We start from the raw sequence: 63,283 nt of genomic DNA, 5'->3' as shown, positions 1-63,283 counted from the left end.
CTTGCGTTGTTACAGATTAGACATTTGTGATTGGAATATTTTAGAGTGAATTTAAAATGCCGTAGATCCATTTAAGGTGCCATTGTTTAAATAGGCCCTGTGACAACTGAAGACAACCTAAGCAGTTAGCACATTTACCGGTAATTTGGATAACCCCGTAATACTTGATATCCCAAACTATTCTGTATAAGTACAGAAATACAAATGGTGCCAGTCAATTGTCGATATATTCATTATAATAATAACCATTTCTATACACAAAGAACTACTTTTATAGTAACTCCATTTGAAATTCACAGCGAATATGGAATTTCCCGATGACCATGTATAGATCGGCCTCATTTCTCAGCCAATCAACGCTGGGAATCTTATTGCCATGTACGATTCCATGCACTACGAGCGTAGTAACTGAGGTTAAACTTTGGCGCGAAAATTGCATGGGATTCATGGACATGAATATAAAATACACTTGATCATACGCAGAGTTCCTGATGCCGTTTGGTGAGTGATTAAACTGTCAATGCAATTGTAAAATACTTTTATTATAAAGAAGATAACCTAATCGTATCACAAAAGTTTATCCCTCGAATAATTTATATTCAGATTTCATATCAAATCAATTAAATGTTGTTTAAATAATACGAGGCTACTTGATTACATAAACACCGGTGAGCAATAATTATTGGGTAAATAATAATTATAAACAACTGATGAGTAAAACTTAATTATTTTATACAATTAATATGTGTGTGTACGATTCTGCCATTAGTTCATTTGTGGGTACTACGCACACGTTCCACCTACAGTGACCGCCCTAGACTCTTAAAACCTTTAGCCAAATTTTTAGCCAAATCAAAATTTTATTAGCCAATTCAGAAAGTTTTAGCCAAATATTTTATATCATTTTTATTCATATGTTTGTTAATTAAAAATGAAAATAAATGTTTAATATGTGCTTATATAGTACACAAAAATATTATTTTATCTCCTTGTCCATGCAAAAGTTCACATTATTGAGAGAATGAATACAGATAACAAAAAAATGTTTATAGGACGTACTTCACAGTCACATGATTTAATTTACTTAATCATCACTACAGAAAAGACATGACGATTCTTTTTGAGACACCACTGATCAAATGCTCTTACAAATTCAAAATTTATGCTTTCCGGTCCATACATTTTTATAAGCATGAGGTCATTGAGGGTTAGCTCAACGGTCTTGGTTAAAGGTCTAATTTTTGTCCACATGTTGATGAAGCCAACGAAGGACTTGCGTCCGAGATGACACTCTCACTCACGGAAGTAGATTCTGGACTAACAGTAGTCGTAGGAAGGAAAAAGGAATCCTTATTTTGGGTTTACTAGTATTAGTTGTCATTATTGTGCGTTTTATTTATTTGCTGCGTTAAGTAAAGAAAACTTGTAGTGAAGCGAATGTAAACTGCACAGTGCCACACAAAAGGGGTGTAACTGTGTTTTATAGTCTCGAGACTCGATCTTTCGGGCGTTTTAATGCGTAACATTGACTGATTTGCGACTTGTAAGATTGAGACTAGAGTAATTAATGTACTAAAAATAGACACTCCATCGAGTCGATCGAAAGAAGCGTTGAACGAGACGATTTCAAGTGTAATATTAGCAGATTTACGAAATAATACTCTCTAAAATTCATTCGCCAAATTTTTCGCCAGTATCTTCACTTTATTCACCAATAAAAGATAACTACCTAATCAGCATTCTTAATCCTACTAACAATCACTGCTAACAATGAGATGTAAATTAATTTATGACCTCAAGTCTGTATAACTTTAATCGGATTGATTAATTAATGACAGATATTAACGACACTACTTGCCATATTATTATCAATAGGCCTACACAAAGATAGTTAGATGACCCTTCTCAATCTGTCTGTTATTCCATTTAGATGGTTACCAACAAAATTTATTTGTACTGTTAATTCCAACGTATATTGAGATATTTTTCCATATTTCATTTTTATGGTCTATTTCAGAGTAATGAAGTCAAATCCGCCGTACGATTATCACGGATCGACATTTACAAATCGCTTTTCAATCATGTTTGACTTTTATGATACATTTTGCATGACCACATTTTTTTTACTCCTGTACTCTTTTACTCGGGGAAATTAGAACCACAATACTCATTTGACGAAAATGTATCTCGAATCGATTGGACTGCACACGATGTTAGAGGGTATTAAAATTGCTGTCGTGAGAAACAAGAGCGACCGTACATTATGAAACAAATTCTAAATTGGTTCTTAAATTAAAATGAATTACAAAACAAATTATTCCCTAGTCAATTGTTTTATTTAATGAGGGGGATTAAGGAATCAGTCAGGCGTTAATGAATACACACGCCGGCTGTATATAGGTAATTAAGGAATAAACATTCTGAATATGCATTCGGTCACTGTGACGTCACTGGCGTCTGAGAGGATTAAGAGTGTTTTCGATAATTGGCAAAGTCGTTTTAAAGGGAGGTCTATTTTTACGACTTTGAGTGAAGATAACTGAATTAATTTCAATCAGATTGGTGTGAACTTGCTGTAAAGTTGATATAGTAACCATTGGCTACCCGTATCGAAAAGTTCCCAAGCCCATCTTATGTGCACTTTAAACCTGCTGTCTTTTGTTCTCCGGGAATATTTTAAATCCGATTGAATCCAATACAGGACAGGTCAGTCACTGTGACAGTTACGGTGGACAGACATCGCGGCCACAGTGGTTAAGGCCTGAAGCGTTGGTGGCCAAAATGTGGTAGCCTAGTTCCTGGGCTGTAGCAAACTGGTTCAAGACGTGAACTTAGAATAAGCCATTTTTTTTTTTTTTTTTTTGGAAGGGGTTTGATAGATTCTGAAACATAACAAGCTTTCAACTCAACTGAAACTGGTCCACAAACATTAAATAAATTGGTGGGGACTCTGTAGTAAGGGTATTCAGGACGTTAATGACAAGTGAGTCACTGTGACAAGTCACAAATTAAGTGGTGAGCAACCTTAAATACGACAGGAATGGTCGTTGTTTCATTCACCCCGGCTCTGTTTTAATTTTGTTTAGACCTATCTATAACAACGAATTTGTTACAACAACAATTGCAATGTGGTATAATACATCATACTGTACCATATTTTTCGTATCCAATTAGAGTGGAAGAATTGTTATAGCCTACATCGCTATATGACTAAAATTCAGTCACCCACTTATATTATAATCAAAATTACCTCAAAGGTAGTCTTGACAAGTTTACTTTACTGCCATTTTTATTTCCACAGAAAATATCAACCAACTACGCCATCTGCAGTCTGTGGAAACAAGGGAAGCAATCGGTGGCTAAATATTCGGAGGCAGACCGCCATTAAATTTCACCACCTTGACAGATCCTTCCGACACTGAACACTGCAGCCCTCTCTCTCGGTAACGGACATGTAATAATAATAATAATAATAATAATAATAATAAGTTCTTTATTTTCAAAAGGGTGAAAAATTAGGCTTTGCAGCCTTTTTACAGAACTGCCCTGTAAAAAGGTTGAAGCCGGACAAAGTAACCAGAACATTATAGTTCATGGGTGAATTATGCTAGTGGTCTAGCTGCCTCCGTTCGAAGGCCATGATTATCAATGTGTTATAATAAGGTCAATGTTTATAGACTATATATATTGTATCTAAACTACATGTATAAGATTTCTTAGCCATTATAAATGTGAAAAAGTGGCTCTAAAATTTTGACCTGAAATTCCAAATACAGAATAAACTTCAATGACTCAATGCTTCTTATTAATTACAGCTCCGTAGGTTTACTCTGTTGCCTGATGCATCTTGAATAAAATTGTTTGTCATTGGCTTTTTTATAAATTGTTCTAGTCCTTTTATTTATTCCTTTACTGCAAAAACAGCTACCATACTACATCATAAAACCATTCATAAATCATAGGTAGGATAATTGTAAGGGGTTTACATTTTCCATTTGGCCTGGGATGGGTCTATTACAAGCTTTGCAGGGAAATGAAGCTACTAATTGTTGTAAATATGTCTAGGGTGGTGATTATATTTATTTTGACAGGCTGTTTTCTAAGAATTCGAATTTAAGCACGACCAATTTAAGAGATCAAATTATTTGATGCATTTATATGACACGAATGATCGATAAATGACACAAACGAATTTATTTAGTTTTGAATTAGTGAACGCTGAATCTCGTAGTTTGGAATTTTCATGATCTTATAATGACGATCCGTGGTATTTTTCATTCAATTTTATAAAAGAAAAAGAAGAGGAAAAAAAGAAAAGAACATCAGGTAGAATGACGTCATGTTAACTTTTGACGTATCGGTCAGTTCACTTTTACAATGTGACGTATCTTGTAATGTTTATATTATTACCAACGACGTCATAGCATCAATTGGCTGGTCATTTAGCCCGTGCTGGAGAACATTCAAAGACCAAGAAAATCTTCTTATTAACAAAGGTTGACAGTCAAGGCGAAAAATGGGTTACCCTGGCATGCTACTATTCATACAAGGAGTTGGTAAATTATTATATGAACCATTTCGAGTGACTGGGGGCGATTTCAACCGAGCTCCAAATTCGACTGCAGTGGCTGTATTTTTGTGGACTGTTTTGATCGGCTATTTCAGAAATGAAATCTCTACAGTTGGTTTGGAATATATCAACGCTGGAATCCTTATGCTAACTCTCCTGTGTATCATGTGGACGGAGTATCTCATTTCTTCAACGAGAATGGATCGTCTTTTCGACAGAAAATTTATCAAGGATTTGATGAGCGCTGTGATGTACATTTCTTTTCCCGTTGTGCTCATGTTTTACGTTTGGTTTCCAGTTTATGATCGTCTTCCCTGTCTCCTGAAACGTTTCATGAAAGATGCCACATCCGTTGAGGAATGGAGGGTGACAACTTGGGTGGTGTTTGCCTGCTTTCTTTTTTTGAGCGTATTCTATGGTGTTTGTCGTGGACTAAACAAGCCCAACAAGTACCGACGTAGTGTGAAATATGCCAGCCAGGGTCACACACCAGTGACCAGAAGTATGAGCAGGCGTCTGAAATATGTATGAATAAGGAATGGCCAATGGCTTTATAAACAATCCAGGTTTTGTAACAATCGTGAACGATTTAAATTGTGCTCAAGAAGACATTTGATTTGTAACTGTATTATGGTATGATTTCACATGCCCGATCATGCTCTCGTGGAAGTACACTGAATTCAAGTTAGGGCCAGTGACTTGGTTATCTTGAGCTAAACGCGGAATTAAGACATCTAACTTTTCAACAATAGGCTACAACTAAATTACACTTTGTCTTAATGACTTGTAGAAAATGACGCTATTTGCATTATCTTTGATTTCTTTGGGTGTTTCATTTTGTTTGAGTTGTTTTTTTTTTTAATAAAAGAAGACAGGATATTGATTTTTGTTATATTCAAATGATTCTCAGTTCTTGCAACTGGAAAGTTTGCACATCACAAATTGATGGTTTAAAACACCGGTCAGCATGATATATGGAGATTCTCAGAAAGTACCCTATACAAAATCATTAAAATAATTCCTCTCGAAAAAATGGGTCCCCAAAGTGGAGTGGGAGGGGGGGGGGGGCAGAGACCTATTCGTCACCCCATAATCCACGCCCATGTACCGTATTTGATTTCATCACAGTTTATTGATAACTTTGATCTCGTCCAGAAATTATTATAAGACGTACTCTTTATATCGAATTCCAACAACACGGGAGCCCGTTTTTTTTGTCCCATCCGATCGACTAGACATTGTCCTTCCCAGGCATTCTGTCTTGCATCTCTGACGACAGGGGGAAACCGTGCCGGAAACCTCCGAGGAACTTTCTCGCAAACACCTGTAGCGAACCGAAACGCTTAGTGAACCACCGCTATTCCCGTTCAAATTGAGTGGAATGCAGGAAATTTCGTTTCGTTTATTCTTGGTTGGATAATTTTAAAGTATAGGGGAGATAACTCTTAAACACGTGCTTTTTGTTTGTAAACAAACTTGCACAAAAATACCAAACAATATGGAAATCAGCCTAGAATTCAGGTAATTTATCTTGTATTCTTGTCGAATGTACAACTATCCTTACCTTATTAGCTACCTACAAACGTCAGGAGATACTCACACTGCTAGTGCAAATGTTATACTCATTATATAGTACCCGGCGGTAGATAAGGTCCACAACTTTATTCCCAAATAAAAATTATGTCAAATTTGGTCTGAAATAACGTAAACGTTATGGGTAAACAATATGAAAGAACTTTATAATTTTATTTATGTTATGATCATAGATGAGAAGTGGATGTGATCCATATTATGGATGCAGCTTTTGGGAAGTTTTTAAACTCAACTGCATGTGTCATGGTAAAACCTAATAACATAGATATATAGCACAAACCTGTTTTAAAAATTTAATGTTTGCTTTAATATTTTCAATGGATTACATTATTTTAGAACAGTTAAAGGAGGCAAGTCGCTAACTCAGTATCATCCACTGTCTTTGACATTGCAAACACGACTTATTGGTCAGTTTATAATTAAATCAACACGAATCGTGTGCCAGAATGTTTTCAAGCACTATTTGTAATGAAGTGACATGATCAACGAGGCTAAACATATCCCACAGGAGAATACCGGTACTACGGGTGTAGAATGGAATAACCATATGCCAAAGACTCTTCACGGATTTGCCGAGCATAACTGATTAGAAATTACAGTATAAACAGAAACAATTGGATCTAAATCAGATTATATACATTCCTATTATTAAATGTGTTGCGACCGATTTGTGTCCATTTCTAGTTGCCAGAGAATATAGATTTAGTTCTTTAAACAAAACTAATTGCCAAGAAACTCTTGTCTATAAGTGGGAAGAGTTCTATTTCCATACTACCATTGCTTTCTTCAAATTTCAGTGGTGGTGCTGAGTTGTTATTTGATAATAATAAGAAGCATGATGTTATTCTACCTGACCAGAAAGAGAAATGTGAGTGGTTTCATTGAACTTTAATTTTAGTAATAGCATTGAAATTGTAGGACTGGTTGGTCTTGATATCTCCAACCCAAATTGTCTCTGCTTCGACTACAACAAATATCAGTGTTGACAAAATATTGTCTTAGTTTTGTGAACTCAAATTTGAATCACCTTCGTCCAGGATGTGAACCTGGTAAGTCTTGATTGCCCTGGTTCAAATTGTTTTTTTCTTTAACTACAGATTGGCTTTGGACAAAATAATGTCAAGTGTCAAAGTTTGTTGAGCAAAAAATGACCTTCCAGACAATAATTTGTTGTCGTTATTTAAAGTGGAGACAATTTGGACTGGAGCATTTTTAATCTAATTTTTATGACAAAATGGATATTGTGTGTACCATACAGATTTTCTTATTATAACCATCATTTTGAGGCTAGTTTGGTTTATTTTTGAGTATCATATGCAATACAGATATAATGGATTTTAACACAAGCCTAAGCTTCATTCTAATGTGTCATTTATTGTATTTTTCAGGGAATATAAAAAATCTATTAGTATGGATGAAAGACAATATGCTAAGAGAAAGACCAGAATTGTTCTTGCAAGGGGAAACAGTGTAAGCTTTACTGAAATCTAAATTATAAGTGTAGGAATTATCATATACTAGTTTCTGAATAAAAGTATTCAGATTTAAAGAAAACAATTTTAAATTGTGTAAATTTAAGTTTGACTCTGTTGTATAAACTTGATAATATTGTGTTTAAGATGTCAATATATTTATGCTGATTTTTTGAAATTATTATTTACAGCCGACCTGGTATACTTGTTTTAGTAAATGATGCTGATTGGGAACTAGTGGTAGGACAAAAATTATTATTTATTTTTATATAGAGGATATTTGTCGTTTTAGAGTGAATAACATATTTTATTTCATTGAGAAGCAAGAAAACTTATATTTTCATGAATGCGTAGCAGGAGTGAAAATATAAACGTTTTCTTGCTTAGAGATGAAATAAAATATGTTATTCACGACAAAACGACAAATGTTCTATTTATTTTATGATTTTACAATCATTTTAGGTAAAGACAACTAGCCAGTGGAATAACACTTTTATTTCACTGATAAAACGCGGTATTCCACTACTGATCATAAAATAAAAATATATATTTATTAATATCTCTTGTTTAACTTTGAAATAATAATTCCATGTATGTTTTATGAAATATTAAGATGATCTTGTGTCTTATTCTAGGGAGAGTTGGAATATGAAATTCAATCTAAAGATAGAATAGTATTCATATCAACATTACATGGTGGATGATTTTTGTGTGTGTGTGTTTTTTTGTGGACATTATAGAGAAAAAAGACTATAAATGCCTGTTGTGGGTCTTTCTTTAGGCCTGAAATGTTATATAAACTATTAATTAGACATTTATTAACATGAAAAGACCATAATCAACTCTCGATGCCATCTTATCTGTCCGATTTTCATTGGATTTGAACCTGATCTGCTGTTCTATGTCCCCTGATGATTAAATGCAAAAAATGGATAATCAAGACTTTGTTAATTATCGTGACAGCACTAACAATAACAATCAAGGCTACAAAGATTTTAAAATAAGGCTATCTTGGCTTAGAGTGAAGCAATTTGACTGAAATTTCAGCACATTCCCTTTACATCAGGTAGTTTTTAACTATTATGATGAGAACTGCCAGCTCTTTATCTAATCTTCCATAATGTATTTTTAAGTATTGTCACCATGTCCAGTATTATTTATTTCGAGAAAAGACAGGAACTCACCCAAGATATTATCACCATTCCATATCATAAGTATATTGTGTAAATTTAGTGGAAATTCATACATATGTGTTGTACAGATGTTTGTGTTTTAAACAGTAAGTTCTCACATTTTTTAAGGAAATGGCCATGTTATCAATGTGTAGTCATCGGTTCCTTTTGAAATATAACTTTTTTTTCTAATATTTGTCTCATGATATAAATATAAGCCATATTGTCCTTATCAGTTTGCAGAAAATGATGGTGTTACCTTTTTCGTAGCCCACTTGGCTGCTGTGTAGTATGTTCCATTGACTGGCAACCTATCGTTTGATAATCAGAATTGGCAGTTGTGAAAATAAAGCCATCTTTTTATGGATGACCTTCCAGGGTTGATTTGTCTTTCTGTACACAAGTTTTTTGGGAACCATATTTTCTCTGTCTACAGATCGCTGTGCGTAAGGCGGGATAATGAAATGAAATGGGGTTTGACGCTCTTCTTTACTACGCTGACTGACTGAATAACATAAATGACTGAATAACATAAGCGACTGAATATTACTTCGACTGAACACTGTTCTTAGCAGTGCCGATTAAGGAATTGCGGGTCTTATAAATCCACACGCAATGCTAAGATTGTGGTAAATAATATGGAAAGAAATGGGATTTAACCATCTACTTTTCTGCACTAACAGTAACAGGGATAATCAAGACGGATATTAGTTATGACTTAACAATGGTCTGTAAAGAGCCTAACAAATCTGAAAGTATTTGTGATCTTACTGTGGTTATTTCAAAGATGTCTTATAGCACAGGGGGTCATCCTAGCTGAAAAGTGTACCAATTTTCTCCTATATGGTATCAATGCATGTATATCTTGTATCATCAGAATGTAAGTCTGTCGGGTTTCTGGTGGTGGGTGTGGTATTCCAAGTCTAACATCCCATGCCCCCCAACTAGGCTAGATTAGCTAAAAAGTGTACCACATGAAAATCACACAGCAGTGTACCATACATCTACGTGTATTACAAAAACACCCTGACAGACATTTCTAGTGGTGGGGTGCCCTTGCTAGAGCTATGTAATTGCCAGACATTTGTTGTGGTGGAGTATCCCTGACAAGAGTTATCTAATTTCCAGACCACAGCTAGGCTAGATTAGCTGAAATCTGTACCACCTAAAAAAGCTTTGGAGTTGTTCAGTACCACTACAGGAATCATGAATGACCACTGCCAGACAGTTTGTCCGGTGGGAAACCCGGCAGACTTACATTCTGATGATACCAGATATACATGCATTGATACCATATAGGAGAAAATTGGTACACTTTTCAGCTAGGTTGACCCCCTGGGCTCCTGGTCTATACTCCAGATTATACCGTTTTGCAACGTCCTATTTTAATATTATTTCATTTGTAGATCAATGATCTCCCCTCTTCTATTTAAAACAACCATTATAACATATATTTTATGCTTTTGTAATGCTGCAACTGTAATAAAAAAACAACAACAACAACAACAACAACAAAAAAAAAAACAGTTATTTTTTCATATAGTAATTGACTTTATAAATAGTACATGTTACAAGTTATTGACAATCTGTTTCGCTGACACGACATAGGCGCGCGTGTCCTAAAGGCTTTAGCATGAAACACTGATATCAAAACTGCGCAGTGCCTAGTATTTAATCAAAATGAATAAGTCTGGACGACCGATTTGTAAACGATATATATGCATTGATAGAGATGAAATAACTTCGACACTGTAAGTAACCATAAAATATATTTTAAACTGTGTAATAAGGCTTTCTATGGAAATAAAGCGTTATTCGTTGTTTTACAGAGCTAGAAGCAATTTTCGGAGAATGACCCGGGAGAGCTTAACGCGGCTAGACACGATTTTTTGACGACATTAAATTTCACATACACAGAGAATAACGCGCTCGCTAATCTGGAAAATATCTAGCTGATAAGTTATATTTTATAATATGCATGAATGGATGCACTGTGCGTGTAAAAGATAACGTTCTAAACATTGTTTCAATAATGGCATTTAATAATTGAACTGGAATGCTTGATAATGACTAGAGAAGGCTAGTCGAAACGTCAATCAGTAATAAGCTGTAATTGTATTCCATGTGACCTGTATGTTCTAAAAGTTATAGTTTTCATTATTAATGTAAATTGTAATTTAAAATAATTAAGCTTCAAAAAGACTAACGGCCAGTCAATAAATAAAAATCTACTGAATTCCTGTTTCTTATCTGTCGTTTATATCAGTTATAACACTTGATGTTTTCCCACACATAACAAAATCATTTAATACGAGATTTGTTCAGGTGAGTTGTTTTATATAAATTCACATAAGTAAAAATCACCGAAAGAGACTCTCATTTTTTTATCGACGTATATTTGATATAAACGAACTACATGTAGTCATTTACTGTCGTTTTACCAAACGGACCTAGGATCTAGTTGCATGGGTGGTCTACAATCTGGAATGTATACGATGAACTAAAGCGGAAGAATTTTGCTAGGTCAATGGCATCAAAAATTACATGTACATCTACTCATTGACAGAATGTGCCAAATTTATCTTTTAAGTTGTGTATTGGCCCGGATTTCCTCTACAATTCCAGAAGCTTTGGAAAACGTTGTTCTCGTATCTTTTTATTGAGAATAAATGTTTTGTGAAAACATCTCATTTCATTTAACCACTATTTCTATGATTTCTGACCGGAATTCTCTATATAGACAAGCGCTGTTCTGGTCATTTTTCAGCTGTAATTGCTAGTTAGGGAAAGAAGAATGATCTTAAACCATGTATATGCCTTGAACGTTAGCACACAAATTAATCATAAAATTATAATACCGCATTTACATACCCATTGTATTTGAAACAAGACCATCTGTTACATTTGTTTCTAATAGGTTTTTATCAGTTCATGTATACAAACTAGGACCGGTATAAATCAACATAACATACAACCTGTAACAATTCCTTCATAATCATTGATTCGCCATACGTTCAGTGTATATATCGTAAACGTTTGTAATATAACAATGGTTTAGGAAAACGGATATTAGAATTCTAAAATGGAAGACAATGACGATGATAAAGTAAGTTTATGCAATTCTAGGGGGGGGGGGGGGGTCGGGTTGGGTTTGGGGTGGAGCGTGGGTGGGGGAGGGGGTATTTGTTTGTGTTCGAGAAAATTAACTTCTTTATGGGGCCCCACCCTACGATACTCACAGGTTCTTTCTCAGTCCTCCCTTCAATGCAAATCATATAGTTATGTTATAGTATTAGTATTATACCATCTGAACGGAGGTGTGTCATGCACGAAGCAGCACGACACACTTACACCTATACCCAAGATTTTTATATTACTAAATGGAATGTATATCATCTTGGCATGTAAGGAACCTCTAGAACTGAAATGGTGGAAATGCGGAGTTATTGCCGCTGACTTATGAACAGTGTTTAAAGGGTATATCTCTTTGTTACTCACAAAAGTTGGATGGTGATAATCATTTACAGTTCACGTCTCAAAATATCAATATTTTAAAACCGATAAATTCATAAATCCCAATACCCTGTGGTTAAAACGTGAGATGAAGAGTCCTGTTAGGCGTATTTTTTTTTGCTTGGTAAACTATTTTCAGTTGAAATAAAACATCAACACTCGTCAGAATTGCAACTCAGCAGAGTATGGCTGGTATGAGTGTGACGAAACTGTTAAAATTTGGATTTTTTTTCTGTTTTTGTTTAAAGGCGTTAATAATTAAACCGTTGCAGATTCTTTATGATGTGTTTATTATCTAGTTTATACAATGCAGAGCCACTATTCTTTAATTACCAACTTAGAGGACGATTAACGATGGCTTTCCTTTAATTAGATCAGAAATAACGTTTTAACAAGTATAAATCTCAAAAGCCAAATCAACAGTACTGTTAAAACTTGAAATTTAGTCAAATCAACACTTAAAGCTTATAATCCACTCAAATCAACATTAAAGCCAGTCAAATCCAGGCCATACCCCTTTTCTTGAATTCGGTGAGTATGGCGCCAGCTCTATAAACAGACTATCCGTGGATTTTCAAGACTATGTTCCCCATGCCAGTAGCAAAAATAATTCTTTTAACGTTTGACGGTGGGTTATTAGCAAGGAATGGTAATAGATTCAATTATAACCGCAACTTCTCGTTTACTGGACCAGAAACTGGCCCCTACGCGCTATTCATTCTGTTGTTGCTATTGATGTTGTTCTTGAGGACGACAATTTTCGAAAAAAAAACTAAATATTTAAATTTGTTTTTAGTTGGAAACGAGGTTTTGTGGGCATGAGGAAAAAATTGTTAAGATGGAGGTAAAACCGCGACCAAAATCTACAGGAATAACATTTCAAGACTATGGAATTTCACCATCCATGCCACTGATGCATAACAAATTCATAGGACAGGTAACATATAATATTTCATGTATATTTTAACACCTTTCATTAAAAAAAAAAATAATAAAAAAATAACGACTCGTTATGGAGGGGATTAATCAGGACAAGAAATGCTTCTATAAATTTTGTATTGAACAATGGAAGAATTAGCCTCCCAAGTACAAACATTCGATAGGGGTCAAGGACTACCCTTTATGCACGCGTTAAAGATTTGTTAAGAAAACTGTGCAACGGTACTCGATATAACGCACCTCCCCAATCATAATACGTGAATATCAATACCCTTTGGTTGTTTAGTTTTTTGAAGCTAAACATATGTTGATCCAAGATTATCCCCTTTTTAAACAAGACGCACGGATTAGCTTAATTAACTGGTTTGTGTAGCTCCACATTTTTTAGCTGTTAGTTAAATTACTAACAACACTTGGAAATGACATAGTTGTTCTCGGAAGCCATCTAGTTAAATCTTTAAATTGCTGTAATTGTTTATAGGCCAATCATCGCTAGCTTATTCTACTTTTACTTTGACAGGATCCTGTTTTAGCATATTAGCTGATACATATATATATATATATATATATATATATATATATATATATATATATATAACAACGGGTTTCCGTAAATAATTTTCTTGTTACGATATAACACGGATTTAAATTGAACTTTGCCAGAGTACTTCTAACGGATAGTATATCCTTCTTATACCCGTGTACAGTGAGAGTATCAAGACAAAGCAAGTGGCGAAACACTTAAGATAATGTGAGATAAACGTAGCTACGTGAAAAGCTCAATTAGATCGACGTGACCTACTTATAGATTGAACAAAACTTTACTGTGAATGGGTGGGTGCTCGCGGCCGTCAATATGTCGGATACGCAGGTTATTATTCATGAAACGCACGATCAACCGTTATCGTTTGCGGATTTAGGGATACCCACAGGTCCATCAATAAGTGAAGGTGTTATTGGGAAGGTGAGTTTATCTAAAAACAAATTTGTTAGTCAATATTAATGTAACATTATCATGGAGTATAATACGAAACTAAGGAAATGTTTATATATACTTTAACATGTGACCGGAGTCATGCGGTTATTATACATGTGATATGATCTAGATTTCGATGTATGGATAACAATTTCTGCCCAAATATGCAGTAAGCGTATACAACCATGTGAAAATTTGACGGATAATAATAAAATATACATTTAAATATGATAATAGTTTCTGGTTTTACAAAGATCAATTCAAAATGAGTAGATCAAACCACGTTATTATGATATAATTAATGTACGGATGCTTATAAGCTAGCCATTATTAGAAGTTAAAGAACAAAATCAATATATTATGTACGAGCGTTCCATTTAGTACCGGGATCACTTTAAAGGGGTCATGGCTTTATTTTGTTAAATCGACGATATGGTTCTTAGCTCGCGCTCCCCACCCCACTCCCCAAAGGACACTGAACAATTATGTTTGTTTAAAGGGTAGTAAGGAACATTTCAGCATTACAGTGATATTTAGATGTTAGATATTCGCCCCTCCAGAATAATTTCATACACCCCACCTTTTCAATTTTTAAGGGGTTTTGTCTTTTGCAAGAAATTATTTTAAAACTTAGCAATGCTATTTGAACATCTGGATTCTTTTAATTTCTTTGATTTCCTGACCACTGCTTCATCCATTTTCAACACGTCATGCGGGGGTATTACGACAAACATCAGAGAAAGCAAATTGTGTATAGCTGTCCGGATGGGACAGAAAAAAAAACATGACACTGTGGTGGTGTCGATTATATGCTGCACTTATGGATATTGATTAAAACCTAAAACAAATCTCCATACAGTTTTTATCTTATCTTAAACTTTCGTAATAGTTGTATTAGTGAGCATGTTACACCTTGCTAATGATTTATAAGTGAAATAAGTATAGTGCTGTGATGTTCCCCAAGATAATAATCTACACTATCTAAAACCAGTATTTTGTATGAAACTATAGCCCGTGAATGGGTTAGCGTTTAAGGTTACTCTGCACTATTTTTCTTACTTTACACATGAAAAACTTTTATCAATTATATTCGCGTTATTATTATTCTAGCCTGTATGGTTCTGTCGTCAACCCGTCCACCCGTTGTACCCTACACGAAGCGAATTATTGAAATAAAAACCGAACCGTGTGTTAGTCCAGAAATGGCATAGTTTGTGTTGTCGAGTAGACGTTACCCCCCCCTCTCTCTCTCTCTTGATTAGGCAAATTTAGGTAGGTGTGGTCGTTACCCCCCCTCCCTCTCTTTCTCTCTTGATTGGGCAAATTTAGGTAGGTGTGGTCTTTATGCAGATTTGTTTAAAGCAATAACATAAAACCTTACGGATGAGAAAGGGTACCTAGATTGAGCAAATTCAATAACTTGGTGGTTTCCAACCAGATCTTATAGAGGTGTTGATTAGTTGATACCTGTCCATCTCTGTTCAAATCAAGTCACTTGACTTTAAATGAAATGAAATGAAATTGGGTTTAACGTCCTACTGTTCTGCTCCGAACTGGGCTAATGATGACGGACATGACTTTACAGGAGCACGGACACTTTGAAGATGCAAATAACAAAGATTGATGTAGCCTAATATGGCTATCCACATATTTTATAAAGGACCTGCATTAATAAAGAAAAGGGCGCCACAGAAAGGTTATTATATCTTACCGTTGTGTTGTCTATTTTTAGTCCAGAAGATTAAAAGATTTAGAAATAAGTGAGTTATTATATGTTGTCCTGTCATGTCTGTCCATATTGGCAACCATCGTCCTCTCCATTTACAAGATGGCCACCATAAGCACGTTCGATTCTGACTTTACCTTCGCCCTCATACTCATAGTAAATGCAAGTAAGTAAAACATTATTTACAAAGATTATCATTATTTATTTTTTTTATGAACAAAGAAACAGTATAATTAGGATACCAAGGATTTAACATCGGGTAGTTGCACAGTATGGATGACTTAAGATGTGTTTGATGGAAAATATTCGAGTGAATCCGGAATTCGGTTTGAATCCATTCTCTGTTTCTACTTCTTGTCAAATCTGAAAATCGAATTCTTTAATTTATAAATAAAACTCAATTCAAGAAGACATTGACGTCTATCATTCAAAGCACACCCTAATCCTCAGATTTTAAAAAAAGAGTAATAGATGGATAATAAATTCGACTTTTTATTTTTTTTTCTTAACAGTTTTCTGTACGTTCTATGTGGTGCATGGTGTATTAAAAGAACGGGCGTATGAAATAGTTATATTTATGATAGCTATATTTGGTATATTATTGTACAGTATAGTTAATTATTCTGTACAAGTTGATACCAGAGGACCGGTTAAACTGGTGAGTAGACTCTTATCAAATTCGCGTTAAAGGCCACTCCCTGTTTTCATTTGTGTATATGAGAATGGTTTGAATAACTCGAAATTAAATGAATTATATTAAACTTACATTTGGGCTATTTGGCGCGAAAAATTTATTTTGAATGTGTTTACTTGGAAGTTGCGAGGCGGGTGAGGGAGGTGCATTTTGCTTAGACAACGGTGTTTCCACCTGCTCTTTTTGAAATTCCACCTATCGCGGGTTCTTGTTTATGTTTACATGGAACGGACTGTTTTTGTTCTATCATGCCCAATCCGAATGGCCTGACAGAATTTACTCGGCTGGCCTTAGCTACAATTAGCTACTGTGTTTAACGCTACAATTAATACAGTCTAAGACTCCTTACGCAAGTTCAAATAGGTTCAAACGCACAATTGTCAACACATATCATTACAGTTTGTATTGAAACAAGTAATTCTATCAAAAATAGTGAAGACTGGGGAACTAAAATAGTTACCGAACAGTTTTTCTTTGTGGTAATTATGCGTTCTACATTTTCAAAGCTATGTTTCTTATAATGTGAAAGCCGCCATGACACCGACCAGTTGAAATAAGTTCGGTAGGAGAGAAATTTCGCGTAGCAGTTAGGTTTCATATCATTTAATTATGCGGTAAGGCTTCACCTTTATTTCAATTGGAATGGGTTTACTATATGTTAAGCTATGTGCAGTACAGTTTTGGGTCAGTTTAGGTGTAAATTAAGGGAGCCATAGGCCAGTAACCTTTTTGTAGTCATTTGAATAAAAAACTTGCGCAAAGGAACTCCGTAGGACGAGCCACTACTGTGGCTGGAGTAAGGTGGAAGACATCAGTAGTGGAAGCATTTCTAGGCTGGCATTAGCCCAGACAAATTAGGAATAGGCCTAGATAAGCAGTATGCAATTATTGCACGACGTTACAACAAAACAAAACATAGCTGCAGTAACATAGTCGCTGTATGTATTTGGTTATAGTATCGTACACTAAAATGAAAATTTAGGAATGGGGATTAACGTCTCGTCAACACAATGAAGTGACTTGGTTTTTTTTTAAACGTCTTGCCTCTCTGCACTAACCGGATTAATGATGACGTCATGCCGTATGCTACGAAGGAAATTTTGCTTGGACAGCGGCGTTGCAGCTTATTTCGTTTAGACACGTAGCGGCAAAATAACGCTTTTAAGAGTAGGCCTACAATTTGGATAAAGATTCCGTCTATCCGTTGCTTAATATACCTGATTAAATGAACAATCTGCCTAGCAGTTTGACTCTGTACTGTAGTGTGCCACACTACTAGCACACTAGTAATAGTAGCAATAACCCATTTGTTTTTGTTTTTCAGTCCCGTTTGATTATTGTATGTGTAATGAGCCCAGTTCTAATCGGATTAAGCGGATGGATTGGTTGGGGATACAACAGTTCTGGCAATCTGATTTTCAGAACTATTGGTGCCAATACAGAGCTCCAGAGCATTTGTAAAAAGCTTTTTATGTTTCTTGATTGTTTAAAACTTGATTTACAACTTGGGGTAAGTTTACATGTATACTGGCGTATAGGATACAAGTAAGGACATCCAGGGGCAGACAGGGTAGCTCTGGACTCTCGGACCAACGGGTTTCCTTGGGTCACATTTCTTACGACGACAATAGGACATAAGTATACATAGTATACATGTATAGTATACTGCGAAGTACAGTACATACAAAATGATAAATTTTAGTGTATATGTGAACTATCAACAGTGAACTCCAATTGAAAATTTGTTGGTGAGCGCAATGTAACTGCTCAAATTCTATATCACTTGATGCCCACGCCCTGGCCAGCGAACTTATCCACTATAACCTCCATTTACAATTATTGAAATATATAAAGCTTCATTATATTTGTTTGAAAATGAACTGACAAATGTGTTATAATTTCCAGATAAGTATGGTGATCTTTATTCTGAATTCTGGATTCAAAATTGATAATGAAGATATTGTTATTTTATCTGTTGGTGGAGTAATAACTTTAGTATGGTTTGGAGTCGGATATTTTAGTGTAAGTATATCCTACAATCAACCTATAAAATCATAGAGAAGTAAAACAATGGCTAATTTTGACAAGCAATTCAATCTAATCGTATAACAAGTAATGTTTTAAACAATCATGATTTATTCCTTTAAGGGCCATGGTGATTCATGGCATGGGCCCAAAAGAAACTATGTTATTTTTCCAATTCGATTCTCATTTCTCAATGGAACCCTGAAGCTGCGTTCACTCTAGGGGGGTTTAATCGGAATTGAATTCAGAATAAAGTCTTATTCCTGACTTTGGAGTCACACTCAATTCGATAAAAACCGAACTGAATCTGAATTAACGAATCCGAATTCAACCCGGAACAATTATTCCGAATCGGGTTATTCACAGTCAAGATTTGAGTGTGACACGCTTGATTCAGATCAACAGTTTTACCGGAAACAATAACTTTGCGCGCATGTTGGGGTGTAGCCTACATAGCTGTAGCCCTTCGTCACTGAAACAAATGTTTCCGTAACATAACCAGCTAACGATAGGTTGTCAGGCAACGAAACATATGCCCTCAGCAGCTAAGGCCTCCGAGCAGTCAACAAGGGTTGTGGCATAATTTTCATTTTGTCAGTAATGCAAACATTTACAACACACTAAATTATGATTACGAGTTCTAGCTATACTAACATTTAATATCATGGGCCATAACTCTGGCAGTAATTATCGTAAATCGTTCAAAATCAATTGACTGCTTCATACATGACCTTAAACACTGCATAAATATCATGGGCCATAACTTTGGTAGTAATTATCGTAAATCGTTCAAACTCACTTTGCTTGTTCATCCATGACCTTAAACACTGTGCATAAATTTAAAGTCAATCAGATATTAACATTAGCCTCTAGCGTCGGACGGGGCGACGACAATATACGACCACATTTCAATGTGGCCATATACAATTCCAAATACAAAAGATAGGTGTGTTCAGACCACAGCTGACCATTCACGGTCTAGAACTTGGGGGCTGGGCAGTTAAGCTTTAGTCGTTTCGAATCTAGTGGAGTCTAGCCTCTAGTATGTATTGTATATAGCTGGATGAAAATGACAACAAAATGTATTGATTTACATTATGTATGATTGTTTCTGAAAGGATTTGAATTATGAAATAGTAGCCTCGATGGTTCAGTGAGTAAGAAGCTGGCTCCCTAGTCTGGTGGTCAAGGGTTCGCTCCCGTTGTTGACCGAAAACGTTCATCGTGATTTTCCGGCGTGGTTTCCCCATGTCAGTACTGCAGGGCGGAGCGCCTGAGAAGGACAGCTGTCTAGTCGTCCGGATGGGACGGAAGACAGAGTTCCCGTGTACACATTGACGTGGACGTAAATAATCCCTTGATAGTTGGAATTCGATAAAAGCGTAGGCTGTAGCGCCACTGTTCTAGGAAATGGTCTATGCCCGTCTTTATAAGCCCAGTCGGACCAGAACAGTAGGAAATTTAACCTACTTCATAACATTTCAATTATGGAATGTATCTTCGCTAGTACAGAGTAAAAATGAAGTACATGTACATACGTGTTGACGTATAGCAAACGCTACCAAAAGAGTTATCATCCCCATTCGCATTTGATTTCGTGCACAGCGCTGCATGGCAAGGTGTCGAAGATGTAAGACCCGGCGTCGCTGATGTAGCCTTGCTTGCCTCAGGAAATTAAACATAAGCAACATAAGATCACCAATACGAATTCTGGCGCATCCATCTTGGATATGATTGATCTTCACTGCGCATTCAGTGTGGCGCTTTTCATTCTGAATTCAATTCGAATAAACTGTAATGTGGCGCACCGCGTTTAAACCGGGAAAAACCAATCCGAATTCAGGAGACCGGTCTCCGGAATTCGCATTGAATGCGCATTCGGTGTGAACGCAGCTTAAGAAAGTCGCGCAGAGCTGTTAAGGTCAATTTGCAATCGTATTTGCGCTCATTTTAAACGACCCTTTACATTGCGATGTTTATGTAGGAATGTCCTCTATGACACATAATTTTAAATAGTGGTGTTTTAAGACAGCACAGTCGTAATCTATAGTTCATCATGAATGTGGTTAGAACCACTTACGACTGTTCAAGTGGGATTCAGTAACAATCTCGTGGGTATGGTCACGAGGCGAAGAAGCCTATGGATTTTCAGGGATTTCCCATAATTACTGCAAGGGGTATGGCCTTTGAAATTAGAAACCTACCATTGCCGATAACTCGAAAAGTTAAATTTATCACTGTTACTGGTACATCTTGAAGAACTAGAAGTCAGTCAAATTTTAATTATTTATGATAATTACTTAATGGGTTGTTACTCTTGATCATTTTAGTGTATTGTAAATGCTCACATTACCTACAAAACATATAAATTTGCGATAACCCCTATGTATCGTACGGACGAATTAGCTGCTGTTGGCGTATGTATCGTTACCTGGCAACCTATCTTTATACCCTTTTTAGCGAATGAGTCGATGGACTCGTCTGGTATTGGTTTTATTTTTCTATTGTAGACCCGGCATGAGGATAAAGTGGGATCATGGATATTTATTATTGGAGCTCCAGCGGAACCAGCATACGTTATATTTAAAATGATCCAGGTAAACTATAATTAACCTATAGTTTTGCTCATTAAGATGGCGGGGTAATTCGACAATAGAGAATATTGGCCCCACGCATTTAGTCGGCTTTGGCAAAATTTGGTACGGGTTTTTTTTTGTTGGGAATATTTAGGCTGTAGTCATATTGTCATTCATAAAAATGATGACTTCATGTAAGGTAATTTTCCACTTTTCCTGCTTGCTCCTGTAAAAGGTTTCCTATTAACTGGTACTCTAGTAGGATATATATCCACTGATCCAGCAGTCTGCCAAATCTTAAGCTAAAAGTCGTTTGATAATCATATAGTATCAGAAATGAGTAAACATTAAGGTTGGGTACATTTTATATCCATTTGCTCAGATATTACGAAACTATTTTTAATTTTTTATGTAGGGGATGGTGGGGGGGGAGTGAGGAAGATAACGCGGGAGAGGGGTAAGGCACTACAATATTTTAGTTTATCTCATACTTATTGAAAATTTTGCGATGTAGATTTCATTACTGGTCTAATGCTATGCCCTTATCTCAAAATTGCCCTACCACAGCGTGCTCTCATTGTATATCTTTAACCCCAAAATCATTTAATTTTAGTCAAAACAGGAAGAAGATACAGGACAACGTCACTTAGTAGCGGCAACAATAGCGGCTGGTGTTTTAGCTCTAGTAACTAGAAGTATATTGATGGTTTTATTATATTTAGTTTACAAAAATTACGGCAAAGGTTTAAAAGAAAAAGGTAAATACACAAACATAATTACATTTTTCTTTCTAGAACTAATGGGAGTGGAAAGTTGTCTTGATTATCAAGGCAAAATTCCCCCCTCCACACACACACACATTTTGTTTTCTATAGCCCAAAGGAACTTTCAAAACCAGCAACGTTTTAGTTTCAACATGAAAATGGCGTACATGTATTTGCCAAATTTTAAATTGACTATAATGAATTATAGGATCAATAGGATTTTTCTTTAACAAGATAGGACTGTTCACAGATTCCACGTGTTTTAATTTAAGATTTTATTTTAACATATTTAGACATAGGACTTTGTAACAGATGCAACTACTTTTGTTTCTTATTTCAGAATTTGGAATTAAAGAGCCCCGAGCGAATCCAACAAATGAAAGTACAGTAAACAATCAGTCAAACAATCAGTAATACCGGGTCAAATGCTGTACAAATTAAATTCCCATATCAGATATCTAAAGTTACATGTATAATTCACAATGTACAATAATGAAGGCGCTGGGGTCATATATATATATATATATATATATATATATATATATATATATATATATATATATATATATATCTACGATTGTTAAACAACCAAAGAAATGGAAATCATAAAAAATATGTACATTTAGAATGTTCAAAGTTCCATTTCTATGGTTTAACAGGAATTGAGAGTCTTATCAGAATCTTTGACCGTTACAAAGAACAAGCAGTTTATTAGTTATTATGGCACAGTGCCAAGTTTTAATAATCCCCATAATACGTTATTACAAAACGGTGGTAAATATTAATACCCCGTTTTACTTTATTAATAGAGTCTTTGCAAATGTTCCGTAGAACATCCCCGTTTTGCTATGCACTGAAAACCAGTCTCTCCAAATGACGTTGATAAACTTATGCACAGACCACATGTTTGTGTTTTAGTGTAAATAAACCACCCGCCGTGTTTTAAAAAATTTTTTTATTATTGTTTTGTTTTGCGAGTTGTTGATCATTTTTGTGATATTTGTCTTGAAATTACAATTTTATCATCCAGTTTTGGACAATCACAGTTCACTATAATAGTTGATGTGTATTGTCTAATGCTATTTCTTATAACTTGTAATTGCATTCTTACTCAAAACAGATATGTCTAAATTAACTATTTTCAGAATAAACAGAAACAATTTAATTTAAGTACTCCCATCAAAAGCACACATTGGTGTGCACGTAAAATAACCCCTGAATTTGGACTAGGCCGTAGCATCGCTGTCCTGGTAACATTTCCCTCACAGCACAGTTAGTTAAACTCCATTTGAACATTTTGGCCCAAAAATTATTCATTATAATCCAAACAGAAGTTATGGCCATTTAAAGTTTACATTGTTTTCGATTGATTTAACACCACCGTCTTGAGGTTATCTGAAAGCGTTTGAAGACCTTTGTGATGCACTGAATTCTTATACTAATTTACACGAACTGTTTAGTTATAATAGAAATATATTTTAGGTTGGAATGTTCAAAGTTTACGTTACATGTATTCAAAGTTTATTCAGAGCTCAAACGTTTGTTATTTATTTAGTATGTATACAGTGATAATTTTACTTACTCAATATGAAAATAATGTTCATATGTAATAAAGTTAGTGATTGCATTACTATAATCAATGAAGTTGCTTTGTTATATTAAGTTAGCTTTTGTATAATTAGTGCAGTGGCTTTGTTATATAAAGTTAGCTATTTTTCACCACTATAATAAGAGCCGAAACATAATATATCTGTCGATATATATATTATTCAATACAGTACTTGGTACATTATTTTCGATAAACAATGAACACCAATTATAGCACCATTATATATAACAGCTAATAATCATTACATATTGTTACATTATTATAGACATTGCGGTACTCAGTTCTTTCACTAATTATTTAAATATCTATTTCTTATTAAATTATTATTGGTGCTAATGTATGTATATATTATTTAATATTTGGTCACTGTTATTTTCGTAACTAATTATCGTACGTGACAATAATAACTAATACATTATTACACTAATTATTAACATTCCCACTTTAGTCATAATTATTTCCAGTTTATTCATTATCCATAATTAATAGAGCATTATATAGAATTTGATATATTTATTCAGTTCTTTTGAATCATAACAGCATTAATTTTACTTGATAAATAAGTCTTTTTAAAAACAATTTTATATGCCCACATAGAAACGTGGTCGTATATTGCTGTCGCTCCTGTCGATCCATCGCCTCCTTCGGTCCATTCGTCGTCCACAATTTCTTGTGAACACTCTACAGACTATATTTATCGTCTGACTGTTTTGAAATTGATATATGTTGTTTACATTACTGAGATGAAGAATTCTATTTAATTTCAATAATTTCCATTAATTCCTTCTGGAGTTATGGCCCTTCTTTCACTTTGTTGAACCTTGTGAACGCTTTAACGACAAAGGTTATCATCCGATCTGTATGAAATTCATATACCCAATTTAAATTAGTGAAACGAAGAAGCCTATTCAATTGCAGCAATTTGCTTTAATTGCGTCTACTAGAGTTATGGCCTTTGTTTGCCTTTCTTGAACCTTGGGAACGCTCTAACGAGAAAAGTTATTATCCAATCTGTATGAAATGTAAATGCATTATTTAAATTGGTAAAACGAAAAAGTCTGTCTAATTTCAGCAATTTTTGTAAATTACTTCCAGAGTCAAGACCCTTGTTTGAATTTGTAGATCTTTGTTAACCCTCAAACAACGAAATGATAATCGGATCTGTACCAAATTATCTTGTAAATGCCGCCCATTACCCAAAAAAGCATAAATTTGCGATAACCACACGGGCGATTTAACTGCCGTGACTCTCCTTTATGGCTAGTATACTAATTAATATTGTGCAGGTACTAATTTACCTGAATAATGGATGCAAAAACTGACAAGGAAATGTGTCTAGTCTGTCGGACGGGACGAAAAACCGAGGTGTATACAAATTGGCAGTGCACGTAAAAGATCCTTTTACATTTGTATAATTAGAAGAAGTACAGGTTCTCCCACATGATAATCGTAATATTTTCTTTGTTGTGCCCTCATGTTAGTATTTTAAAACATTTTGACGAGATATTTAACCCCGAACGTTAAACCCCATCCTTCCCTTTTCTTCGAGTGATAAATCAAGTCATTTTTAAAATTGAAAGTTATCAAAATATCATAATTGTTATTTGTGAATCGTGAATTATATGTATTTTATATTGTCACAGTTTGTTTTGCAGTATCATTTAGACTGGGACAACATCATTTCTTCGTTCCCATCACTAATGTAATGCAGTCCGATGTTTACAATGTAGCATATTTTTACATCTTGTTAATAAAAATATTTTAATGCAAATATTTGTGATGTTAAATGTTACATTGACAACATGGGCCCCCTATTAGCTCATAAGATAGAAACAAGGCGAGGATGAACGTTGATGATAGGAATGTACAACGTTTCTAACCAGTTAGCTTCTATTTTTAACCAGTTTGCTACTATTTCAGTTAGCCCTATTATAACCACTTAGCTCATTTTATAACCAGTTAACTACTATTAATAACCAGTTAGCCCATATTATAACCAATTAGCTCATATTGTAACCAGTTAGCTACCATTTCAATCCAGTTAGTTCCTATTATAACCGAGTTGGCGCATATTTAACATGCGTGTCCCAAACACCAGAGTTAGGAACATGGTCACCTTTAAAATAATATTTTGAATGGTGTAGCCGCAATTCTTTTTATTTGATCTATTCGGAAATTATATTATTGGCTTTGTTTGGGTTAGTGATAAAATATATTTTATACCTACTTGTAACACTAACAAAAATGACCACCAACTGTATGCAATAATTTACGAACATGAACACACATGGGAATTGAGCTGTCGTTGTGCGATTTTCGAGATTTTGCTTTCTCTAGTCACACATTATTTTCAGTCCCGTGTCTTTGCAACTATTTAAGTTATTGCTCTTGTTGACCCAATCACACTTGATTCGGGGGTCGACCCTAAGCGTCCACTTCGATGTACAGTCCACGGTCTGCAGTGATAGAGCCTTCAGGCAAAATGAAAACCTTGCTAACAATAATGCGGGCAACCCAACTCACAAACACTAAAAGGTTGAATTTGTAATGATCGGCTTTATCTTTTAAAGAATTTTCAATGTTACTACACAGAAGAAAACGGTTTACATATAAACACACTTCGTCAGCATCATATCAACCTACATCTATCAAAAATTCTTCAACATCAAAGCGACACGTATCCAGATTTCTGTCCATCTACAGAAATACCCTAAATCCAATACGATCGACCCACCTTCAGTATCCTATTACTATTACTTATGGTCACATGGTGCAATGAAAAATGCACAAAAGTTGAAATTCTGGTATTGACATTATTCAGTCAAGTGATATAATCCTAATCAGGGTAAATTGATTGATGGAAAGTGATGTATGTAAACAAAACAGTTATATCAACAGTTTTAGTGAAACCCGCAGGTTGCTTGCTTAATTATCTTCTAACTACCATGTAGTCAGTCATTTACCGGGTTTGGAACAGACAAGTGATTTGGGGGCAGAAATGTGCACTCTAAATTAGCCAGATTTAATATTTTAGAGATGAGAATAAAGTTATTTAGTCCTAAAATAATGCGACGTCTGGTTTTAATTGTATTTAGTAGCACAATGTAGCCTGATTGGTGCTAACGAGCTGCACATAAAAGACTATTTCATTTCCAGAAATGCTGGAATTGTTTGAGATTGCAAAGGAATGGAATAAAATGAAATGAATTTTTTTTATCAAAACCGGAAGTGATGTAATTGGTTCAACATGTTCACACATCGTCGTTTGGCCGAAAATCTGACCATACTGATCATAAGGGACAATTAATAAGCATATCATAAACATGAAATTATGTTTAATGCACATCTATATACCGCGTAAATTCAGGCATACGGCTGATTGTTTACATCATGTGGTTTGTTTGACACACGGCAAGTGACATATTTCGTTTGCCAGCTACCATTGATGACGTTGGTCTAGATTTGTTTTTGTGCCTAGTCGGATGTTATACCTTTGAACACGATCTGCTATCATGGACGTCGCAGTAATGCATGTAACTCAAGTTGTTCTATTACGACTCTCATGGGACGACCCCCTTCCTGCGGATCTGTCAGAGACCTGGCAACATTGGCAAAGTGGACTTCAAGCCTTAGAAGAATTGTAAGTACCAAGATGTTTTAAACTATCTCACTTTGAAGACATTAGATCAAGCGAGCTCCATTTATTCTCCATGCTAGTACCTTAGGATATTGTGGAGCTGTTTACCCCAGACAGAAGGACATACTCTATAATATTGATATAGCACTCGTGGTGGGGAAAAGTCGAGTGGTACCGCTGAAAGCGATCACCATTCCGAGATTGGAACTAATCAGCGCCGTAACCATGGTTAAACATGCATTATGCAAGAGCAAAATCTGCTTATTACAAGTCTTTCTTTAGGCCTGAAATGTTATCTAAATTATCAATTAGACATTAATTAACTTATCCAGACCATAATAAACTCTCGATGTCAAGGCTAGCCTTCGATGTTGGCTGGATTAGATTCCTATATGCCGCTAACGGCTATTGATAATTAAATCAAAAAAAGTGGATAATCGAGACTGTGCTGTTTATATTAATGATTTTAGTAATGATGACAGAGACTGTGCAAAAAATTCACCCGCTTCTTTCTCGGCTCATAGTGGATCAATTTGACTGAAATTTTCAGCAAATTACTTTTACACTATCTAGTTTTTAACTATTATAGCGAGAACTGCCATCTCTTTATCTTATCTCCCATAATGTATCTTTAAGGTAGCCAATCTACTAAGAAGAGAATTGCGAATTCTACATTTCTGGATTGACAGCACGTGTGTAGTGGGATACATCCACAACGAAGTTAGAAGTTTCAAAATTTTTGTTGCTCATTGTATCCAGTACATACTCGACGAAATCAAACCCAGCTGATATCGCCAGTAGAGGGATTAAACCAAAGGATCTGGATAACTCCATTTGGCTGACTGGTCCCGAATTCTTATCCAACACAGGTGAATTCTGGAATAAATCGGACAACACGGTCTTTAGTGTACATAACAGCGACGTTGAACTTAAGATCCACAACCAAGCCTTTTCTGTTACAAGCCAAGAGACGTCTCCGAAGATACCGGACAATTTTATTATGAACAAGCTAGAGAAAATCAGTTCCTGGCATAGAGTTAGGAAGATTATCTCCGTTTGGATACTTCTAACAATCTTCAGCTGACAATCTTCAGCAAACCGAAACCGACATAATTCGACTACTTCAGGCAGACCACTTTAAAGACGAACTTAAGACATTAGTTAGACATGCAGAAACTAACAACAAACTACCTGCATTGAACAAATCTTCGTCTTTAATTCGACTCAACCCCTTTGTTGACAGTTATCGTATACTTCGAGTTGGGGGCCGAGTATGTAATTGACACAGTCATTCGACGAGAAACATCCTGTCATCATCCCGAAAAGAAGTCATCTTGTTAAACTTCTCATTCGACACTACAAGCACTCGCGGGAAGAAATATAACCCTCAACGCTATACGAAGCAAGTATTGGTTAATTAACGGACCAAACGCAGTTCGACACTACATTTCATCTGTTCCAAATTGCGAGGCAGACCGGAAGTACAACAAATGAATGACCTTCCAGAAGGCAGAGTGGTTGAATCTGCACCATTCCACTACTGGACCTTTCAAGATCAAAGTAAAGAGAGTCGAGGTGAAAAGATATGGTTAATATTTTCACGTTAAGCCACCAGCGCTGTTCACATTGAAATTCTTCACACTATGAAGACAGACCTCTTCCTCTGTGGTCTCAGAAGATTTATATGTCGCCGCTGTGAAGTCAAAGTAATTCGCTCCGATTGTGGAAGCCAGCTATTTGGAGCATCTTCAGAACTATAGAGACTGAAACAAGAACTGGACTACTATGTTATCGGAGAAGACGTATTACGGCAATTCGATTGCGAAGTTAAATTTACACCGAGCGTACCATATGCCCCATATTTTCACGGATCAAGGGAACGACAAATCCAGAGTATTCGACGAGTATTTGAAGCTTTGCAATGGAGACGAGCTCAATATGCCGTTAATGACTTTTGGACGAGATGGAAGAAGGAAGTTCTTCAAAACTTCAAAGAACGACGCAAGTGGCAGGAACCAGTAAGAATTCTGAGGATGGGTGATACAGTACTTCTGGTAGATGACAGCACGTCACGTAATACTTGGCCAATGATGATAATCGAAAGAGTTTACCCCATCGATGATTGTAAAGTTAGAAAGGTCGACATAGTTAAAGTGACACTAAGCGTTTTTCGAAAAATGGGTTGAGTCATGGGTTGACACATAAAATATTAAAACGATTTATAAAACCACAACATAGTTGGTTCTGTGTGGAAAACAAAATATCACCAGATCAATCGTGTTAGGAAAATTACTATTGCATCATTTGGCTTAGTAACCAATCATTATAATTAATTACGTCATATTTGACCCATTAGATAATTGAAAGCTGAAAGCTAAAGGTAGAATACCTTAAGAGCTCTGGCCGTTCGACAGACAGCCGATAAATTCGGGAGAAACCGCCGAGATTCAATTTGTAGGAGAGCCATATGGTGTGTGTTCTGTCAGTAAACCCGATCTGCGAATTAGGGACGGAGAGAAAGAAATATTAATTTTAAGCATTGTAATGTAATTTATGCTTGTAACCCATGTATCCAGTGCTTGATATAAAATGTAGAAACGAACTGATGCATTGTTATTCCTGGTAGATAAAGGTCTTAGCTGATATAAAAATATATACACAACGCGAGTCCTAAGAAGAGAATAAGAAACAAATATAACCATATTTACCGATCACAGGGCTATTAGCATATGTAGCAAAAGAGAATATGCGTCACACGTTGGATGTGGGGGTTTCTTGTTTTTTGTCTTTCCACAACTAACCAGCGACGCATGGCACGCACAGTACTACAAAGAGCATGCCTACTGTTTTACTTTCAAATATTCGAAATAGTCAGTCATTAGACCATTCCGACAATTTATCAAAAGCTTCTTGCATTCCCGTTCTGACCGTACTGTAGTTATTTGCTGCATGCCAGATTGGGCTGTCGTCTGCAAAAACAGCTACGTCAATCAGTTTGTTAATGTAGTTATTAGACTGAAGGTCATTAATCATGATATTGAAAAATGTCTAGATTATAACAGAAACCATTTTCGAGTCCATATTTGTTGCTTATTGAAGGACCTATCTGCCTATCTTTTAGAAGACCCAGTGAAACATTCGTCCTGTTACTCATGTATCTTTTTAAGTAGATCACCAACCCAAACTAAGTCAATTGCCTTCATAGGCGTAGGAGCCGGGGGGGCATTTGCCCCCCCCCCCCTCCAAATTTATTTTCGGGCAATGAAAAATTCGACAACCTTTTTTTTCTATTAACGTGTAGAGAAAAAATATAACTAACTTATTTCTACGAGATCCACACTGCCCGAAAAGTATTTTCTCGTCTTTTTCTTGTCCACTGCATGCCCGAAAATATGCCCGAAGCTCTCTTATGATAGGTATGCCCGAAAAAACGGTTTTGCCCGAAAATAGGTATTGCCCGAAAATTTCCCTTATGCCCCCCTGAATCACTTTGAGCTCCTACGCCTATGATTGCCTTGGTCAGGTCGACGAATACTACACATAGACAATTGTTATTTTTAGAGAGTGAAGTCATGATGTCATGTTATAACCCTACAATTAGTATAATCAACAGTGGAGCGAGTGTTTTTCTCGGTACGATGTTATTAAGTCTCCTTCAAATTTCATCCCAAAGATGTTCAATCGGGTTTAAGTTCGGACTAAGGACTGGCCAGTGCATAACGTTGATACCGTTCTGCTGTAGAAAGTCCCTCGCTACCCTGGCGGTGTGGGCACGGGCGTTGTCAAGCTGGAAAACGTTGTTTCGATGACATGCGAAATGTGGTATGACGTGGGGTCTGAGAGCTTGATTGATGTAGCACACTGCTGTGATGCCGCCTCCTCTCCCTGGACCAAGATTTTGGAACACCACCAAGACCCAATCTCTAGTTCAGGCCGATTCCACCCCAAACCATTATGCTTGGACTTCCCCATGGGTCTCGTCCCATGACACATTGGTCAGAATAGCCATGTCGACGCCATATTCTGGTCCTGCCATCTACAGTCGTTACGCAATACAAACTCTCAACTGTGAACAGAACAGCTCTTTATTGTCTGTGTCGCCAGTTCTGGTGTTGTTGGGCAAACTGTAGACGTTTTCGTCGATGTCGAGGGACGAGGATCGGTCAACGGTAAGGTCTACGGCAATGGATGTTCTCTCTGGTGAGACGTCGGCGCACTGTATCGGTACTGATGGGTCTTCTGTGTGTTCCCACGTGTGCTCTATCAGTTAGGGGGCGATCATCCGTGGTGTCGGTGGCCCGAAAGCGTTTCTGAAGCCTGTAGATGGTCCGAACATTGACCTGGAAGTGATTGGCAAGGGCTTGGGCAGTGTTGCCAGCGTCGAGTCTTCCAAGCGCCTGGTTCCCCTGAGCTGTCGTGAGTCGTGGCATACTGCTGACGTTGTAGTGTGAATGATTTAACCATGGGGGTTCATTTTATAGGGCTGGTCCCGGTGAACAGGTTCAGTTCTGTGTTTGGGAAGGAGCTTTAATGCCCAGGTAAAGTTGGAGATGTTGTCATAAATATACAATAAAAACATTTGGCAAGTTTTATGCAATGCGTCTATTCAGAGTAACATATCAATCCGACGTTTCTTTTGCTGCTTAGTATATCACAACAAAATTGAAACTATGACAGCAACAAGATCAAAGGCTTATGACACAATGGGGTTACGTAGTATACAATAACAAGATAAAACGGGTGATATGGACATATCATTACACTACATACCTTGATTTATATATATAAAGAAAAAAATAAATAAATTGCAAGATATCCTCCCACAGTCTCATATAACAACTTTTGGTCTTCGAAGGAATAATCAATAAACAGAAATTCGCCCATGTATCTGTTATTGCTCGTTACTTCAGTCAGTTATAAAGAAGGATAACTCGTGTTTTCCTTTTGCTTTCGTCACTTCCGTTTCTTCAAATTTTTGTTACGCATCTATCGTAGCAATTAGTGTTTCTGCTACTAAAAAAGCCCAACCTTGATAAAGAATTACTAAAGAATTACAGACCGGTTGCTAATCTTTCTTTTCTTTCAAAAATTATTGAGAAAGCTGTTGCATCCGAATGTAAAAGACATTTGCATAATAACAGACAGTGTTATCAAAGGTTCCCCATCCAACTCAACGGTGTTTTAAAGCACGGCGTGCCGCAGGGTTCCGTTCTCGGTCCTTTATTATTTACCACATACATGTACACAACATCTTTAGGAAATGTCATTCGTAAACAGGGTCTTAACTACCATCTGTACGCCGACGACACTCAAATTCATATAGCTTTTGAACCTTCTTCTGAACCATCTGAGACATGCAAACTTGAGACCTGTTTATCAGATATTCGTAAATGGACGGACTCAAATATATTAAAACTCAACGATGACAAAACAGAAATAATGAAAGTCGGCAGTGACACGACTAAAATGCTGGTAAGCACTATGGTTACATCAAGACTCGGCTACCATAATTCACTTTTTTTTTCTTTCTTTTTTTATTTGGAATATCTTTATTGGCCAGAATAAATGTACATAAATTATGAAGAGATATTTGCCAGTGATTATAGATGCCGATACAGTCCATGTATCTGTTCGTAGCAGTCTTCTCCCCGGGAGAAGTAGGTAGAATCAATACAAAATTTAGTTAACATAATCATATCTTCAGTACTAAGGTTGGTATCTATTGGCTTATCCAAGGACGTGAGTCTCTGGCGTAGTGCTGCTAAGGATTCGTCACTTGGGATATTGGTGACGAAATCTATGACATCATGTGATAGTTTTTGTACATCGTTTGATAGGTCTTGTGGTATTTCGCAGAAATAAATAAGGAAGCTTCTTTACCTAATGGCGAAAGGAGTTTTGATAGGTACTGTGCAGTGACGTAATAACATAGTCTCTGGAGCATACTAGTATAGTCTGGCTTTAATGGGATTCTTATGAGTTTTAATTGTGGTCCTGGCATAAGGCGACCTAGGGTGGGGGGAGGGGGAGGCTCAAGTTTGTAGAATAGGGAAGGCAGTCTGACGGAGGTCTCGCGTTCGCTCCCGGTGTTGTCCGAGAAAGTTCATGTAACAAATCATGTTATTCATCTCAAAAACCAATTCCGAACTTAAAACTTAAAATTCATTCAAACAACATTTAATTTTGTTCCAATCAAATTTGTTTACAGTTGGACACGGGTTTTTTTGGGATATGCGTAAAAAGACAAGATGGAGGTATTACCGCGACCACAATCTACAAGAAAAGCATTCAAGACTATGGAATTTCACCATAAACGCCACTGATGCGAATAATAAAATCATAGAACAGACAAAACACTATATTTCATGAATATTTTAACTTATATTTTTTAAAAATATCGACTCCTTTGATTGGATATAATCAGGATTTAACAATGGAAGAATTAGTACAAACAAGCGACGGGGGTCAGGGCCTACCGTTAATGCACGCGTTAAAGATACTCGACATAACACAAAAAAATCCCATAAAAACAAAATAAGATTTAAATTGAACTTTGCCAGAGTACTTCTAACGGATAGTATATCCTTCTTATACCCGTGTACAGTGGGAGTATCAATACAAAGATAATGTGAGATAAACGTAGCTACGTGAAAAGCTCAACAAGATCGACGTGATCAACTAATAGATTGAACAAAACTTTGCTGTGACTGGGTGGGTGCTCGCGGCCGTCAATATGTCGGATTCACAGGTTATTATTCATGAAACGCACAATCAACCATTAACGTTTTCGCGAGCAGGGGTACCCACATGTTCAACAATACATGAAGGTGTTTTGGGGAAGGTGAGTTTATCTAAAAACTAATTTGTTAGTCAATGTTAACGTACTATTACGAGGGCTGGCTAAAAGGTTCTAAGCCTGAAAAGGATAGATCAATTGGGTTGAAACAAACTTTTGCCACCAACAAGTACAATCATTGAATCAATCATAGACATACGAACTGCAACTGTGTTATTATTGTCACCATTCCAGACCATCTTGTGAACCTAACCTATAGTCGCATCGGTGAAAATTTTTCGGGGAACAAGGTTTGATGATGGTTGGTTTCTGATAGAAGCGACCCTAGTGAAGATATTTGTAGTTTGTAATAATATTTGTAATAATAACAGCCATAAATTGTTCCAGATATCCGTGAATCTTATCCTGCATATATTTCACCTATCATAATTAAAAGTCTGGGTATTTTGAGTCATCTATGTAACTTGCGCACTCAGATTGAGAAGTGATGTTATTTTGGGAAGATGCTTAAACACTGAGACATAGGGCATCGGGTGTGTATCATATACTTTCCAGCAATGCCCAGAGGGGGCATTCCAAAGAATGAATGATATCAAAATTAAGTTTGTTGATAGTATCCCTGTTACCTTTGTTGTAAAATGTTTATTTCATCTGATTTTACATTACTTATATGAAATGTTTCTATTCTCACTTTTCTCGTAGGCCTTATACATGTACTTGAATATTGAATTAGCGGTCGGGGCAAATTATGACCCCAGCATCCTCAAACCTCTTAACGCCGCCGACATTGCCACCATGAAGGGATATATTTAGACATTGTAGACTTCTTGATTCTGCTAAATCTCATGATGGACTACAGCTTAATTCAGAACATATTTCCAGGATTATGCAAGAGCAGCTTTTAACGGAACATTTTGACTTTTATTTTTAAAGCTACTCCTTCATAATACTGGCAATAGGTTATGAATTTATCTGTAATTCAGCATGACATCTCAAAGAATCACCCCTTCCCTCCCTACCCCAAATTCCACGGATCTGCTTGATTTTGGTATTAGTTCAAATTCGTCCTGTCAGCTTGGAAATGGCATACTCGCTCTTCTCATCCCCCACAACCCTTGGAACGATATAACATGTTGCTAACGGTATTAAAAGAATACTTTCGAGACTATTTCTGTCGCCATATTGGATTTTGGCAGCCATATTGAATCAACCATTTGTGAAATGAATCGGAAACCGTCCAAAATGAGTCGGTGACAATCAAACCTATAAAATGACATATTACACAGGTCATTTCACCAACAATGTTTGTCAAGGTCCTGGTAGGAAACTACAGATTTCTACACTAACTGCCTGGATTATGACCCCTGATGGTACGAAAAATCGCTTATTATTTTAGCTCTTTTTCTTTCCATCTCTTGCCAAATGTGGGCGTATCTTGCATTGCAAGCGCTTGTTTTCGTAGCCATTATATATATAATATACACATTGTTCGTGATTAATAATTGAAATCAGAAGATCAAAGTGCTTCTATGTTCCCAGAGAATCTACACTATCTATAATCTTTATTTTATATGAAACTGTTGCGGATAAACTAGTAGGCGTTTAAGGAAACTTTTATCAACTATATTAGAGTTATTAGTGTTACAGATACTATATATGTCGTATAACGTTTAGGTGATAGATTGTCTGATTATGCCATCACGCAATGAAATGGTGTTTCATGTCCTACTGTTCGGCACCGACTGGGCTGATGAAGACGGGCATAAGCCATTCAGTTTGCTATGAGGGAAATTTTTGCGGCCGACTCTTATATTGAATTCCAAATGACAAGGGTTCTTTTACGTAAACGAGACCTCGATTTTTCGTCCTATCCGAACCACTATCCGCCCTCCCTACCCGATGAACTCTCTCGATTAACACGTGGATCGGACCCGGGACCTCTAGGTTAGTGAGCTAACGTCTTATACACCGAGCCACCGTGGCCACCATGTCCGCCCGTTGTAAAAAATTACTCATTCTAGCCTTCTCCAAAAGCGGGTTAAGTGTTTCAAAGACATTTGGTAGGTATATATGTTGTCAGGGTAGTGTTTAATCAGATTTTCTCAAAATAAATTGCAGGGCCCCTTCTGGTGGAGACAGGGGAGCCCTGAATTCTTCTCCCAACCCATTCAATGTATTACAAGAACATTGGAGATCTTGCCTGTCTGGTGTTTATGCAGATTTGGTCAGAGAAATAACCTGGCCACTTCCAGATGGGACAGGGCACATAGATTGAGCAAATTTAGACTTGAAATTTCTCCGCAATCATTTGATGGTTTCCAACCAGATCATTAAGTAGTGTTGATTGGTTGATACCTGCCCATCACTGTTCAAATCAAGTTATTTGGCCCAATGGAGCAGGGCCACTTTGAAGATGTAAATAACAAAGAACGATTTAGTTAGCCACACATTTAACAGAGGAGCTACATTAAAGATGCATTATGTAATTGCTAAATCTACCTGTTGTATTGCTTTATTTTGGCTTGAGATGTTATATAAATATTATTTAGACATTAATTTATTACCATTGATTTAAATGGATTAGAACGTCCGCGAGATTTAAAAAGAATTTAACGATAAAATGGTTAATCGAGACAGTCTCGTTGTTTAAGTACCGTTGCTAATAAATAAACAATCTACGCTACATCTTCCAACAGAAAAAGCGGTGAGCTCTTTATCTAAATCTTATAAAATGCATCTTTAATAAAGATTAGAGCGTCACTGAATGAGTTCCATTCTTGATAATGTATTTCGGTCAATAATTATTGTATCGTAAAATCCGTTGTGTTTTCCATTTTTAGACCAGAAGATTAAATGATTTAGATTGTATAGAGAAGTTATATTTTGTCCTGTCCGGTCTGTCCATATTGGTTACCATCAGCCTCTCCATTTTCAAGATGACCACTATAAGCAAGTCCGATTCTGACTTTACCTTCTCAATCGTACTCATAAGGAATGCAAGTAAGTAAACCATTATTTACAAAGAATATCATTATTTTTTTTTGAAAAAGAGAAACAGTATTATGTGTCAACAAGGGAGAGATGGAACCGATGTCATGTTTTGACTCGATCCCTGGTTACAAAAAATGCGATCATAATCTTGACATTTTTGCAAATAAAATGGTAGGTATACGTATAGTATACAACACAGTGCCCAACCAACCTAATTTTATATGTGTAAACTTGTAGAACTAAAAATGAAAAGTATGTAAAGCAATAAGAAATACAAGTTTAAATAAAAGATTTATACTAATAACAAACATATGGGTTGTTGAATGTTCTGTAGTAGAATGTTTCATAAAGACAATAAAAAAGGGTTAAGCAATTATGATAAATCAATTCCTGAGTTTTATAGGTTCAATATGAACACAGAGAGCCAGGTCACGGACCTACATTCCTGCATTATAGTGAATTTATTCCATAGGTTTCGACGACTTGTTATCCTAAGAGACGTTGATATACTCTATGTACTGGAGATGTTTCTCAATAAGTAATACTTATATCGGGGTCAAACTCCTACATGTTATTATTTATTATCTTCGTATGATATTTCGCCATGTATACCTTGTGTTTGATGAAAAATATTCGAATGAATCCGGAAGTCGGTTTAAATTCATTCTCTGCTAATTCTACTTCGGGTCAAATTTGGAATTCGAATCCTTTAATTTATCAATAAAACCTAATTCAAAAAAGATATATCACGACACCCGGAAGTGTCAATTATGGACGTCTATCAAAAAGTATATGTAGGCTCTAAATGATAAATCCGACTTTTTATTTTTTTTTGTTAATAGTTTTCTGTACGTTCTATGTGGTGCATGGTTTATTAAAAGAACGGGCGTATGAAATAGTTATATTTATGATAGCTATATTTGGTATATTACTGTACAGTATAGTTAATTATTGGGTGCAAGAAGAAGACAGAGGACCGATTAGACTAGTGAGTAGACAAATTCGTGTTAAAGACCATCCCTGTTGCTTTGTCAATGTTTACATGACGGAACTATTTTGTTCTGTTTTGTCCAATCCGAATAACCTGGAAACGGACTAGACAGGCAGTATGCGATTATTGCACGACGTTTTTTTTTAAATAATCAACGACATTACAGTATCTAAAAGTTGCTGTATGGCGAAAGTATCGTTCACTAAAATGAAAGTGTAGGAATGGAGATTAAAGTCTCAACACAATGAGGGGAATTTTGCATGTACAGCAGCCTTGCAGCAGTCTCTTACTTATTGGGGACACGTAGCGTCAACACTATAATTCTGTCATTTTGAGAGTAAGATTTAGATAAAGATTGAGTCTTTCCGTTGCTGAATATACCGGACTCCGCCTAGCAGATTGACTCTCGTGGTGGTCACAAATCACAATCGTATGTTGCTTTTGTTCAAGCAAAGAGTGAACAGGACCAAAAAGTGTAATAATACTATAGCAATAACTCATTTGTTTTTGTTTTTCAGTCCCGTTTGATTATTGCATGTGTTGTGAGTCCAGCTTTAATCGTATTAAGCGGATGGATTGGTTGGAGATACAACAGTTCTGGCAGGCTGCTTTTCAGAACTGTTGGTGCCAATACAGAGCTCAAGAGCAGTTATAAAATGCTTTTAATGTTTCTTGATTGTTTAAAACTTGATTTACAACTTGGGGTAAGTTTACATGTATACTGGCGTATAGGATACAAGTAAGGACATCCAGGGGCGGACAGTGTACCTCTGGACTCTCGGACCAACTGGTTTCCCTTGGGCCCCATCTCAGAGAAGACTACGTGCTGTGACAAGAAAACTAAACTAGCTTGATTCAGCTTTCCCGCACTCCATTCATAAATCAGTTTTATCCTCGGATTTATGTCTAATTTTTTAGTGAACGCGTAGATGGATTTTATTAATTTTGAAAAAAAAAATATATGTCAGTTTTTCTCCCGCAGACACGCCCGGCGAATCGAGATCCCGTTAATTCTTGGGGACAATAGGATCTAAGTAATGGTAGCTTATTAGAATACAATAAACTATAGTGGACTACAAAAACCAGTAAATGGTAAATTAGTATTGTTAAGTGAACTATCGACAGTCCACTACAAAGTCCAGTAAATGGTGAATTAGTACGGTAAAGTAAACTATTAACTGTGACCTCCAACTGAAATTTGTTGGTGCGCGCAATGCAACTGTTCGAAATTTATGCCACTTGATTCCCCCACCATACCCAACGGACTTACCCCCCCCCCCATTTACAATTATTTTAATATATAAAGCTTCATTATATTTGTTTGAAAATGAACTGACAAATGTGTTTTAACTTTCAGATAAGTATGGTGATCTTTATTCTGAATTCTGGTTTCAAGATTAATACTGAAGATATTGTCATTTTATCTGTTGGTGGAGTAATAACTTTAATATGGTTCGGTGTCGGATATTTTAGTGTAAGTATTTCTTACAATCAACATTAAAAAATCGGTTACACATTGCGAGAAATCGAACACCACGACGACGACAGTGCACAACCTTTGAATAGTTAATGACGAGTAGAACCAATTACGACTGTACTGTTGCGATCTAGTAAGAATCTTGTACAACTATATAGTTACAAATAAACTACGATCGAATACGCTCAAAGTTTGTGCGATTACTCACAAATACTCACGACGCAGTCCAAAGAATGGTAGGACGAACGTCGTAAGAGCATGAACGATAATTACAAAGCAATACGAATATCAGTATAGTACGAATGTCAGTACGAATATCCACGTTGGTCCAAATCGTATCTAAAAATCGCAATTGTGTGACAGGTGCTTAAACCACGGTTTTCGCTTTGCGTAGCGACACGACGGCCTTCACTCTGTGAACCCCATAAGTGCAACGTGTTACTCCTTAGGATAGCAACATTACGGCGATCTTCTTTTTGTAACATTTATGATTCTTGCGAAATGGACATCAGCAGCAATGGCATGGTTATATCTTACTCTCGTCGAATCGGCATGCACACATTTTTATTTTACTACTTCAAGAGAATTATATCATGCATCACATGAATTACTAATAATAAAAATCAAGCCAGATAATGTCATTATCATTCAGGTTTTATTATTTATCAACGAATTATCTTTAGATATTGATGGACTTAATGTTAATTTTGAATTTCTATCATAGACGCTGCAAGAGAATAAGGTGGGATCGTGGATATTTATTATTGTAGCTCCAGCAGAACCAGCATATGTTATATTTAAAATGAATCAGGTAAACTTTAATTAATATTTAATTAAGAATAAGATGGCGAGATAATTGGCATCGAGAACTTTTAGTCTACCCTAGTAACAGTATGAACTTTCGATGTGAATATTAAGCCGGTGGGGTCGGAGGGGGGTGTGTGGTCATATTGTCATTCATAAAAGATGAGGTACCCTGTCCCCCCACCCATACTCGACACAAACTACGTCATTTCGGGGACAACATATGGTTCTATTACATTTCAATAATTCGCTTGCACGCAAGGGCCTTTGGCTGTGGGAGGAAACCGGAGCACCCGGAGAAAACCAACGAGGTTGGACAGGCGACGCTACTCCTTGTCAAGTACAAGCGGGGGATCGAAACCACGCCACTTGATTCAATGACAGACCTTATAATCAAACGAGCAGGTGCTAACCATTCGGCCCCCTCCCCTTTATGTGAGGTGCAGTAAGGAAGATAAGACGGGATACGGGTTGGGGTAGGGAGGCACTACACCGTTTTAGTCTGATTTATTTTTAGTTTATTAGTACTCTCTCATACCAAATGACAGTATTACTATGTAGATGCCATCAGTTTCTAATACCATTCACCATCTTAAAATGTGCCCTACTATTATGGCCTTATTTCCCAGCTTACCCTAATATTAATTTCAGTCAACACAGGAAGCTGGTACAGCACAAGGTGATTTAGTAGGAGCAACCATAGCAGCTGGTGTTTTAGCTCTAGTAACTCGAAGCGTATTGATGGTTTTATTATATTTCGTTTATAGAAATTACGGCAAAGGTTTAAAAGAAAAAGGTAAATACACAAGCAACACTATATTTCAATTCGAAGTGAGTGAGAAGTTGTCTCGATTATCAAGGGTTAAACATATAAGGATAATGATGCCTTTTGACCGAGACAAAATTATCCCCTTGTTTTCTATAGCCCCAAAACATTTTAAAAAATAACGTTTTAGTGTGAACTTGAAAATGATATATTTGACAATTTTTAAACTGACAATAGTGAATTATAGGATTAATAGGATTATTCTTTTACTATGCACGACCGTGTATAGATTCCCATTCCAAGATGCAACCATTTTTAGTTCTTTTTTTTCAGGTATTGGAAGTATAAACCTTCCAACTTATGGAAGTCTAAACAATCAGTAATACCCGGTCAAATACTGTACACGTTAAATTCCCATATCAGATATATAAAGTTACAGTATAATTCACAATGTACTATAATGCATGCGCTGTGATCATTTATATTTACGATTATTAAAGCAACCAAAGAAATGGAACACAATGCATTACAAATAAAAAGTATAGACATTTAGAATGTCCAAAGTTTCCATTTCTGTGGTTTAACAGAAATTCAGAGTTTTATCAGAATCTTTGACGGTTGCAAAGAACAAGCAGTTTATTAGTTTATTGTCAGAGTGTCAGGTTTTAATAATCCCCGTTATATAATACGTTAATACAAAACAGTGGTGAATATTAATACGTCCCATTTTACATTATTGAAAGGTACATTATTCAAGTGCTAAACCTTCCTATTTCTGGCCCTTCTTTAGGCTTTAGATATTATACAATTACTAATTAGACATTTATTAACATGACAAGACCATAATCAACTCTCGTTGCCATCGGATGCTCACGATTTTAACTAGATTAAAAGGGTTCGACCATTTAATGATTTAATTTAAAAATAGAAGAGCAGGTCTAAATCTGGAATATACCAGTGCCGTGGTTACGATAATAAACAATCAATGCACACATCTTGTCAAAAAACTACAAACTGAGATAACTTAGCTCAGAATAAAGTAATGTGAATGAAATTTTCAATATATTCATTTTGTATATCTATTTTTGAACTATTATAGCAAGAACGGCCAGCTCTTTGTCTAAATCTTACATAATGTATCTTTAATAGACAGCCTTTACAAATGTTTCTTGTAACATTCCCGTTTGTGTTTAAGAGTAAATAAACCACCCGTCGTGTTTTAAAACTATTTTTTTTTTATCATTTTTTTGTTTTACAATTTATCATCCAGTTCTGGACAATCACAGTTCACTATAATATTTAACATTAAAATATTTGCATTAAATATTTTTATTAACAAGATGTAAAAATATGCTACATTATAAACATCTGATTGCACGACATTACATGTAATATAGTGACAGGAACGAAGAAATGATGCTGTCCCAGTCTAAAAGATACTGCAAAATAAACTGTGACACAATATAAAATACATATAATTCACGATTCCCAAATAACAATTATGATATTTTGATAACTTTCAATTTTAAAAATGACTTGATTTATCACGCGAAGAAAAGGGACGGATGGGGTTTAACGTTCGGGGTTAAATATCTCGTCAAAATGTTTTAAAATACTAACATGAGGGTACAACAAAGAAAATATTGCGTTGTCATGGGGAGAATCTGCACTTCTTCTAATTACAAACGTAAAAGGACTTTTTACGTGCACTTCCAATTTGTATACGGCACCTGGATTTTTTTAAACCGTCCAACTGACTAGACACATTTCCCTGTCAGTTTAACGGACACTGGCTCTAGATTAAGTTTTGCATCCATTATTCAAGTAAATTAGTACCTGCACAGTATGAACTAGTATACTAGCCAATTATATTATGATTGTTTTAAAAAAAAAGACTTATTTATCAAGTAAAATTAATGCTTTTATGATTCACAATAACTGAATAAATATATTAAATTATATATAATGCTCTATTAATTATGGATAATGAATAAACTTGAAATAATTATGAATAAAGTGGGAATGTTATTAATTAGTGTAATGATGTATTAGTTATTATTATCACTTACGATAATTAGTTACAAAAATAAAAAAGTTGTAGATTTTAGAAGATATGTTTTCTGAGAACAGAGATTTCTGCTCGTCGCATAGGGTTCTACAAGACATTTTATAAGATCGAGCTTGGCCGGTTAACCCTTTGAGGATAAGAAGGAGTGACTCAAACTTAATTCTTTGCTGAATTGGGAGCCAATTTTGGGATTGCAATACAGTGGAGATGCATTGTTGTCATCAGGGGCGGATCCAGGAATTTTTGCAGGAGGGGGTTTGTCAGGATCCTGTTAAGGGAATTTAACGGTTGACAATGATGATGCCATCATCGTCTCCAAATTACGTATGCACACATACACACTGAGCTTTAAAAAGAGAGAAATCCAACATCCCGTTTTACGTCAATTTTTATAATAAATTAATAGGATTTCATCGATGCAAAGCATTAATTGTGATATCACATATTATGTCTAATGGCATTATCTGACGCTTTGAATGCCCATCCCATCCCACCATCTAATGATAAAGGATAAAGCACACGACTGTTACACTTTTTTGTTTTATAAAAAAAAATATGTAGCTGAGCAGGGTGGGGAAGTGGGGGGGGGGGGCTGGGGGCTGGGGAGGAGGTTTGGATCCACCCCCATCCCAAATACCTCCTCTGGATCCGCCCCTGGTCATGTACTGAAGGCAACGCTTAAATTAAAACTCGCTACCTCATCACCATGTCAGCCCTCAGCTCATCCCAAACTGAGGCTGCCTGTCTACAGCTAGCTCCGCTTGAGAACAGGCCCTAAGCTAATTAACCGACATTTTAATTCCTACACCGACGATTTTAGTCGAAAACATTGAGTATGCTTTTAGTAATTTTTAGAAGTATTTATTTTTCTTCTATTATCATATTGAATGAAATTAAATATGTTTATTTAGCCGCTGTGTGTATGGAAGATGTCAAACTAATCAAAGCCGAATCACAAAATAGTCCTCTAATTATTCAATATGGCGGCGCCCATGAAAGATAATTTCACAGAGGCGGTTTTGTTTACGCAGACAAATTTAGGAGTATCTAACCTTGTTTTGATTGAAACTCTAAAGACAGTTTACAATGGCAAAGAATGTATTGCAATATTACCCACTTGCAATATTACTCACTAGCATATATTATATATCGCTTTTAGCGGAGTGGTAGAAGTTGACATTTTGTCAATTACATGTTTTAACATAAAACACGTGCTTGATGGCGTTATTTTTACACTGTTGTGTACACAAAGCCGTAGTCCAGTCGATAAGTCTCGCCCCAAAATGATCACGTGAGCGTTTTAAATGGCGGGCAACTAGGGTAGTGATCATAATCTCGAAGTATGACGTAGATGGATCGCTGCGTGCAGTTTGCCCTCAGCTATCAAAAACTCTGCAACATTAAAGCGGAAACGTATCCAGATTTCTGTTTATGCCAAACTCCAACGCGAACGATTCAGCTTCAGTCCATTCACTTGATTTGACATATAAGTTTGTAATTTATTGCTTGCAATGTCTGTGTACCTCTTTTCCCACAGGATTGTTTAATGGGTTTTGTTTGCGTATAGGGTGGCCTTCCTGTCCTTACTATTTCATTAAAATGAGTACTGTACAAAGACGGTACGTTCAATGAGATAATCTGACCCCGGTGAAGTGGATTGTGGGGAAGTGATATGTGTGAATAAAAATAAATATTAACATTTTAGTGGAACCCGCAGCTGTAACCTACTTGATTATGTTAATTGTAACTACCACACTGACCCACTGGAATAAAACCATTTTGTTATATAGTACAACAAATACGTGCCCAAAACAATGGCCAATTATGCTGGCCAATATGGTTTTATTTCAAACAATGTACCTCATGTAATAAATTTCCACTTCGGTAGCAATTGACTGACAGGGTTCGGAAGAGAATCGTTGTAGAAACGTAGCTCCGATTAGAATACAGTAATTTTCATGTGTTCAATTACTAAAATGCCATTCAAATATATTTATAAGTGATTGAATGGCAGTAATGTCCAATGGAAATTAGTCAAATTTAATTAGTGAGTCCTAAAATAATGCGATACCTGATGTGAATTTTATATATTATTGTGAATATATTAAGTTTGTCTCAAATGGTGTTACCATGTGTTTGGCGCAGTATGTCCTAGTTGGTGCAGAGAGAGTGAGAGAGAGAGAAATGGGGTTTAACATATGGTTTGATTTTATTTCAATAATTCGCTTGCGCGTAGGGGTCTTTAGCAGTGGGAGGAAACCGGAGGACCCGGAGAAAACCCACGAGGCTGGACAGGCGACCCTACTCCTTGTCACGTACAACCGGGGATTCGAAACCACGCCAGTTGACTCAATGACAGGCCTTATGATACAAGACGCACGTGCCAACCATTCGGCCATCCAACCCCCCAGTTGGCGCAGAAGTGCCATGAAACACCAATTAAATTTCCATTCTACCAGCATTGTTCAGATTTTATTTAGGATGAAATAATCTTTACCATCATATTCTCACATCTTTTTTTTCGTCTGAAGCACGACACGGATTCAGAAATTACACAATGCCTTACAAAATAATGATCCAGTCTTTGGATCATAAAAATAATTTATTTATTATTCATAAATATTATAACAAGGTATGCAAAAATAAGCTAATAAAAATATATAAATTCTAAATTCGTAGATTTTCCCCTAATTCTGAAAATACGTAACAACGGGACATACTAATAAGATAAGTTAATGATTAAGTTAGAGCTATAGGGTTACTGTACTACATTCCACAAGATTGTTAGAAAGACATCTTGTCTGTCTTAATGACTGGTCAGGGCACCAAACAAAACTAAACTTGGTGTGGTGTCTTATATCAAAAATAGATTCCGTGTCACTCAGCTTCAAATCTGTAAATTTTATATTTTTCACAATTAGACCTTCACCCTCAACGAGAATAAGACTAATAAAGCAAGGTCAACTAACTATCAGAGTGAGTTTACTTTTAAAAAATTAATCTATTAAACTATTACAAAAATACCAATAACATTTTAATAATATACTACAAGTCCTCGGTCACCTCTATGTAGATTAATCTACATCTGCTAACAAAAATCGATAAATGAACTGAGAGAAAATAAACAGTTAAAATACAAATAACCAGACAAAATTAAAAACACATTTCATTATGACTTATCAATTTGAAGGAAAAATGAATATGTAAAAGACAGGGACCTGCCATATGAATTAATTCTAATTTGGTAGCCTCGGCCAAATCAATATCTGACGTAGTTATATTCCCAGGGGATCGATTCGATTCTGATGTTTTGTTTTATGGAATGGGTTCACTTTCGAATTGATATAATCGGGATATAATTTATATAGGTCCATATCTACTTACAAAACGAAATAAACGAAAATATGTAAGCTTGTATTCTAATAATAAATCCCGATCTCTGATGTATAATTTTAAAAAAATTCAAATTGGACACTATTAGATTCTGTCGAAATGACCAGGCTCAGAAAAACTTGAAACGGCATGTGAGATGTATGACATCAGTATATATGTAATTCCATCTATGATACTAGCTATATTAGCGATCCCATTTAGACACCATTGTGAAGTAACAATCAAACAAACCGGGTTATGATGAACGTAAAAATGTGTTGTGAATGATGAAAAAGATGAAAATATACCAGATACATTTATATAATATTACAAATACCAGAACACAAATATATGGAATTGTTCGGGTCTCTTGGCATGGTTTTCCAGACGCTTCATCCAATGGCTTAACACGAACCAGATCAAGCGATGAATCTCCATGACTGTAGCTCAACCTCCGTGCGCGGGTAAGCAGTCTCTCCTGAAAACAAAATAACCAGTTTATGATTGTTTCTCATTAAGAGAAAAATATATATTTCTAATTCATTATATACATGTACATGGTGCAGTTTGTTGTATTTATGAACAACACCATAGAATCTTAACCACAGTATTCGGTTTTCGAGGTGCAATTTGCCTAATATGGGAAGTCTAACAACTTGAAACCAATCCCTGAAATCAACGAGAGGTTGTTAGGACTCATATACACCCATATAGTAAGCTTTAAAAGTGAAAGAAAAGATATATTTACGACCCTAAAAGTTTGAAATTCAACGTTATAAAATATCATCAGGTTTCTACCACAATGACTAATCTCACTAAGTTTTAGAAAAACATCCATTTAGCACGTTCTCCTCTACCACGTTTACAAGATTTAACAGTCAAAATGTAGACCGATAAATAACCTGGACATAAGATTCATATGCTTGTAAGCAAAAGGACAATAACTCTGAAATCTCCCGATCGAAAACTTTCGAATTTCAAAAGGACGTTTCTTTATGACCAGACCAAACCAAACCCCTGGGAATGTGAACTCTAGTGGGTAGAACGTTCACAAGAAAAAATGGACGGAAAGGCAGACGCAATGACGATCATGTACGTTTACATTAACTGTGGGCGTATAAAAATCACAAACGTGACAGCTAACACTATCCATCTGCTGACCAAACTCCAGGTCATTTCACAGTTTCATTTTGTACGGAAACTGTGCAATAACCACATCTTAATTCAAAACAAATGGTTAATCTTTTTCTGCTCAGAATATCATATGGTGCCAACAACCCATGAATCATAAAAACTAATGATCCTTAATATATTTATATAATATACCTTCAAACAAACATCAACTTCGTCAGGATATTTTTTAATAAATTCACCAACATAAGTAATAATTGAAACTTCATCGGGTTTCTCTACATCGACATCTGTAATAGCAACAGCATATAGTATAATTATTTTATGATTAACTCGAATACATGAGCCGTTTACTGAGATTGAATGATACTTGTAGTAGTGTAATTATATTGTAGACAGATTTCGTCAACATAGTTTACCCGACCGTCGTTTTTCTCGAATATAAACTCGTTAATACCTGATGTTCGACATAATGCGGTTTAACGGTATTCAACATCTTAAAACAAGAACAATGTTAATCCTAAGAGCACCCTGATAGTTTTCGGAACTCGTCTGCTATTACCTTTATTTCTGTGTTTAAACAGGTTAATGTGATATACTGATATAATATTTTACGATGCATTATACAAATGCTTTGGTCAACATTACTGTTGATTAACAGTGATAAAACAAATGAGACTTTTCGATAACTGATGTGAGAAATTTAAATTGTTGAATATTACCGAAGACTTGAACTTTCACATATTTTAAAAACAACTTTATTGATCTAGCAAACAACAGAGTATAATAATTCAAGATTCACATTCCCTACCATCTGGGTCTAACAGTTGAGGAATATCAAGTTCTCTTTCAGCAATTTTAAACGCATTTTGAAGATTTTCTCGAACATTTTCAGGCTGTATTTTTTGTTCAACTATAGCACCTGGTTTGATTCTGTTTATCAGTTTATTAAACAATTCTCCATTTCGCCAGCTCTTACCAAAATCTTTAGCTTCTAATGAAGTACTGGAAGTAAAATCATAACCAGGAACTGCATTCAATGATATATGTTAAAGATGCATTATGTAAGATTTAGACAAAGAGTTAAATAAAAAAAATAGATAATGAAAATGGAATTTGTTGAAAATTTCAGTCAAAATTAATTACTTCATTCTGTGCGGAGCAATACAGTCTAGATTGTAACTGCTACCGTTGTTACGATAATACACAAAGTCTCGATTATCCATTTTTAAACTAAATCATTAACTTCCAATCGTATTTAAACCCGCTGAAAAGCAAAACCACCAACAATTCTAGAGAGTTGATTATGGGCTTGGCATTGGAATAAATGTCTAATTAATGATTTATATAACATTTGAGGCCAAACGAAAGATCTGCATTAGGCAAATTTAGTTCTTGAATAATGCATCTTTAATAAATCAATTTCCTTTTTAAACCAGGGGGGTTGAGTGGCCGAATGGTCTAACGCGTGTGCTTTACGTCATAAGGTCTGCTATTGAATCAACTGTCGTGGTTTCGATTCCCAGTTTATGCGTAACAGTAGGGTCGCCTGTCTATTGTCTTGGGTTTTCTCCGGGTCACCCGGCTTCCTCAAAGCGAACAATGAAATAAAATTGAACCATTTGTTAGTCCTGAATTAACCTAGTCGTGTAGAGTAGACTTTAAACCCCATTTCTCTCTCTCTCTCTTTCTGTTTATACCAGAATCATTAAACGTTGTTACATATACAGTATTAGAATGTGAAGTCCGCTTTAATTTTAATTGTACCGACATCTTGAAGTCACACGAGCAGTTAGTTGGTCGTATCAGCTACAATCTTGTGTGCACTAAACATTTTCTATTATATAACAGGCGATACGTTTCAAGTCAGTAGCTTGAAGCGTATATATGGTATTAGTGTCAGTGGCCTGTGGCACGAAGTAACAGTATATTGTCGCATACATAATATATTATGTCAACGCTTGGGCGATATAATATATTATGTCAACGCTTGGAACTAGGATGGAGGTGACTAGGCATGAACTTGCAACGATAGATTTAATTGGCGCTTTGATAACCAATGAATGCTTAGTTTCGATTGTTTTTTTCTTTTCTGTTTTTTCTCTCTTTTCTGTGTCCTAACCCTAACCCTAACCCTAACCCTAATCCGAAAGAAAAGTGCCCTTTTTTGAAATTCTGACATCACAGGTGCCCTTTTTCTGATAAGGATGCCCTCTTTTATTTACAGGGACACTTTCTATGGCTCTGATGACGCGTACATTCCACTGAGTCTACAGGTCTAATATGCTAACACGCTTGGAGCGTCAACACAATATATTATGTCGCCCAAGCGTTGACATAATATATTATGTATGCGACAATATACTGTTACTTCGTGCCACAAGCCACTGACACTAATACCATATATACGCTTCAAGCTACTGACTTGAAACGTGCAGGGTGTATATAAGATTCCAGGACATTGTGTATTTCATAAAATAATTTTAATATTAACAAATCAATAGTTTGGAATGGAAAAGTTCACAATAAAACATTCGTATTCAATTAAAATATACACTGCCATATTACTTATTCCATGATTAAAGTCTTCATCATGATATTTCCCTAATCGATACGTTTTTTCTGTGAATGGATTTTGAAAACAATTGTGTGTTATATTTAAATAACAAACTCGAATTTCAGTTTCCAAATCTTTATAACCCGTCTTCATTGGCCCAGTCGGAGCAGATCAGTAGGCCGTTAAACCCCGTTTCATTTCAACTGGATTCTTAAAGTTGTATCGCTTGTCCGACATTGTACCCTTTTGCTGAAACCTATAAAATGTTGCTTCATATTTTTACATTTTGCTTTTAATCAATTTTTTTCATCACTTACCTTCTTGTAAGAAGTTTTCCTATGTCTTGGCTGTTAGTCCGCCTTAGTCTTCTTGACAATGTATTTTGTATCTATACAGAAGGAAAAATGTAGTATTATAGATGATTTGATATGATTTGTATCATTTGGTTTTAACAATAAACATGCGCATTTGTCACGATAACCTCAGACCCAATTGTCTCCCCCTTTATTCTGACAACACAACATTAGTTGTGTCCCCTTCGACTGCAGATGGTGTCAAAGGTCATACCGGGAATCCTATACGTCTAGTAAAATAAACAGCATTTCAGCATTTGAAATAACTGGTAGATTTATCAAACAATATGTCCCATAAGTCAATGAATGTATTTAGGGTCAGGCAGACACTAAGCATATGCTGAACTGTTCAGAACAATATTCGTTTCAGTCACTTTGACTGATATTGTATTACTAGCGGATGACCCAGTGCTGCACGTGTTGAAAGTAGTATAACTCCGAAACAGGAAGCTGTAGTCCAACGCCACCAGACCTATGTTACTCCCCGGGGCGATCTACCCCTATACACCAAAATTCAGTCTCGGGGCAGCCCTAGTGTAACCTTGAACAGATAACCAAACGACAGTCGCAAATATTAGTATAGAGTGTACCGTATTAACTAATTCTTTCAGTGACACCAAGAAGTAATCATTGACACAATTTTACGACATACATGTATGTTGCATTTCTTCTACCTTTTAAACACTTGAAAAAGAGATAAGAATTGATTTTGAAACGTTATTCATTGGATATAAAAGTGTTAATTCTGCCTTAAGGGCTCTTAGAAACACTTAGTCTAGACAGAAGCAACCATTGGAAACTTTGTGAAATAAAATAAAACACCAATACCAAGTTGCCAGATGGTGTTTATCATAGCGAAATGAAGGATGTCGTTTTTAGAATTACCTAATCCCTATAAACTAATATTAGCGGTCATAAACGACTCAATATTTTGAACTGAAACCTGCCGGTAGTTATGGTGGCAGTAATGTATAGGATGTATCAAATATTGACCTGAAGATGTAAGATTATTTTCCAGACGAGACCCAGAACTATTGAAGGTTTACCGTCTACAATATCTGTACAGTTTATATTCACCAGTTTCATCTGAAATTATAAATATATAAGACAATGTTTCTATTACGTTCAGCTTCATTGAAAAAAACCCCAACAAAAACACTCTGTACATTCAGGACCAAATTACAATTATCAAAACTTGTGAGCACCATGTCGTAGAAAGACAAAATAAGAAATGAAATGAAGTCGGGTTTAACGTCCTACCTTTTATCAGAAATGCAGTGTGCTATATGGGAAATGTTGTCCGAACAGCGACGCGGCGTTTCCGCATACGCTTTAACGAATTTAAGCCTCTTCCCCAATACAATTCAGATATCCCGAATAAAAACACTGTTCGAAAAAACAGGATTCAAGGTTTCCTTTATATGCACGAAAAGAGAGAGAGAGAGAGAGAGATTCATTGATTTGAATAATGTTTGTAACAGTATGTTTATTAAACTCAATATTCGCTGTTATTCTGGAATATTGTAGCTTTAATATAATATCATATCTAATTTTCCTTTGCTTTGATTTGGTAATAACCAAATAAAAAAAAATGTACACATTGAAAGTTTTATCTCCGCTTTCTACATTAATGTAGGGCGTAAATCATATAATTTCATGGTTTAACAATACATACAATGATACATTTCACGAAATTCGGTGTACAACCTCACTATCCATTCCGTGCACAACATCTATTATGTGACGAAATTGCAATCGACCTCAACATTTCACATATTATGCAAAGACCTGATCCTAACAGCTTAAGAGAATTCGGATAAATCTGAAAGCCACAGCGTGTATAAAATTTCATTAAAAAAAGACAGTAATTCTGAAAATAACTTACTCCTCTTCTTCTGAGATAGTTTAAAGCTGTTGATACATTATTAATCTGTAACGGTCTTCTTGTAGATTTTGGCATCTCTTTAGTCTAGAAAATATATAAATAAATGATTAAATAATATGAGCACAATATGACCTAAGATTCTGTGATGAGGTCATGATGGTTCAGCGAGACCTATGTTTATTACCATTTTAGGCGATCGAACATTCTAGAATCTAGAATCGTCATTTGGAACTTCTGGAAACCGTGTTTAAAAATCATTAGAAGGTTCTGTAGGGTTCTAAAAAGTTGAAAAGTTCTAGAATTTCATAAAAACAATGTAAGCCAGACCAGACCAATCCGAAGGCAGAACTTTCCCAGAAGAACTTTCTCAGCAGAACCTTTTAGCACTTCGTACAGAGCTCAACGTTTGTTGTAAGTTTCTATTTGACCCATGTGGTCTGTGTTCTCTATTGTTTGCCATTTCGTGCTGTTGCACTTACTGTTTTGAGAGAAATTATCTCTCTATTTTACATTGTACTGTTTTGAGAAACTTGATCTCTCTGTTGTAATCCCCATGTTAAGAATTACTGTTGTGTACCACGTCGGATTATACCGATTCAAGGATTATTCATCCTGTCAGTTTTGGATCATGGAGATCCTGTGTAATTTTGCCAACTTGGGAATTACTGCGGCAACGCCGAGAAGACATTTATAAAGGACGGTCTACAAACTACTACTTCAAGTAGTAGAAGCACCGAGGGCAAAGAAGATTTCAACCGAATACTGGTAAACTTGAAAGATAAATCATTCAGTTTCCTAACAGGGTGTAATATATATCCGAGGGAGAAAATTCTCAATAACCCTCAAACTATTACAGGACAAATGCAGGGTCTTATCTTCTGACCGGAACCCATTCCCATAACCACCAAAGATACACACTTAGGACTATCGTCAGTTACTACAATATGTTGCAGTATATACCATTAGTAGCAAAGCGAAATGAGACTTTAGTTAATATTCGGTTTCAAGATTCAAAGCTACCGAAGAAGGTAAAGCCAGCCCAAACAGGCCCTAGAATGAGTTAGTTCTATCTTACCAGCTTGCTATTGGTGAGGGTTTCTAAGATGTTGAGGAGGATCACACCATCTTTGATATCTGACATTAAGTCTGTTACTTTACGCTGGTCATTGTTGTTCTGAAAAATGTACATTTGAATGAGTCATTACAATGCATAAAAAAGAATTAAATTTTATAGTTAAACGCCATCACCAAGCCCCGGTGCTAAAGGGATTTAGTTAATAATATAATTTCATTAGAAATGCACGAAAATTATGATTTTTTAGACCTATCGCAGCAGATAAAGGCCAAATTACTGGGGGGGGGGGGGCTAAATTTAAGAGACCATTTATAAATCCAGTTACACGAACCCTGCGTATTCCAAATAACCAATTACTGGGGGATTCCAAAATTAAGAGTACATTTATAAATCCTGTTACACGAACCCTGCGTATTCCAAATAACCAATTACTGGGGGATTCCAAAATTGAGAGCACATTATAAATCCAGTTACATCCACTCATGTGGATTCCAAATAACCATAAGTAGTTAGTGTTCCCATCAAATGATTTGCTATCAACTTTGTCTATCGAGACTATTGTTAAAGTTAAAATGTAAGATGACTAGATTAAATATTTACCTTACTTAAAGTAGCATTAATCCAATTAGTAAAAGTCTTTATTTGTATTCTTTGTTGTTCATCTGAAGGGTAAAATGGGTTCCATTAAACATGTAGTTTTGAGAGTGTATGAATATGACTGAGATTTATTATGACACCTTAGTATAGCTATCGCTACAAATTAGATTTTTTACCCCTCCCCCTCCCCCGTTAATACTGCACGTACCTTGTATACCTACGGGACTAATGTGGGATTCCAGTCTCTGCTAGGAATCACCGCAAACTGCGATAGATTCATCTCAGCCAATCTTCTTCTTTGGCGTTTTCCGCCCCAACCTCCAAATGAAATATCTGACTTTCTATGACGGTCCAAAGTCACTGTCTCCAGGACGTCACTGGGTGTGTGTTCTACTCTAATGCAAGTCCCTTAATGTTTACCTGCGAGCAGGTTGTTTCATCAGATAGTTTCTGGATTGAGATGATAAGTATGCTACAACGCATAAATGTTTTCAAATTGTTGACCTATTAATATATTGGAGTGAATATTCCTATATAAGTTTCCTATTTGACCTGTACATGATGGAAATCCAGCTTTGGAACCTCTAAGCTTCGCACCCGCCGCAAGTCTAATGCTCTCAAGAATAACTCAGTTAAATAATTTGCTTGGATGGTCATAGAAGCTAATTTCCCCTGTAATTTTGTAAAGTCAAGCAACCATCTACAAAGATCTTTAATATCTTTAATTTTCAGGATAGCCACCCAAAACTTTTATTTTTTAATCATTCTGAGATTGTTCTCAGCCCCTTTGCCTTCCATTCGATTATAGGTGGATTTTCTTGTTGTGTGACTTTTAGTATGTTACTGTTCGTCTGGTTTGGTTAAGATATTTTCATCATTGTCACGTTTAGGTTTATGACAGACATACAGTTCTGTTTTCTGAAAACTATCTGGTTACTGATTAGAGTGTTCTCAAATAGTTTTTGTCTGCAGAATCCAGCGATTATGTTGCTAGCTTGTTCAAAAATACACGCCTGTCATTCAACCAGTTCTTTTGACATCCTTACATGTCATACTATTTCCACTTGGCGACCCTCCTGTTTTTCATTTTATCATCACTCTATGTTTATGCATATCAACTGCTTACATATAATATATATGTTCGTCTAACAGTTTTCCTCTAAAGAAGCTATGTAAATCTGAAACGGATTGGAAGAGCTTGAGGATTGCCATGGTAAACACTTTTCTATCCTCTCTGATACTTAACTTTGTGTTATCAGTTGTTTGCTATCTCTGTAAACTGCTGTTGCATTTGCTTGTAATTTTGACATTCAGCGTAGCTACTACAAGTACATGGTTACATTTCGCGTCTTGCTCTCGTCCAATCCAGATGGTAACATGGTATATTTGCTTTTATGGCTAGCTGCCTGGAGAAATAACTATAATAGGGAAATATTTTTCCACCAATCACCTGATGTTCATTGTAGACAAGTCGGCAAAAAGCTCATCGTCTTAATAAGGCTCCCTATGCTTATCCATGATCAATTGTTACGAGTATAAAAAATAAAATTCAATAGATCTTTGATTTGGGTAAAATATAAAATTGTCGATTTGTCTTGGTGGGGTGACAAAACCAGTGTGGGGGATATAACCCACTTTGCTTCCATAGCTATTGACACCGATAGCCAAAAAATACAACGGAATTTGGTATACAATCAGACATTTGTTCAATCTTTTAAACGATCTTTTTGATACAGAAGTATTCTTCCTTTGCAATATGATACCAATATAAATCTTATGTATTTGCCCAAATTATAGAAGCTTGCAGATCATAACTTTGTACCTTATGTAAAGGATTTAAATATACATATTAACTATAGTATCTTTTATTTCTAATAAATATAGAGGGGTTTGGTTGGCTGAGTGGTCTATGAAGACCCGGTATGTAGCCAATAGTTTTGTACCTTACAATGAGTGGAGCCGCCGGCCTAACCTCCTGGGTTTCTTCCGGTTTCCACCATTTCTAAGGCTCTTCCCGAGAAGACGTTATCCCCCCCATCCCTTTGTGGTCAGTATTCTCTTATTTGTGAATCGGACATATTACTCTTAAATGTCCGACAATAGGCTACTATTTGCGTCACTCAATCAACTGTATTTACAATACTTGTTTGTAAACAAACACGAATACGACGATCGGAATAAATGTTCTTAACGGGCAATTAAGCATATCTATCAACTAAAATTGTACAAGCATGCCATTAAATTTATTGAGAACAACGACCATTTATTAAAACCTAATATAGTAATTTATACCATATGTTTATTACTCAACTGGCTAGACTGACATTAGAGACATACCTTTTAAATTGTGAAATCGATTGCACACGTCACTGTCTCTGCGTATAGCATGAGGATATCCCACATTCTCCATATTGTATTTTTCTCGCTAAAATGTACACAGGCAGTTATTTTAAAAATACAAATTCCATATAACAGATCTATAAAAGTATCCCGATAAATCGTTCAAACCATTTCACTCATTAAAGTATCATGGCGGACTAGGCAACACCTGTTGTGCAGTAGTACAAAAGTACCTTTATTATGTAGATGCGAAGTATGTCGATTCATCAGCTAAGTGGCCTATATGTTAATGGTATACCAATATCGTATCTCACATTAATCAATTTATTGCAATACATATACAAACTTTGTGTTCATCTTTCATCTTACATTTCAATTAAATAGGAATTACTTGTGGCCTTTTTGGCATTGATGAGTAAAAATTGCGCCAATCCACTACCGAGATAGATAGATATATAATTATTTGTAGTAAAAACAAAAATAGGTCTAATAAAGAATTCGTTGTTACAATCAAGCCGTGCTTTAAACATTGATACAAAAACGGTTGTTTAAATAATATTCGTGAAGTGATATCCCTAGATGTAAAATTACCACTATTCGTTAATTTTCAAGGCAATTAGCATTGGCAATCGAAATTTTCCGGTAAATATACGGCACGATTGGAATATATCTCGGGGTTATTTCCACATTCAGCTTTAGAGCTGGATACTCTTCGCCAAATGATACCTATTTCAGGGCAAACCAATAAAAATCTAAATAAAATGAAATGAGATTTAACGCCCCACTGGGCTAATGAAGACGTGCAGTGGCGCTACGGCATACTCTTATTTCGAATTCCAACTGTGTATGTCAACGCAAAGACTAAACACCCTGCCAGCCACCCCGTCTTTCCCTACTGACAAGGTTACACGACGCTGACAAACCCGGGGCTTCCAGGTGTGCGAGCCAGCCACCGCGTCTCCCTATAATAATTCTAGACATATTTATGTTAACAAAATACGAAGGGTTTACAGACGTATCTATGTTAACGATATACGGATGGTTTACTTCTTGACTTATCTGCTCCAGGTTTACATGACGAATAAAACGCGGGGGCATTTCTAAGGTAAAGGATATTGCCGAAGACTTCCGAGTTTAGCTGAATATGAGACCAAATGTGCACCAGCAAACTTGCCCATTAAAAACTAAAAGCAGGTTTATATTTATATCTTCTCAAAAACTATTCATTTGTTCATCAGGGTTCCATCTCAAGAAAGTTTTATAATTTAGCTATTTTAGTTTGCAAATATAATCAATGTTTAGAGATTCCTTGTCCAATTTTTGAATACAGAACAAAAATGTAATGATTTTTATTAAGACTTTAATTTGAAACTAAACAAATAACAACACACGGGGTAAATCTGATTTTATTGAATTTTATTCTGATTCAGTAATTACAATGTACGACTGTTTATCTCAGCCAATTTGCTGCTCTAATCCACCGAATTGTTGATCTATTTCAGGAAACACATATTGTCCAGATATATCATAGGGACTGTCTGTAAAAGAAAAAAATATCAATTTATCAAACTATAAATTAATGGATCGAACCACGGCACTATTTTAAGCCAGTGAAATTTGAAACATAATGACTTCATAATGTTTAGTTTTGCGGCGACCACATTTTGTTTCTGCTTTGTAGCTTCTATCACTTTCACAAGCTTTTCGGAAAGGGGCATAAGTCCAGAAAAACGGGACACAGAACGCTTATTATCGTAAAGGTTTTTGTCCCCTTAAAGCCCCAATGCTTAAAATCAAATTTGAAGAAAATATGTTAAAAACTGTAAGTTTAATCGCGTTCACAATGTTTTCGGAAAGGGGTGGGGGTGTTACTCCGGAACCATAGGTCATGCATATCGATAGATTTCGTCATCTCGTAAACCCAATGCTTCATAACGAATTTGAGATGAATTTGTTAAAAAAAATCAAGCCTCTATCACGTTCACAACCTTTTCGGAAGATGGTGGGGTGGGGAATGGGCAATTCCTGAAAGGAAGGTCGCGGAATGTTGAAATCTGTAGCCACTATCGCGTTGACAAGGTTTTCAAACAAATTTCATGAAATTCAAACAAATTTCATGAAATTCAGACAAAACCTCAGATCTGAAGACATCTTTTATAATTTGACGTAAATAAAGGGCAATAACGCTAAATATTCATCTAATTATTTAGAAGAAAAGGGCCCCTTGTCTAGTCAAAGCAAAGTTTCGGAAAAATGTCACGAAAATTGCGACATCTATTATACTGAGAAATAGTTTCGAGACAGTTTTTGGCAATAAAGGGGGTAACTATACAAATATTAATCTGATTCATGTCTTCTCATCGGGTTTCGGCAAAAAGGGGCATAGCTCTAAGCAGGTTTTAAAAAAATTTGAAGAAAACTCTTGACCTCTATTGTGCTGAAAAGCATTACAATCGTGTGTACAGGTTTCGGCATACAAAAATAATCCGATTTGGCCACAGATCATCAATGATTTTCCCGTTGACTTTAATGTTAATTCTCGTCTCCTTAGACTGGCTCTAACTTTTCCCAAAATTTTCTTTGGGTTGAACGCTTTCTAACACATGTGGCAACTTCGTGATCAAAAGCAAATATGAGGTTCACCATGGAAAACTTGAGATACACATGCAACTGTCGGACCTACATTTCAACCTAACCAACCCCTTAACTCTTTTATCCTTCCGCCTCAAAATCATGAATATTAACCCAAAACCTGGCAGAAAATGTGCATTCCAACCCCTTTCTTCGATACCACACCAAAAAGTCACCAAGTGTGCGGGGGGGGGGGGGGGGAGAAAGATTAAAAATAACTTTGGCCCTTCGACGTAGTAATAATATTGCTGATCTGTGTCCTATGTGAAGAAGAGACAGAAAAATATTAGCAGTATTCTACTTGCACGTAATCGACAGTATAGATTTAACAAACTTACCCGGCGGCACTGTTGTGACACCTTATGCAAAACAAAAAATAAAATTCCAAAGCTTTAACATTAAATTTTTGATGATGATGATGATGATGATGATGAGATTATGTATGTATCTATTTTTATATGTAAGCTATGAAGTTTGAAGGTATTCCTATTTGTATCGAAATGTATAAATTACGTGGAGATCAATTTATGCTGATAATGAAATTGTGTTTCTGTAGAGACATCACTTTATTAAAGGTTAACATATATTTGGGCCCCCTTTCAGATAGCATGGGGCACCCTAGTCAAGGGTAATTTTTAAGTTGAGATTGGGATTGAATGCCCAGGACGAACAGGGTTATCCTCTTTTCTACATAGAGTATAAAAATACTTGTAATCGGTGAAATAGATACCACACTTACTCCACACAGGAAGAGTGGGAGTCTCGAATATCACAGGATCTTTTATGAAACCATTACTTCGTGTTATATCACTGAAAACCAGCGGCTGCCAGGCAGGATACGCCTACAATATAGAGAGATGGATAGAGAACAAGCTAAAAAGAAAGTGGTTTTCCTACAATCAAGGACCATAATTCAGAAAATTACAATTCGATATGCGCAAATATCCAAAAGAACCGAGATCATTAATGAGGATGCCTGAGCAGTGGATTCACATAAAAACTGCTCTTTCTACTTGTTTTTTGATATTGGCGAATGGCGAAAACCAGCTACTCGTTTTTCGATATTCAAACTTGAATCTCAAAAAAGCAGATTTGATGGTTGTATATCTACAGAATGTCTCCTAAACACATTTTTGTGTGAATACACAGCTCAGGCATCCTCATTATTGATATCTTTAGTTCTTTTTACAAAACTGATTTAATCAATTGTGTTTTGTAGACATTCTGTAGATGTAATTCCATTAAATCTGCTTTTTTGGGATTCAAGTTTGAATATTGAAAAACGAGTAGCTCGTTTTTCGACATTCGCCAATATCAAAAAACAAGGAGAAATATCAGTTTTATGTGAATCCACTGCTCAGGCATACCCATTTAGGCATTTAATCAAATGTGTAAATATACATCCATCAAATCTGCTTTTTTGAGATTCAAGCCTGAATATCGAAAAACGAGTTCGACAATATCAAAAAACAAGTAGAAAGAGTAGTTTTTATGTGAATCCACTGCTCAGGCATCCTCATTAATGATATCTTTAGTTCGTTTTCCAAAATTGATTTAATCAAATGTGTTTTGGAGACATTCTATCCATGTACATCCATTAAATCTACTTTTTTGAGATCCAAGTTTGAATATCGAAAAACGAAAATCGAGCTAACTTCACACTGCCCCTATGGTACCAGTAGAAATCTACGTTCTCAGGAAAAAAACATCTTCTAAAGTCTCCAACTATTTTTTTTAGAGTGAGAGAGAGAGAGAGAGAGGGAGGGGACAGAGAGAAGGGGGTTTACGTCCACTCGACACAAACATGATTCGATTTTTTTTTCTCAATAATTCGCTTGCGCGTAGGGTCTTTAACTTTGGGGTGGGGGGGGGGGCAGAGGACCCAAAGAAAAGCCATGGGGTTAGACAATCGACACTATTCCTTGTCATAATCATGCTATGCGGGGAATCGAAACCATGCCACTTGACTCAATGACAGAACTTATGATCTTAAGTGACCGTGTTAATAACTCCCCCACCCCGTACCCAAAGAAAAATAAACCTGAATAAAAATTGGTATTTCTTACATGGTGAATCAAATAAACAGAGAACGTTAGCTGACCTAACGCTACACATTTCTATATTTTATCACAAAAAAACTATTGGAAGGCGCCGGATGTATCGAATTTCTTGATCTTTTATTTTGATCTGTATTCTATATGTTTAATTAAATCCGAAGTATCAATTACACCCGCTTTCGTTTTGTGGTCTTTGAATTATTAAAATTCAAATATATCTATTGATGCATAACAGATCATAATGTAACGGTTATGTTGTATTATTAATATTATATAACATTGTGATCAACCAGGGAAAGTAATTGGTATAACATCCTTTATATTCAGTTATCATAAAATTCTGAAAGTATACAATAATGGGTTTTTTTTTCAAATAAAAAAGTTATTTAAAATACATAGTGACTAATTTTGGTTTAAGGCCTGAAAGTGTACAAATAGGTAAACAGAATCTAGTGATGGTAATGATAAATGACAATTTCAGTACTTAAAATCTATTACCCAATTCTAAAAGGTTTTGCACCTCAGAAAATATTAATTTATTTTGTTCAAGTGAAATATCCGTAGAGCCATACAATAGAAATTTTATGTTGATGTATTCTGTTGCAGTAATGTTTTTATGGTTGTATTTCGTGCATCTGAATATAAGGGACATACCAGCAGAAAGTGATAAGGATAGTCCGATTGGGTTTGTTACATAATTCCCATCCGTCGGCTTTTCGGGTATAAATTGTGGAATAAGCTTTTTTTTGAAGATTTTGATGTTTAATGATAAAAAACCAATGTTGACATTTTTTCTGAGTAGGTCTTCATATTATGGAAGGCCATTATTTGAGGTCATTTTTTTTTTATTTTTACCTTATTTATAATGTTATCGACATATCAACTGTGATCTGGCAATGTATTAATATTGGCAGGGGTCGTGACAATATTTCAGATTTTTTGGCGGGGAAAATCGACCGATGTGCTTATTTCGATTAAGTAGTAGAGTTTGGTGTCAATAAATATGTTTTTAGGGGCACGATTCAATTTCTGGCAGATACAAATGTGTAAAATGATCACACGTAGACCTATTTTGAATATTTCCAAGATGGCGGCCATTTTTTTGGGCGGGAAAATGGGACGATGTGCTGATATTGATTAAGTGGTCGTCTTTGATGTCAATATATATCTTTTCAGGGGCACAGATTCCATTTCTCTCAGTTACAACCGTGTAAAATGATCACAATCATGTTCATATATTTTGCATATTTCCAAGATGGTGGCCATTTTTGGCAGGAAAATGGGACGGTGTTCTCATATTAAGTAGTCGTCTTTGGTGTACATATATCTGTTTTTGTGTCGCAGATTCCATTTCTGCCGTTAGAATGAGTAATATGATAACATGTTCACATATTTAGCATATTTCTAATATGGCTGTCATTTGTGGCGGCAAAAAAGGGACGATGTGCTGATTTTGATTAAGTAGTAGTGTTTTGTGGCAATATGTTTTCTGGTCGCAGATTCGATTTTTGCCATTAACAGCTGCGTGAAATGATGGTATGTTCCACTCATTCCGCATATTTCCAAGATGGCTGCCGTTTGTGGCAGGGCGTTTTCTAAACACATTACTGAAACGGTTTCCGAATCCAATTCAGCTATGTAAAGTTTGTAGCATATTCCTGGAAGCCATTGCCGTGTTTTACTCAATAGGTATATTATCCAACGATGAAAATTCCTCGTCCGAGTTGACCACTGAGCTAATATCGATTTTCCAGGAAAAAAGCGCATATACTTGGTCGATCAGTTTGATTTTAAGACTTTCAGTTTATGTTGTCTGTCAGTTATATATACAAAATTAACGATGGTTAAAATGTGAGACTTAAAAGGTAATTAATAAATGACAAAGTAGAACAGACATGTATGATATTAAATATAAAGCGGTATACAAAGAAATAAAAAACAAGGACTTCAAATGAAATGGTAACACTCGTGGCATAGTTTATATTTATCAACTGACATAAAGCAGCGTGTGGAAGGAGTTGCCCAAAGGAAAGCTGTTGAAAGCAAACTATATCACCAATTAAACGACGACGTGACCCGTCATCTATGACATCACTGCCATCACCATTTAAAAAGAACGGGTGGCA

General features: G+C 35.9%; 3 protein-coding genes across 4 annotated transcripts; 2 read left to right on the top strand and 1 right to left on the bottom strand.

The window, feature by feature from the left end:
• Positions 1-10,411: 10,411 nt before the first annotated feature.
• Positions 10,412-22,548, top strand: LOC126809052 (uncharacterized). Of its 2 annotated transcripts, XM_050534056.2 has the most exons (9): positions 10,412-10,558; positions 13,117-13,257; positions 15,968-16,127; positions 16,474-16,619; positions 17,980-18,165; positions 18,561-18,677; positions 21,191-21,277; positions 21,870-22,014; positions 22,361-22,548. In XM_050534056.2, exons 2-9 carry the CDS (start codon positions 13,159-13,161, stop codon positions 22,432-22,434), a joined length of 1,014 nt encoding a protein of 337 aa, XP_050390013.2. In that variant the 5' UTR covers positions 10,412-10,558; positions 13,117-13,158; the 3' UTR covers positions 22,435-22,548. The 2 variants fall into 2 exon arrangements, with proteins under 2 accessions (XP_050390013.2, XP_055958860.1); XM_056102885.1 differs by lacking the exons at positions 10,412-10,558; positions 13,117-13,257 and adding an exon at positions 13,867-14,223.
• Positions 22,549-33,999: 11,451 nt separating this feature from the next.
• LOC130010690 (uncharacterized) lies at positions 34,000-44,329 on the top strand. The gene is made up of 6 exons (XM_056098547.1): positions 34,000-34,014; positions 36,903-37,062; positions 37,896-37,996; positions 40,246-40,326; positions 40,977-41,121; positions 44,319-44,329. Exons 1-6 carry the CDS (start codon positions 34,000-34,002, stop codon positions 44,327-44,329), a joined length of 513 nt encoding a protein of 170 aa, XP_055954522.1.
• Positions 44,330-45,733: 1,404 nt separating this feature from the next.
• On the bottom strand, positions 45,734-56,699 carry LOC126809151 (uncharacterized). Its single transcript, XM_050534062.2, has 9 exons — positions 56,467-56,699; positions 54,133-54,194; positions 53,533-53,631; positions 52,458-52,541; positions 51,566-51,658; positions 50,537-50,607; positions 48,474-48,667; positions 47,858-47,952; positions 45,734-47,009 (listed from the first exon to the last, which is right to left on the bottom strand). Exons 1-9 carry the CDS (start codon positions 56,537-56,539, stop codon positions 46,788-46,790), a joined length of 993 nt encoding a protein of 330 aa, XP_050390019.2. The 5' UTR covers positions 56,540-56,699; the 3' UTR covers positions 45,734-46,787.
• Between the last annotated feature and the right edge of the window lie 6,584 nt (positions 56,700-63,283).

This window comes from Patella vulgata, chromosome 1 (genome assembly GCF_932274485.2).
Source record: "Patella vulgata chromosome 1, xgPatVulg1.2, whole genome shotgun sequence".
In the NCBI taxonomy this organism is placed as follows: domain Eukaryota; kingdom Metazoa; phylum Mollusca; class Gastropoda; family Patellidae; genus Patella; species Patella vulgata.
This window is presented reverse-complemented; position numbering and strand designations above follow the sequence as displayed.

Coding starts and splice junctions, on each gene's coding strand:
- LOC126809151 (XM_050534062.2), bottom strand. CDS start 56,539: ATGGAGAATGTGGGATATCCTCATGCTATACGCAGAGACAGTGACGTG. Junction 52,542..53,532: donor CCCTCACCAATAGCAAGCTG/GTAAGATAGAAC, acceptor TATATTTTCTAG/ACTAAAGAGATGCCAAAATC. Junction 50,608..51,565: donor AAATAATCTTACATCTTCAG/GTCAATATTTGA, acceptor CCTTCTGTATAG/ATACAAAATACATTGTCAAG.
- LOC130010690 (XM_056098547.1), top strand. Junction 37,997..40,245: donor GTATATTACTGTACAGTATA/GTTAATTATTGG, acceptor TTTCTATCATAG/ACGCTGCAAGAGAATAAGGT. Junction 40,327..40,976: donor CATATGTTATATTTAAAATG/AATCAGGTAAAC, acceptor TATTAATTTCAG/TCAACACAGGAAGCTGGTAC.
- LOC126809052 (XM_056102885.1), top strand. CDS start 14,116: ATGTCGGATACGCAGGTTATTATTCATGAAACGCACGATCAACCGTTA. Junction 14,224..15,967: donor GTGAAGGTGTTATTGGGAAG/GTGAGTTTATCT, acceptor GTCTATTTTTAG/TCCAGAAGATTAAAAGATTT. Junction 16,620..17,979: donor CCAGAGGACCGGTTAAACTG/GTGAGTAGACTC, acceptor TTTGTTTTTCAG/TCCCGTTTGATTATTGTATG.